Source organism: Athene cunicularia (assembly GCF_003259725.1).
Source record: "Athene cunicularia isolate RWA chromosome 4 unlocalized genomic scaffold, athCun1 chr4_part1, whole genome shotgun sequence".
NCBI lineage: Eukaryota > Metazoa > Chordata > Aves > Strigiformes > Strigidae > Athene > Athene cunicularia.
The window spans coordinates 19,901,188-19,973,276 of NW_020799098.1; positions in this window are offsets into that span (position 1 = coordinate 19,901,188).

Here is a 72,089-nt window from a genome sequence, read left to right on the forward strand (position 1 = left end):
ACTTATTTGTTAACTGTATTTTATTTTCACCTGTTTAAAGCTACTTCCTGAGATTTTTGAGGATTAAGCTTTTGTTCAATAATAAAGATTTTAAGTCTCAGATTCAGATTGTAACTAGTCACGTGTGTGTATGTATAACAAACTTGAGACTATGCTCAGATTCCCTGTCCTTTTTTATCTTTCAGGGGAGAATAAATTGAGCTTGCATTTCTACAGGGTGCCTGAATCTAGCATGTTTATTTGGGATCACATTTAAAGCAAATATTAATGCTTTAAAATTCTGTGCAATTACTCAGTTTATCACTTTGATTTTTTCTGGTATCTATAGTCTTTATATAAAAAATCCACACCCCTTTTAAATGGCTTTTTCACTTGAAACTGAAATATCATGTAAATGTTGGAAATATTTTCCATTGCACTGGCAGATCATGGTACTCCTACCTGGACACAAATGCAGGAAAGGCAGCAATATCACTGAAATAACCCTGTGCAAAACCATCTGAATAAATGCTAGAGTAAATGCATCCTCTCTGTCTTCTAATTTCATACCGTTTTTAAATGGTATGTTAGTAACTCAGAAATGGAAGAAAATTCCAGATGAATTATTAGGCATTTTTTAAAAGATGCCTAGGGAACAATGGGCTATGCTTTGCTCTCAATAACATGGATATAAAGTGATTATGATAGAGCACATCAGAGTATTTCGAGGTGTGTTTGTGTTTTATTGTAATGGAAAGACATGCCATTTATAAAACATTATAATTAGCATTATTTTTTTAGGTGCCTGTTGTGCAAGTTGTTTCCATAGGTCATAACTGAGTTTTTTAGCAAGCTCCAACACCTACTGCTAATTTTCTGTGTGCTCAAGCCATTCCAATGATAAGTTAATATCTAGTTTTAGAGATAACCCAGAAATATTTTTGCATTTGCTTTCCTGTTAGTAACTGTAATATGGCTTTAACATACTCTGTACAGTTACTCTTATCTGTCAAACATGGATGATGCATTTCTGACAATCCTCTTTGGACCCATGCTGTGATCATAAGTGCTGGTAGGTTGCAGGACACTTTTGTGGCTCTGCAAAGCAGGACTGCTTTTTACAAATACATTAAACATTAATACAGACAAATGTGAAGTTTTATAGTGCAGAAGCTTTATTTGCTTGGACATGTATTTATTTTTTATTAATAATTTTTACCATACCACACATTTCTCTTTAGAATTTGAACTCTGAAAATGATTCCTTGGACTTAGCAAATGTTGTTTCATTTAAGACCAAGGGAACAAATGAAAATCACTCAGATTTACATTTCAGTGAAGTCTCATAAGTAATGCATGAACTGTGTTTCAGAACAGACTTGTACAGAGCTTTAAGTACCTTGTAACACTCATCACCTTCCATAAGGAAACTGCAGAGAAGAGAATTTATTTCCTCTTTCTTTTCCAAAACACAGAAAATCTGGAAGAATAGGGATGGAGGTAATCACTGGTCAAAAAATGTCCAGAATGCTTATTTTTAATTATCAGGGAATATTCTTAATTATCACTAACCATGGAACATCGCAGAAAAACTTGTATTCTTGATGCATGATGTGCAAAAGTCACTGTGAGGACTTTTCAGTACGAGTTTAATATGAATGGATAGATCCACTACCAAGAACCCTGCTGAGGGAAATAACCACACCAGCTCAGAGCCTTTATGAAAGCTGCTTTCTAAAGCTCCTCAGGTATTTTAATTTGCTCTGTGAGGATTTAGGATTCTGACACCAGTTTTAAAATGATTGTGTCATCTGATATGAAAATGTTTTTTCCCATAAGCCTACAATAATCTACTATCACTGTCTGTCTATTGCTATCTGAAACTTATTCCTAAAGCATGACCTGCTTTTATAATAAATAAACCCTTCCCATCATCCATTACTACACATCCTTTTGCATGTTAACATAACAGTATGTATCACAGCTGACCTTTATAATGCTATATAATCCTGCTGAATAGGATCTTAAGTAACTTCAATACTTTTCATTCAAATATAACTCCTCTCTTGTATAATAGGTGCTAGGTTGCCAGTCTAAGTTCTTATGTGCATAAATCTACTGCAAGGTTATAAAAACCTAGAAGAAATGACAAACCATAAACAATGAACAATGTGTTAACATAGATGCAGTATGAAGGGGAGAGAAATTAAAGATTTCAATGACAACTCTAAGCAGCTACTGTTGACATTAGAAATTCACGGATTAAAATGATATCTGCATTGAAATGCTAACAAGTATGATGATTTAGACAGTGTGCCCTGTTTCTAATTATTATGCATAGCTTGCATATAACATAAGTAGTTGTAACCTTTGTGTGAAGAGCAAAGTCAGGAAATGTTAATCCATGGGGAAACCATCACTTCTCTCCAACTTCCATACAGAAACTCTAGCTCAAATGATTGCTCTTGTTCTCCGGTCCAGGGGAAAGAATATCCTCTTTGCAGTTAAATATCCCCTTTTACGCTGTGTGTGCATTAGTCAAATTGATTTCCATGAGAGTTCTCCAGGCTGAGTTGTATAACATTATCATTCAGTGCATCTGCAAAGGGAGCTGTAAGAGAGAAAAATGAGAAAAGTTAGAAAAAAGACCCTCTGAAAACCTGGAAGTAGCAACTTTATCAAGGCTGGCAAGACTTGGGACTGGAGAGCCAACATATACCTGTCTGGAAAGTAAGTTTCTGGTGGGAAGGCTAGATTTTGAATTTATACTTCACTTGGAACTCAATTTTTTCTTCTTTCCTATAGATGGATGTCACCTGGCTGAGGCTAGTCGTTGGGCTCAGGGGCACTTGGTGGGCAGGAAAAGATTTCTGGAGAAGGGTATGGTATCTACATCACCAAAGGCTTCCTAAGACTGCTTCTGTCAAAGATCTGTCCATATGCTTACACACAGGTCCTGTCATCTCAAGGTGTATTCTGGCTACCCGTTGAATGATTTTATGGCAATCATTCCTTGACATTTCTGTAGCATGAATTATATGCAGTGGTTTAATCTGAAGAAAAACAAATACTGTCATGTTTTTGGTACTAGGACTAGAAAATATTAAGGAGAGAAATACCATGTGACTGATCACAGAATGCAAGCAAATTCTTTCAGGAAGTGGACATCTATTTGGTAGTCTGATACTGATCCTCAAAGCTGTTGTGCTTTTCTTGCTTCCAGCTTCATGGTTATTTCACTAAGTGTTTATTTGGAAGGATTTAGACAGCTTCAAGTAAGTGACTACTACTTGCCCTGATTTTCATATTTCTGCTCAAGAACTTTCTTTTTATTTATTTTTTTAAATGCACATCAATGCATATTGTTGCCATCACAAGATTTTTTTGCAGTTGATAATTTCTTCTCGCTTTGATCTATCTGAATGAGTCCTGTTTTAAGTATTGCACTGCTTTGGCCTCTCAGTCATCCTTCTCCAACAAACACAGAGAATGTTAAAGTACGAAAGACTTACATTTGGAAATTTTCATGTTCTTTAATATTCTTTTGTGTTCTGTGTATCTCTTAAGTATTTTACACGTATATGCTTCACTGCATGGTCTCTCTGCAGTTGTACAATGCAGAGGTCTTGTCAATGATAAACAGCTAACAAATAGTGTCCTTGTACTTAGTCTATAATGTTCCCCAAACAACAAGCTTTTAATTACTGAGCTATTTCCAGTATTTATCTTCCAAATTCTGCTCCAAATTCCATTGTACACCCAAGTGTAATACAAATACTTTTAGCTGATAGGAAAATAGTAAAATTCCTCTTAACTTTCTAGGCAAAAAAAATAAGGTTCACAGAGTTTATTTGATTTTCTGAAAACTAAGTGTAAGGTAGTTCTGAAATCTTAGTTTCAAATTTGCATGTGTTCATCCACCCCACCTCCAATTTCCCAGTTATTGGCTACGCTACAGAACTTCATGGTTATTCTTCTGAGGAAAAATATATATTGAGTTTGGGCTAACATAATTTCCAAAGTCTTACAGAAGAAAGAATAGTTTACATTTCCTTAGAACAACTTATGGCAATAACCTAGACCTTAGCAATAACCCTAATTTATATTCAAGAAGGTAAAACATACACAGCAGTAATAGCAAAGAAAAAATAGAAGTGAGTATCAAAGCTTCACAATACAGGTGCAGACATAGAAAGAACTGTCTTATTTGAAAGTCTTATTAAGAAAGTCTTATTTGTACTACGTATGATCCGAGCAAACATAAGGCTTCTTGAGAACTAATCTCAAAACCTATAGGCACTAGAATAAGACAGGGAAGTCTTTGATCCCTGCACAGCTACTTGAGATTTAAGATGGACATTATGGCTACCAGGGTGAGCTAAATCTGTAGTATGTGGAGAAAGAGGTATGTTTGAGGAGAAGAAACTCTTCTATGGCTCAGCTTACATTACAGTGTATCCTCTATTTTAAAAGCATATGAATAACTCAGGGCCTGAATCTGTAGCCGTACCAGCAAAATCAGTGCTGTGTCCTCAAACAGGATAGGATGAAAATTAGGTCTTTACAAGGCGGAAAAATAAATATGCTTCAGAGAAATTCAGGATCTTGGCATTTTTCATCAGGTTTTACTCCTAGGAGTTACTTTGTTTCTCCATAAACTGTTTTTGAAATTCTATTTTAATTGTTCATCACATTTTTCCAATTGATGACTTCAGATCAGGCTGTGGTTATACATTTTTTTTTCTTAAAACCATTTTATTAGGGGCTTTCTTTTGTCATTAAATTGAACACTAAGAAGTATGTTTAACATATTTATATATACATAACCAATCTCTAAACATGCAGCTGGCCTCCTCACCTTTTTTTTTTTTTTTTTTTTTTTTTTAAATTGCTCCTGTGGTGGACTTGATACGTTAAATTTCAACTTGTAGTAAATTTTTACAGTTGAGTTATAAACCTCTGGGAAATGGTGGGGTGGGTTATCACAGAAATGCTAATACAACCCTAACTCCAGCAGTGATGTTGTAATATATACATCATTAAGTTTTCATTCTCATGGAACATTTGGTGTACAGAATATTTACATTTATAGTACTATAGTGTATCTTACACTATCCCTCCAGGTAACAGCAAAATGATAGTTTCATGAGGAAAATTATGTGACATTATTTTAATATACCCATGCTGATTTAAGCTCAGAGAAGCTCAGGAACAGAATTGTCATAATGCTTCCCTATATTAGCCTAGAAAGTGTTCAGCCCCTTTTAACTGTTAGTTTAATAGTTGCTCAGAGAATGGTGAGAATTTGGAGGACTTTTTGTCCCTCTGGCTTCTACAGTAATTATGTTATACCAGATAGGTTTTTTTTTTTGTTAAAATAAATCTAATATTCAGACTTGCTTTGTGTGAGGTTCAAATATGAAATAATAGGTTTCTTCAATGTGATTTTGCTACCTGCTTGTATATTTTACTGATTTACCTATGTAGGTTTTATACTGCGTGTCATTTACACTCAAATGCCATTGGATAATTGCTTTGCTTTCTACCTACAGCAAGAAAAATTGTAAAGGGGAAAAAAATGACACTATTTGGAAGGAGATAATTACAGCTACACCCTTTCTTGGTCTTATTTTAAGCATGGCAATGAACAGGGAAAAAAATAAGGAAAAACCTTTGAAAAAGAGGTGGTAACCTTTTGACACTAAGGATGGACATTAAGGAGGAAAGAGCCGTTGATGAGGGCAAAGAAAGACTCAAACTTACCAAAGTCAGCAAGGGACAGTTCAGTTCTGTGTGAAGTCACGTGGCCTTTGAGCCTGGTGAACTATTGTCTAGCACTTATGTTCATACTGACCATCATGGCCGGCTTATTTCTATTTTGTTTTGTTCCCTGAAGATGAGGAGACATTTATATTTTTGAAAATACAAGGGGATTTGCCTGAACAGAGTAAGAAGCAAATTTTATATAAGTTACTGAATGCCTTTTGGATATTGTGAAGGTAGACATTAACTTTGAGCCTGATTTTCAAGGATTGGTGCCAGGACTGAGCCTGCAGGACTGTACAAGAGGATGTGTATGCATGTGCTGTTTACATGATGCAGGTTAACTAAACAGACAAACAGAAGTTATTCATAACAGCTCTCCATGTTACTAAATAAATTTATATATAGCTGTACCTTAGGTATGAATATTCTTAAAGTATTTCTGCTGAAGTGTGATGGCCTAAGTGAGGGTCCCATGTCTACTAAAAGATAGCATCTTTCGTCCTCAGAATGCATGTAGAAAGGCAACTGCAGATTGCCTCTAATGGTGAAGAAAGGGCCATAGTGAATCTTTTGCTATGGAAATACATTTGGGCAAAGATTTTTCCCAGAATTTATCTGAAAAGCTGTTCTGTAGCATTCCACTGCAATAGTAATTTACTGGAGTTATGATTGTATCGCTGCAGAGCTTTGTTTGATCCAAAACACACAGCAGCTACCAAGTACTCTTCTGTAGAGTGCATGCAGCTATAAGAGAATGACATTTGAGTTAATTAATCTGTAGAAATACTGTTAGAGAGAGAGAGAGAGACTAATGTTGAGGACTTGACAGATTCTACTTGCTTTCTGATAATACTTTCATGACAAAAGATTCCAGCAACAGGCATCAGTACCAGCAAATCACCTTGTTAATCTGTTCTATTTTGTTTCTCTGCATTCAAAGAGCAATCAGAAATTTTCTGTAGGGATGACTTTCATTTTAAATTAAGGACAAGAAAATAAGAACAAAAATAAAGCTTCGTCAGAGAGAAAGAGTGCATTTGTTTTTTTCTTCACAGTCTTCACTGAAAGGATATTAAAATGGCTGCTGGTCTCTGCAGACTGCTCCAGCTTTGTAGAAGCTTAGCTCATGGCATCAGCTGCAGCATATATAGGTATCTAATTGCAGTTATGTTTACAATTGTGTATAGATGTTACCCACTTTAATGAGATTTTCTCTAAGTATTGTCATGCATGACTTCATCCTCTCAAGGTATTGAATCTTGAGACAGTTTCCTTAACTTTGCCCTACCCTGGTGAGGGCATCATCCTTCACAGGGAGGATGTCAGTCTACTTATGTGAGGAGCTTGACCAGCATTTCACTTTAAAGAATGTAGGCTGTTACTGCTACAGGAGATGGGGCTACTCAATGTAGGGGAAGTGTGTTTGGTGGGGCTGGGAGGTTATGGTCACTAGAATAATTTCAGAGTTTAGATCTAGCTCTTATAAGTGGAGATTGTCAGACAACTGTCAAAAATGACTGAATTAAGTAGCAAAACAAAAATAGCTGAGCTGAGAAATTACTCTAATCTTGCTGCTCACTTATTGTGATTAAGCTTTGTCATTTAGAAATACAGCATAAAATGATATGTCTTTCCACTGATACACACATTTAAGTGCATGATTCTCAGTGACCACTACCTTACACTATCAATTTCACATAGCCTGTAACTCAATCAGAAACACTATGCTGGTAAACAGTTGTCATTTTAACAATTTTGACAAAAAGTTTGATTTCTGTAATCTCAAGGCAAATAAGAATCGGATCCTTAATGGGGAGAAATGTTTTAAAATTTAGAAATATGTGGAATTTCAAGAAATTATATGATAGAGGAACTTGCTGAAAAAATTGAGAAAGTGGGTGTGAGGGTAAACATAGCCATTGGCATGTATTATAACCTGTATTTATGCTGCTGAGTATGTATGTGGCCTGGGCATACACAGGGTCTTTTGATTTTATATTGGAAGAAAGGAAGAACTGGTCTTGGGAAAGGAAGAAGCGTGACAGATCCCAGTAGGATCCCCTGTTTGGTCAGCGAGGCTCCCTAGGTGTGGATTGTTTGGAAGCACTCACCTCTGACCCACAATAAATCCAGTCATTAGAAAGAGCAAGGTAAAGGCCTCCAGAGCAGGAGCAGTCCATGTTCAGAAAATATTAGGCATTAGATGCTTAAGATGTAATGAAAGAATGCAGATTCCGAGTGCTGACCTTATGATCTCCACAAATGGGACCTGTGAGAAATGCTAGTTGTCATACCTTGGGAAGCAGGCTTGTCAGCAGTAAGGGGTAGTTTTGAATGGCAGTATTGCATATTCAGCATCAATGAGCCTTGACTGGATCTTTTTCTCTCTTTGTGTAATTAAAGATTCTGCACTTGCCATGTAGGTTGATTTTATACTCTGCACCTCTGCACTCGTGTCGAAGAGAGATGTTTTTCTGCAGTGGAGTAGAAGCATGCACTGGATCTGTGATGGGCAATCAGATTGCTAGGCTATTGCAAGTGGAGGTAGTTAATTATTTTAAAAGTTGTAACTGGCCTCCAGGAATGCCTCCCTGGTGCTTTCTTACAGCAATACTCACAGAGTGCCCCTTTATAAGTGCATTTGTGAATTAACTGGACCCCTTGGAAGTTGATACCTTGTGAGTTGTATCAGTTCTCATCCAATAAGTTGTTTTTATCCCTCCCCCCGCCCCCCCGATAACTGACAGACAACCAACCAAACAGAAACTCTGTATCTGAGACATATTTTCCTTCCTCTCCTCCCTTCTTTCTATGTGCTCACCATCTCCTCTGGTAATGCCCACAACAATACAATCCCTGTTTTAACTTGCTTGTCTTACTATCCGCCAGTTTTCACCAAGTACAATTGTGAAGTAAGGTTTTAAGCAAAGATTTTAAGTGCTAACATGGAATTGTGTTCAATTCTCTTGCTAGAGAAATTTCTTAAGGGGAGGAAGGAAAGGTAAGAGTATTTGGTCTCAATTTTCAGTTTCATGCTGAGCACATGAAAGATGAGACAACTACTTTACTTAATTCTTCACATGAAGTCTATTATTGCAGTGATCTTTCCAAAGTCATTAAGTTGTAGTATGTTAAAGATAATTAGCATTCCAATTTGTGGTAGCTGTTTTCTGGTTTGGGGTTTGTGTTGATTTTTTTTTTCCTTTTTTCCTAAGACATTATTATTCCTTAGCTGGTGGAGCTTTGTCTGGTTGTGTTTTTTTTTTTTTTTTTTTTTTTTTTTTTTTGTTTGTTTGTTTGTTTTTGTTTGTTTGTTTTGTTTTTGTTATAAAAATATATAATAGAGAGTTTGGAATAATTAATGAACAGAAATAAATCTGAGCTGAAAAAAGTATCTTGAACTTTTCAGTGTTCGAATTTTCTTTCCCCAAGCTCTGAAAGAACAAAGTAAACATCTGGCTGTGGTGAACTCATGATCAAAAGCAATGAAGTCCATTTACTTGCACGGTTGAATATCAGTGGAACTTTGTATTACACTGTACAGGTAAGAATTCACTGTCGTGACTGTTTCTTAGCATCTTTTACAAGAAGTTTAAAATTTTGATGGGGTAGCCTCTTGCACTTTAATAGTCTAATCTTATCTTGGTGGATTTGGCAAACAGCTAATCCTAAAAACAAAACAAAGCTCTCCAACAGAAGGGGATAGGACTCCATAGGAAATGGATCCAAACCTCATCTGCTGTGCCCTTTCATGTTTATACCTCACTTTGTCCTTCAGAACAAAGGCAAAGTTGATACTTTTACAAGTTTGGGAAGGTATTTGCTATTCTGGTACTTTTACAAGTTTGGGAAGGTATTTGCTATTCTGGAGACAATCTGAAATCTTTAGAATGACTTTTTAAGATGCATAGTATTTGATTATGAAAATTAAATGTGTACCTTACTTCTTAAACAAATTCTTCTAAACTACTTATTATGTCTCTGTCAACAAAATGCTTACATGTGAGCTCAACACGGGTTCAAAGCATAGCTAGTACAATGTGGAGGCATACCGAATGGAAGAGAGAGAGAACAGTGGTGTAAGTTTTGTTAAAAATATTGTCAGGAAGTTTTCTCCTGTTTGAAATGGAGAGGGAGAGGGGAGAAAAGCATTTGTCACAGAAGAGCTATCAGCCTAGTGACAAGGGTACTGACCTTTGGGACTGAGGAACATGATTCAAATAATAGTCTTAGAACAGGCTTGCAAGCTACATTTTGAAAATGAGTCATCTTTTTATTTTCTGCAATACACTTTCTTGCCTTTCTTAAAATGTGATTGGAGAATTGCACAAGGATGAACTACCAAATGTAAACTTTTATTTGCATATCACCTCAGAGAATTGCAAAAAGTACTGCAATGGGAGAAAGACCCCACTCTGAATTGAAGAGTATGGCAGCTGGTTTTGCACAATGTGCAGAATAATTTTTTTGGAGTATGGCAGAGATATCTGGGATCTTCCTGCCTGTTATTGCTGGAGCACTGTAGTTACCATGTTCTCTATGTTTTTGTATCTTCCATTTTATCTGTGTATCATGAGGCTTCCCCCACCTCACCCCTTCCCTGGAAGGTTTCATAAGCTCAACACTAGCGTTCCTGTTCCTTCCACTTCCAACTGGCACTTCATCACAAATGGCATTCAATATGCTATGTTTTGAGCACTGTAAAGGTTAATATCAGAGAAGGCCATGGATTTTATAACCAGCAGCAGTGTTCTCAGTTATTATGATAGTAGAGGCATGTACAATACATTTCTAAGTACTTCAGAGACTAAAGCTGACCCTTTCTGGTATAACTTGCTGAAAGGTCTCTCTAGTGTCAGTTTGTCAGCATAGTTTTCTTTCTAAAACCTGTAATTGAGAATGGGGGGGAAAAAGTGAATTTTTCAGGAACTCCTATAGAAATGCAGGTACTAAACTGAAGGTAGCAGTGAGCAAGGCTGCAATTGCTAGTGGAAGATGACTTGAGAATAAATTGATTTTTAAACCAGCAGTTTTTATAGCTCCCTTCCTCAAGATAATAAAGACTTGGTACAGGTTACAAAAATTCTATCATAGCAATAAAAGCTTTATAAAAATATTTGAAAACATCTTATTTTTATAGAAATATAGTTGTGTAAAATCTAATGCCAAGTGAAACATGTAATGTAATATCCAACTCACATTGCTGTCAATGCAATGAACATATCCCAAACAGGTTCATATTTTGCATCTGTGCATAGTTTTAATTAGGTCTAACCACAAATTTCATATACAGGTGAGTAAATAGGTATTACCTTGGAGTCTGCAGGTATTTTTGTGTATTTTTGGGAAATGGAGTTATCTGCCATTAGTTCTAGATTAGTAAGGACTTCCTCACTCATGTTCTCTTTTGCCTTTGTTGATCAAATGTGTTTGAAAGGATTCTCATGCATAAAGTAGTACATGTACAATGGAATACCTTATTGCTCATGCTTACAGTTTAGTGGGGATGTAGGAAACTTAAATTCAAGTGCCCACTTTGGCCTTCCAGCAACAGCCCAGATCTTTGTTTCCCACATCATAGGCAATGACACTAACCCTAAATCTCCCAGTTTCTTTGGAATGGAAGAGTCTTTTTGTCTCAATGGTTATAATCAAAAATATTATTCTAGATTTGAAAAATTCTTTTTTTTCTTGCTTATCTTTGGAGAGGCAATGGAGGAGAAATGTTCTCTGTGAAAAAAAAAAACAAACCAAAACCAAAAACCCAACAAACCAAAAAAGACAACTATTCTGCATCTTCAATCAAGACTGGGTTCTGCTAAAATGCAGAAATCAGTCAATATGCTAGTAATATTGAAATTCTTATTTGTCCAGTTGCTTGTTAACTTCAGCAATAACTTTGTGGTAGCAAAGTGTCAGCTGTGTTCTGCATATATCTCAGCACCCAACAAACCTTATCTGATTTCATCATTCTCTGTTATACAATGTATTTTCACAAGGATTTTACATCCTTCCTGCCCAAAGGAGGAAGAGACTAAAATTAGACTCCTAAATTGCTAGGTATGTTGGGATTTTCAAAACCTTCAAGTGACTCATAATCAATTCTTATTAAATTAATTCAGACTTCTGTATTTTTAATACAGGTGAGAACACTTTCAAACACTGGGCAATAAACCAATAAATAACACCACTGCTTATGGATGTTTTTGTGGTAGAATAAAGACCACTAAGAGCACAAGACATTATTAAGCTATGAGAAGTAGGAAAAAAATCTAGTAAGAGCAAGATAAGCCAAAATGCCCTCTCTTGCAGACCATTATGTTCAGTGTCAGTAGGCTACATATAAACAAATCGGTTGTAGATATTAAAATAAGATCGATTGTCTTGGAAAAGTGAGTACCCCATTTTACTTTGCACCTTTGAAAAAATCTCCAATGCTGTTGTAAGATGGCATCCAAAATCTCTTTAGTGGAATAAACTGAAAATAAATACATTAATTTTAGTCAGGTTTCTGACCAACATAGACTACGGAAATGTTATTATTTTTTTTTTTTTAATACTTCAAAAATAATGAAAGAGTTATGGAAATGTCACCTTTAATTCAGAAAATAACATGGTTCCTCTGAATTTCACCATTTTGTGCTGAGGTTAGTTAGTTATAAGGCAAAAACAGACTACTAAGTAGACTTCAAAAAGTCATCTTTTGTACATGATATATGTTTTTATGTTAGAAGAGCCACTTAAGAAGGTTAGTGACTAATACATGAAAATTATTTAACTATAATAGCTTCAATATTACAGATATCATCCAACTATGGTGGTGGTATGTTTTCTGTATACTTCAACCCTTAAAGTTTAGAAGAGATGAATTTGCACCTCTAATTTTGCTTAAGAGTGTAATATTGTCCAACTGAAACCATTCTCTGTACTTTCTATTGTATTTAGCTTATCTTTTAGGATGCCATGATGGACATATTTACAGTGATTGGGTATTTCTGAGCACAGATAATGAATTGAGGAAACTTTAGTCCGTGGGCTATTACTTGAATTCTGTATCAAGTGGATAGTTGCTGAAACCGTGTCTTTCATGCACTGCGAACCATGCAGAAGAACCCTTTAAATAAGTTAGCTTGTGTACAGGGATTGCCTACAGTATAGCTACTGAGCAGAATGTCAAGGCTTGCTTTCATGTTTAATTGTACTGCGAAACTCCAGGATTTCTTCCCAGTCAATTCCATCACTCCTAGAAAAACTTGTCTGTCTTTTAGGGGAAAACGGGGAAGATAGGTAAGATGCATATAAATACCAGGTTGATTTTGCCTTCAGTCTGATGAAAAATGGGCAGGTACTGCAGAAGCTTGTCCTTAAAAACTGAACAAACCTCTATCAAAAATTTTTTGTATAAAAATAGTATAGGCAAAGTATCAGGAAGGGGCCAAGTTGACCTTAGAATGAAATTAGACTCTGAAAACCATCTACTCTCAGATAGCTGCTTGAATTCTGTCAACTGTTGCTCTCAGACCATTTTCCACTTGATGGGCATCAGTAGAACAAAAGGCATTGTCAGACCTGATTGTAATTTCCCGTTGCTAACAGTGTCAATAAAAAGACAAGACACTGAATGTGCCTTAGGACTAGGTATCTCTTCTCTCCAAAGGTGGTCATCTCAGTACATGCTGAAGAGTAATAATTTGCTGATTAGGTATGTGTTATCTGAACAGAGTGCCTTAGGCTGCAGCTCCACAAAATGGGAAATCTGCCTTTTGAGTGGAGACCTCAAATGCAAAGCAAAGCGCAGGAACAGTATAAGCTCACTCTGCTGTCTCAGCAGTTCTTGTTCAGTCATTTAGCGTCTGTCCTCCCACATCAGGCATAGATTTTGGCATAAGCATTGTATTGCTTGCTGTGTGGGTGGCTGGAGAAATATGTAATTGTGTGCTCTCACTTGATCCAGATCACATTTGTTCTGCCAGTGGGTCAGACAATACATATATTGTCAATGAATGGTGAACCATGCCTTCCAATGTTCAAGACTCTTTCTCCAAAGTACTCAATTTTAAGTTTAGTAGGTTTTGTTTCATTTATATGAAATAGCAGGAGCTATTTTGGACTCAGTAGCTGACTTCTCTTGCTAAATGTCTTTCCTGTAGAAAAGGCTGATATAGTTTCAATTAAAAATTGTAGAATAAAGATGGAATTTTAACGGTATACACTTTTAGAATTTTTCAACATTTTTATTTTTCACAACTTTCTAATTTCAGGGGAGTTGTGGTTTTTGGTGTTGGTTTTTTGTTGGGTTTTTTTTTTTTTTCCCTTTCTTTCACCAAAAAGGGTGAAAAATCAGTTTCTTGGAGAGTTTTGAGTTTTCCTTCTCCTGAAGGAAAAAGTGAAGGAATCTCAGGAAAGGAATTAAAATTCAGACTCTTCTTTCCTTGTGCCCTGCATAAAACAGGGCAAAACATTGAGGAGAAAACCCTTCTTAGCATGCGTTTGATCCAACGCCATTTTCAGCAGAAATAAGTGCCCTTTAAGAAAATTTCTGTAAAACAATTTAATTTATGAGCTCTAATTTTTGTGTCTTCTAATATGTTTCAAGCAGGCATAATTCTTCTAGTAATGCATGTTTATTTAGGACTAGAAAGTCCTGAGCTCAAATCCACTGTCCTGGATATGGTGTAATATGACCACTGGTGAAGGAATGAAATGGAATACCACAACACAGTTTAGGATGTAATCCAGCAGTACCAATTCAGCCAGATAATGTGTGAAATCCTGCCATAAGACTTCTCTGGCATGCTTCAGACATTTTTTTTGAGAAACCCGGGCCAATAGCCCTTATCTCAAGGAAAATGTTGTAGTGTATATAACTGCTTCTTGGATAGAGGCTGCTGTTTTGTTTATGTAGCCAATGAGCTGTTAGTTCTTGGTTCTTCGGTCTATAAATGCCTTTGGGATATGGCTACTTGTACTGTGCTGTTCTGTTGAGTAGTTTCAGCATCAGCCTTTAATCCTGAGAGGTAATAAATGAAAAAAAACCCCAACAAAACAACAAATCAAACTCAACTATATTTACATTGTTGGATTTTGGTTTTAGCATTTCCTGAGATGGTAGATGTTGAAACTTGCCACTGGTTCTGGAATTTCCATTTTGCACAGTTACTCTGATCTCCTATCTCAAAAGTGACTCAGTGTTATCAAAAATATGGTTACAAAATTTGATATTGGGACAGATATGATTAATATATACTACAGCAAAAGGCTACTTGGATGCTACTAGCTATCCTACCTTATTAAGTATAATAGTCACATGAAAAAGTCATTGCTCTCCCACTTGGATTTAAAAAGTAAAAGTATCTAGTGATATTTAAGAAGACTGGTGAAATGCAGCATACAACATGAAGAATAAAGTTATTCAGATTTTACAGGCAAAAGCAGTCTCCTTCCAGATTGTGTTGATCTAACAGGCCAATTAATATGATAAAATGGTGCACCGTTTGTAAGGTGAGATACTAGGGTGAGGCAATTGTGCCGATGGAAAAATTGCAGTTTCAAGGAGCTGTGCACAAATGCTGTTTCAGCATATCACTAATTAGCATGCTACCCCAGGCTGTCCCAAATTAATCTCTTCTGCTGTGTGTATTGTATATAGCTAGTAATCATGATTGATTACTGAACAGAATTGTTGCAGAACCACTGAAACCATATGATAAACTTGCTGGAACAGAGTGGAGAATTTTGCTGTACAAGTGCTGTTAGTAGTGTAATATTGAAAAGTGTGGTCTGGAGTTAGGGCAGGATTTAGTCACTAATGGAACTTGATTAGAAGCTGTAGAATTGTCTTTAATTGTTTTGTTTCCTTTTTAATGTTAAGGTGTGACCTTTAAAATTTACTCACAAAAAAGCAGCGAGAACCACATGTGTACATACTAATAGGAAATGCTCAAAATGTTAGGGCTTGCACTGCAAATGATGCTACATGAATTTGTCTCAATTCATTCTAATTACAGACTTGAACTTCAGTCATCTTAGTGCCTTTACTGCCATGCACAGTTTCCAGGGATACATTTCCCTTGTTGGGGCTGTTCCATTTTGAATAACTAATCAAACTTCCATTGAACAAGTACTCTAACATCAATTTCTTGCATCTTAAAGTGCTCCAATCACTGTCATACAAACTCAGGCTGCCTCTTGATGTGTCTGAATGAATTTTTAATTTTATAGAGTAGAGCAGATCCAAAAAGGAGTTTGAGAGATCTACCTCAAAGTAGCTAATGGCCTGTTCGGCAAAGGCACTGACCTCATGTGTGGAACCCTGGCTGAAATCCCTGGTCTGAAGAAGATATATAAGAGATGCAGCCCAGCAAGAATGGCCAAATCTTTTAGCCACTGATTAGTTTAGAGCTGGACTTGCCAAGAAGCAAATCCTTCTGGGAAAAGCAGCATTTCATGATTAAAAATTTTGCTCTGTATTTTAGAACCCACTGTGAAACCTTGTAACTCCAAATAATTTTTCCTTTTCTCTTCTACCCAAAACCAAATTAAAATAATTTCACAGGAATCTTCCCTTACAATCCTGATTAAAATTTCAGGTTTTTTTTTTTTTTTTTTTTTTTTTCTTTTCATAGCTCTCTACCAATTTTACAAAATAATAACATTAATTAAAACCTCATGTAAAACAAAAATGTACCCATGACCTCATTTTATATATTAGTATATATTAATAATAATTCATATGCTAAATTTTGGTGCAAAATCTGAGATACCAAGCAAAAATATGCCAAGGAGTATAGGTATTTCTTGTACTTGCAACTCCTACTGTGTCTTCTCACAAAGGTCAAACAGAACTTGCCCTAATTGCTTGCATATGTGTAATTGCAATAGATTTTATCTACCCTTTTGTCCTTCTCTGTACCTCTGCAGCAATAAGGCCCAGGAGGGATGCAAAATTAGTTTGTACAACATTTATGGTATCCTAATACATGAAATAGTTGAAACATACAATTTTTAGCCTCTCTGTTACTCTGTGAAGTAGGAAACATCTAAATATTCTTCTTGCATATGTCTGGGATGGTTCTACTGTGCTTTATTTATCAACAAGGATTGTTTCTTTAGTGTCTTGCTGAGGTGAGTGAATAGACTGGGACATGCCAGAATAATGAATAAATCATGCATTATGAGATTTGTTACACCTGTAGGTTGATTCCAGCATCACCTAACCTCTTCCCTCTGCCTTTGTGAGAGAGCATGTTTTCTTCTCTGGTGAAATAAAATCTGTTACTTTGGCTTGTCTATCTTGAAGAATTTTAAGGAATGTACTGAAATATATTCAGTAATTAATCTCCAGTGATAAAGCTTAAATTTCAGGTAGAATTTACTCACTATATATGTTATTTGTTGAGAGTGTAAAAATTGCTATGATCAATAGTAAAGACCAATTGACAAGGAAAGCCATAAAAACCCCTGAGAAAATTCTAGATACTATTTGAATTATTGTTTTTGTGGAGATTCCAGTACAAACAGCATAAATTGTATTTGCTTCTGACTTCTGTTTTAGCCACGGAGCATTGCCTCATTGGAGTCTCTAAGGGACAGAATACTTACCTTTCACCCCTGAGCACCATGGACAATTCTTGTTCCTGCAATGTTTTCCCTCTCTCTTTGAAGATACTTGGGGAGCTTTAGCTGAAACAGTCCAAGAAAGAGACATCTAAGTGTGGACCCAGCTGAAATGGTGAGATGCAGATGGTAGGCCTACACCTCTTCTGTCATGAGATTAAGTAGTGCTGACAGGACATCAGTATCCTAGGAAAAAAAGTTCTGTGGAGCTTCAGATGACCATGCTATAGCTTGTTTTAGATAGGAGTTGAATAGCAGGAGTAGATAGTAGAAAAGAACAGAAGAAAGGAGTGTGCAGACTTAAGAAAAGCTCAAATAAGTGCCAAGCCATCATGGAGATTTGAAGGAAAGGTAAAAACTTGCACAGTACATTGTAAGCCAGTTTACAGGAAAGTTCCAATCTGTCTAGTGTTAAGAAAGCTGGGACAAAATCCTTGTACCAAATATGCTTAACTGCAATACATAATGCAATGTGGCATTACAGAATCACAGAATTGTCTAGGTTGGAAAAAACCTTGAAGATCATCCAGTCCAACCATTGACCTAACACTGACAGTTCCCAACTACACCAGATCCCTCAGCGCTATGTCGACCCAACTCTTAAACACCTCCAGGGATGGGGACTCCACCACTGCCCTGGGCAGCCCATTCCAACACCTAACAACCCATTCTGGAAAGAAATGCTTCCTAATATCCAGTCTAAACCTTCCCTGGTGCAACTTTAGGCCATTACCTCTTGTCCTATCACTTGTTACTTGGTTAAAGAGGCTCACCCACAGCTCTCTGCAACCTCCTTTCAGGGAGCTGTAGAGGGCGATGAGGTCTCCCATCAGCCTCCTCTTCTCCAGACTAAACACCCCCAGTTCCCTCAGCCGCTCCCCGTACGACCTGTGCTCCAGACCCTGCACCAGCTTCGTTGCCCTTCTCTGGACACACTCGAGTCATTCAATGTCCTTTTTGTAGTGAGGGGCCCAAAACTGAACACAGGAATCGAGGGGCGGCCTCACCAGTGCTGAGTACAGGGGTCAGATCCCTTCCCTGTCCCTGCTGGCCACGCTATTGCTGACACAAGCCAGGATGCCATTGGCCTTCTTGGCCCCCTGGGCACACTGCTGGCTCCTGTTCAGCCGGCTGTCAATCAGCACCCCCAGGTCCCTCTCTGTCTGGCAGCTCTCCAGCCACTCCTCCCCAAGCCTGTAGCGCTGCTGGGGGTTGTTGTGGCCCAAGGGCAGCCCCCGGCATTTGGCCTCATTGAAACTCCTCCAGTTGGGCTCAGCCCATGGCTCCAGCCTGTCCAGGTCTCTCTGCAGAGCCTCCCTGCCCTCGAGCAGATCAACACTCCCACCCAACTGGGTGTCATCTGCAAACTGACTGAGGGTGCACTCGATCCCCTCGTCTAGATCATCAGTAAAGATGTTAAACAGGAGAGGCCCATTGAGTTGTGGCTGTCATGAGAGAACTTGCCCACATAGAGGGCAGAGTAGAATGATGCTTAGCTAGTTGCATAGTTGTTTTTTTTCTTCATTATATAAGATGTCCTTGTTTTTGGTTTTATTTTAATTTAAGTTAATTCACTCCTCATTCACCAATTCTGCAACTGTGTCTTGCCTGAATATTGACGAGTAGTCAAGTAGGAAACATATTATGCATGCAGAGAAATACAGTTGACACTAAACTTTCAACAAGGAGAACTGTTCCACTTCAATACTCTACACCATATTATATAGCAGACCAGCTACTTCAGCTCCACAAGAAAAAACTCCTAGAAAACAGGCCTATCGCATCCCCATAATCAGATATGCTCTTTTGTATTTGTTATTTAATTAAAGATAGAAATATGTCATAATTTTGCAATAAATTAAAAACACTTCACTTTAGAATGTGTAAACTAGTTTTACCCTATTTTTTACCATAATGTTGCAAGTTTCTTAGGCTCTAAAAAGGTGGATCATCTTCTTGAAAACCAGATGACATTTTAAGCAATTTCCATACTTTCAGGGAGTATGACTGAGAGCTTTTATTTAATAAGTATAAAAATCATACAGAAGTGGGGGAAAATAAAGACCTCATAAAGCAACACATAATGATTGTCATTGAATGTCTGTGGACACTTGAGTGAGAGGATGATGGATAGGGCAGGCCAAGGTCCTAGTTTGTGAATGACATGGTGCCTTGAATGTGCAATATGCATAGCAGATAGCAGCCTCAGCTATGAAGTTAGTTAGTAACTAAATTGTGAAGGGGAGGTGGAATTAGGAAACGCATCAGGCGCTTGAAAAAGATTTGGCAGTGCTCCAATGATTTGCTGGCTTCTCAGGGAGATGCATGTAGGTCTTAGTGGCAGGAAGATTTCATCCTAGGATAAGTAATCCTTCATTTATCAGTCAAAATGTTCTCTGGTCCTGATGTACTTGCTTAATTAGAATAGATCCAGTGGGAAAAGTTTTTACTTCAAAACTAAACCAAAAAATGCTCCCCACACCTTCTTATCAAAAAAACCCACCATAGACTGTATGCTAGTGAGAATGGATATTAGAAAGGTATAATAGTTCAGACAAGGTGCTAGCCAAGGAAAAATTCACAGATCAAAAATGTGATGAGGAAATGACAGAATAATAGCCAGGGAAGGGTTTGGCAGCATTAGAAAGCAATGTGGAGGCAGCTCTAATTTTGATGGCTTTGCTAGCTCTTGCTCATTTAAGAACATTCAATGGCTGTATAAGTAGTAGTATATGTGGTAAACAAATGTTTAATAATTTCTGTATTTTTCAACTCAGGTTTATGTGAAATGGACACACACAATAATTATATATAGTAGATGTAAAATGAGTGCTTATTTTATCCAAAGTGAACAAAGCTGATACTTTGCTGAGTGTCTCTAGTTAACAGATAATGTCAATAGAATAGGATATTATCACAGGATAATGGTCTCCTGCTGCTTGATAAGTGCTGAGTCGAACAACAATGTTTATTTTCAAGGCAGGGGACATTGATCCTGTGACAACTTTCTAGTTCAATGACATTCTTGCTATTACAATAGGTTGATGCACTTATGACTATTTTGTTTAATGGATTTAGTTTAGTAAAGTGACAGCTGCTTATTGTGTGCTTATTCAATACAGTCTGATTGGCTTCAAGAAAAGAATGGGTGTGATAAGCATAAAAGGTATAGATTTTTATTTTAATAATGGGACTCTGCTCCTATGAACGAGATGCTTAAATCTGTATTTTATATTTTTTCTTAATCTCTGTTAACAAAAAAGATTGTTTACTTCGAAGGATTGCCTTTTGATGTAATTCTGAGCAACAAGAATTTCTTCTTGGAAAAAAAAAAAAAAAGATAAACTAAGAATGCATACTGCTTTGCAAAACCTGATCTGCTGAATATTTGAGCCTTTCAGCTGGGAGCTTTTCCCAGGTGAAAACTGGTAATTTGTTCTTTAGGAGAAAAAACAAATAATGAAAATGCTTTCAGTACTAGAATTACTATTTTACCACTCTGGAGTAGACTATGTTACACATCAAAAACAGAGAGTAGATTAATTCCCAAGAGAAAACCAACCTTTTACTGTAAAATGCTTTCACTGGAGTGAAGTTCTAGCATGCACTCTCACTCTTTTTCACATTCCTGAATATTTTAATGTTATTACCAAACCTGAACTTTTTTTTTTTTTTTTTTTTTTGACACTGAATTTCAGGCTTTGGAAGAGGTTTCATACAAACTAGATTGTTTTGCATGGCTGAAAGACAAAGTCTAGTGAACAAACATCATTTAACCTTCAGGAAAAAAAAAAAGAAAAAGTTATTTTTAAAATAGGGCTTTCCTTAACTGCTATTCATTTTTTTCAAAATTGTCACTGCTTTCATGTGAGTAGCAGTGGAAACAAGAGAGGGAAAAAGAGAATAAAAGAATCTGATCCATATTCTCACTGGGAAAAAATGCTTTTCTGCAAATGTAATATCAACGATGTCCAGCAGTAGTCCTATTGATTTTAATGGGTCAGAATCTGTAATAATACTTTGTTACATGAAAGTAGACTGTAGGAATGTGAATCCTTTTCCTAGCTGACCTGCTAAAGCAGAGGACTTAATTATTTCTATTTTCCTTTCAGTGGCGTAATTCTACACTGTGCATTTATGAAAACGTGGGAGGAAGAGTTCATGCATTTGTACATGGATGTGAGAAAATGAAGGGAAAATAATTAGGTGGAATTGCCCCCCACACAGTCAAGAAGCACAACATCATGTTACATTTTATTAAATTAATTCTTTGTGAAGATTTTAAGATAGCTTACTTTGGAGGGGCTCTCTAATAAGCAAATTTCAAGCTACAGACATAGTTTGTATATATGCCTACTACAGTGTCTGATGGTAATAAAAAAAATTCTGTTTCAAAGCATGTAAGAATGTGCTTGGTGATTTTTCTTTCAATACAGATCATATGCTGGAAAAAGACTTTCTTATTCCAGCATTTCTGCTTACCTTTCTCCTTGAAATCTATAAAATGATACAGTAAATGCTTTGAAACCTGCAGAAAGACTGAGTTTGGTGTAAGAGAGGGATGAAGGCTCGCTTAAGTAATGTTCATACAGAAACAATAAGCCAAATTTTCTACTGATAAAAGTTATTTTTTATTTATAGCAACTAAGAACCTGTCTGTATAGTTTCTTCTCTTAGATGATCTCTTTTTTTCAGGTGTCAGTTATTTTACATAGCTTTAGAAAGTCCACCATTTCCTTTCAGTGAGAAATCTTCTTTTCAAGGACTGGAGAATGATTACCAAGGGCTATTTTACAACACATTAGAAGGATTAAAATTCTAGTTGCCTTTGGTTTGGTTTAAGATGATGGAGATAATAACATGAGAACACTCTAATATGAAAAACTAGTTTTAGAGAACAATAGACTTTTGAAAAATCTTAAAAAAAGGAGCTGGCCTGGATTCAAATACTTTTAGGCAGTCAGAGGGTTATTTGAACTCTCTAGTACTACCATTTATGCATTGAGAATCATGTTTAAAACTTCTCAGCTGACAGGTGGGTATATCAAAGCCTAATGAAACTGTAATTATAGGTCAACAGTCCTGAAAACTGGATTTTTAACTGGTAAGAGATGTTTTATAATAAAATGAGAAGTTATTCTTAGGTTGCTGACAATACCAATGTACAAGTACTTCTATACATGAAATTCCTATAGAAACGATTAGGGATATAAAAAAAGTCTTGCTTTTGCTCATTAAACTACTTCCATTTCTTCGGGCTATTAGATCTCATCAGTCTTCCTTTGTGTCACAGAGAAGCTGTGTGAACAGAGGCACATCTTGTCTAAATCACGTTGTCCAAGTATACTTTCTCCTAGGAGTAAATGTAGTGTTCAGTGAGACACAAGTGTTTCACTGCCTGGATCTGTTTTGAAGTTATAAAGGGAGTTCTGGTGTGATCCAAAGAGACAGAAGGCCTTTTCCAGACTTTCTGTAGGAAATAATTTCTGCTATATTTCTCATGAAGGAAACAAGCCTTGTCTATGTTTTGTAGAACAAGGAAATCAAATAACAGTAAGAAAATCTTTAACTGCTCAGCATTGATTCCTGCTATGATAGGTTAATGGTCACAAGGCCCAGAAACTATTTCAGTTGTGAAATGGGGAAAAAGGTTACATACAGGTGAAAAAGCGTCACCTGGTGGTAATGATTAGGAGCTGGACCTGTTTTCATCCGTTTCACATCCTTGGAATAAAAGTGTCAGTTGAAAGCAAAGGCAAGTCATTGGTGCCTCAGCCTGTCTTGATTTCAGCTGAATTGTACTACTCTTGGAAAAATTTGCGAAGGATGTTGCAATGTGCAGAAGTTCTGAGGTGTACAATAAGATCCACAATTTGTATAAAAATAGAAGGGAGAAACCAGAGAAAAATTATTCAGGCCTTACTCTCACTATGGACAACATCTGTGGGGTAATGAAGACTTTTAGCAACTGTAAGTATATGTGTGTGAGGCAGTTGATCCTGAGCAGAACTGCTGAAGTCTTAAACAATGAAATAGTGCATAAAGAACCACCTGCCTAAGAAATAGTCTGCTTATCAGAGAGATGAATTCATTTATTACTGATAAAAATGACATATCACTCTAATAAGATGCCTGTCAAAACTATCTCTCTGTTCACATCCTTATCTGGAATACGTGCCATAACCCTATAGATTAAAAAAAAAAAAAGAAAAAAAAAGAGAATAGTTGGAAATTAACCTGATTTGTACCCGCATGCTTTCATTTGCGTCCGCTGCTATCAAGTGACTGACAGCATAACATAAATCAAGATTTTTTTAAACTTATTAATATAATATGAACTGCAAAAAGATTAAAGTCTCATTTACATAACCTGAGATGAAAGGAGGTGAAATATTATAATTATCTTTTCAAGCTAAATTTGCACTGCCATTTAAAATTAACCTATGCAAATGACAGGTTAAACCCCAGGAAAACTCCAGCACTGTTTCAAAAAAATACAATCAATTTCCAATCATGACTGTGTTTTTGTGCTAGCCATTCAATTAGTCACTTGGATCCATAAACGTATACCAATATAATGATTTTTTTTTCCCCCCCTTTTTTGTTCTTGGCTTTTAGCCCTCAAAAGATACTCAGGTTGTGAAGTTTGCATCCTTATTTGCATTGAGTAGAACTCTAAATATTGCAAGGTTTATCTATACAGTAATGTGATTGTGGTTTAGCCTGAGTGAGGATAGTTAGGCACAATTATATTCATGAGTAAGCTGAGAATAGATATTTTTTTTACAGTTTATAGGTGTATGAGATGCCTTTGGTAATATTTGAGAAAATAACCCTACATGGGTTCTTCTCTGTTTTACTGGTAGTGTCTGCAGAAATTAAGTCAGAGATGGAGACATTACTGTGAAGTGAAAACTCCCAGATTTCCCAGTTGATAAGTGTTCGTTTTTCAAAATGTGAGGGGGCTGGAAATTGAAAGTTGTGTAGACAGTCGATTTTGTTTTGGCAGCCAATCTAAAAGAAGTAGTTCTACAGGCAAAGGAGTAATGGCGGTCTGGTTTATGATGGGCTTATATCTTATGTCTCCTATGACACCCTCCCATCCCCCTGCAAGAACCTCAAACTCAGCTCTGAGGTATTTCTAGATATCTGCTGTGTTCCTGAGGACCATCCTCATACTGTTGTCGGTTCCCTTGCATCTCAACCTGCTTTCTGGTTTACTCACTGAGTGAGAAACAATGTATGTGCTGTGGCTGATCGAGAGAGCAACACATGCAAATTGACCAGATAGTATATGTGTGTTGACCAGACCAGCAGTGGTTGTCAAGTGCTAAATTCTCTCTGCCTTTTCTTCAGTGGGATTACTAATATGGTCTCTACCACCTTGTGAGACACCAGTTTTCACAAAACTCATGTAGTAGCTTTGAACTCTGTCAAATTTGATAGAAATTAGTCAATAAGAGAGAGAGGAATGTCTGACACCCTGTGCAGTTGTGTCAGATGTTTCCTTGCCAAATCAGACTATAAAATTAAGGGGAGGGGAAAGGAAAGAGAAAGGGAGAGAATTATTCAAATAGTAATAAATGGAATATTTCTTGCTGAAATGAAAGACTGAAACATTTCACTTAGTTTGACACAAAAGGTTCCATTCGCCGTGAAATATTTTTTTTTTTTTCCTGAGGTGCTTGTGAGAAAGTAAAGAAAGCGAAAGACTAGAGTCAAAAGCTGTGAGAGAAAAAAACAGCCTTGCAAAACAAGTACTAAGAGCTATCTCTACATAGCTTTAGAGATCTGAATTGTACTACTTCTATATTTGGAAGGGGGATTAACACCCATTTTTTGCATTGTTTTGGCACTGGATAGCTATCCACACCTTTAAAATATCTGAAATTCCTCCTCCTTTATTTCCACTTTTATAAGATGCTTTCATAGTCACAGTGGGTGCACGTGGATATATACATGTCAGAGAGAGAAGAAGAGAAGATTTTTTATAAACAAACTAAACCAGTGTTTTGCAGGAGAGAAAATTAGAATATTTCTACCCACCAGAAATACTGTGCTTGACACCCAGACTCTCCAGGAATTAATATACATAGGGAAATAACTTTATTTGGCTTCCTGTGGAGTTTAAGGTATTGTTGGCCATCTGAGAATTTATATCAGGTGCTGAGCATTTATGGATAAGTATAATTTAGGACTACAAACAGCATAGCTCTTACTCTGAGTATTTTTGACACTTGGTTATCAAAAGTTTCTTTGCACTTCTGATCTTAAAACTCAGAAACAATCACCTGAGGTGTTATAGTACTGAGGTGTCATACTGATTTGTTGGTACTTTAATGTAAAGCATCTCAGGCCAGAGGTTACTGAGTTGCTAGTGGCTAGGTTTAAAGAGGTGGGAGGAATGCCTTTTGAATTTCTGCTTTACCAGCCCTGGAATGCTGAAATGCTCCACCCTAACTCCAGGTCTTGGGAGGGTCAGGTGAAACTAACTTTCCTTAAGAAGCTAAAAGGTAAAGATGAAAAGTTTCAGTGGCTTGTATAGTTCATTTGCCCATGGGAGGGGGCAAAGAAGGGCAACTGCAGGTGTTAGCTGGAAAGTCCCAGCTAGCCACCATAGAGAATAAGGGAATAATTGCTTCTCCATACCATTACCCAGCAAGAGGGGAGGTCTCCTTAGAAGTTTTTACTAAAGGGAGTCTTTGGCACATCACTTTAAAAGAATATCCTGATGAAAGGGGGGGTTTGTGTGTAATGCTGACAATGAGAACTTCTGTGATGTCTGGCCACTTTTGCTGTTTTCCTCTAGGACAAATGAGTCCACTCCAAAAATGTGTATCTGAATATTTCGTTTCCTATGATATGTTCTGTTCTGAACCCAATCTGTTTTTCTCTGGCTTTATAATAAGATGAATTAAGTCACTGCCTGAATATAAGTGAACTGTGATGCTGTCAAAGTCTGAGTTATGTATCTTCTTGTCACTGATCTCTGATCAGTTTGATGAAATGATCTGATGATGCTTTTGTGTCATGTCTTTTATCTAGTTGTTTCCTTGTTTAATGATTGTTATGTTGAAGAACTTTTGGTGATATTAGAATTTATAAGATGGCAAATTGAAAAATCATTCTACCCCAGATAACCTGGAACTCAAAAGTCTAGGTTTTGAATGCTTAATGCTCCCAGAATGCTACATTTTTCAGTCAGAAGTCTCACTCTGTACCCATGACCACAATACAGTGGCATGCAAGGTGCCCAAATGAACCCTGAATGTGCAATGGGCCGTAAGAATGGCAGGTAGGATAATGTTGTCCTCTGATAAAGCTACTATCTGCTGCTGATAATTAAGAGTATCCGTGCTTGCCATTGATTTTTAGAATGATTATGAAAAGGTAAAGTGCACCTTGCATGTAAGAAGTATTTACATTCTCTGAGTGTTTCACTAACATGTCTGTTGCTTCCAGATTACACGTGTCTTGTATTCAACCAGACTCAGTAGAGCAAGTGAAACAAATACAGACATACTCAAATTTAGTGTGTGTATAGCCATCAACTCAATTGTACAGCATATTTTCCAGTTTTTGAAAAGCTGACTGTTCTTCAGAAAGTCCTCTAGTACCTGTTAGAGGCATACCAAAATGAGAAGTTGCTGAGCTGGATTGTACATTCATGCTGTGTCTTCATCTTTTTTCATTTTTTCTAATGAGTAAAATCATCTACTCTCCAACAACATGCTGATGCCTAAGTTCTGTTGTTGTAGACTCCCTACAAGATATGAAGTCTTTCATTTACACACGAGTTTGAGTTTTGGAAAGGAAGTAAGTTTCCAGTTATATAGGAATAGACTATTCTCCAAAGAAATTAAAAAGACTGTAGAAAACTAGAATACTTCGTATCTGCCCTCATTGTCTCTTTGGGAAATGCTTTCCTTAGAAAGCAATGTCAGCAGGCTCCTTTAGTCCTTTACAGTTTACTCCTTTAATCCTCGTAATGGACTAAACCTTATGCAAATAATCAGAGTCAGGAAAAGTGATCCTTACTAGCAGATGCTGCAGTACATGCAACAATAACAACTGCAAAAATTTTCCCAAAGTGGGAGAGTTTGCTTCTCAGCATTCAGTGAGCTCTCTGCATTGCCAAATTTCATTTATGCTGGAATCAGTTATAAAGGGTAATAGTGAAACCAATGAAGAACTGACCAACTGGCATGGTGGTTTAACTATAATTTTATTTTATAATAGGTTGAAACACAATTTTTAATTTCATAAAAAAGATAGGAATATTCCTTATAATATTTAAGCACCCAAATTACTTACAAATAGTGTAGAACGTTCTTCTCCATACTGAATTTTTTGCTTAGGGTTTGTTTATAAAGGTCTGAATTTTATTCTGTCTGCAGTCTGAAAAATTTAAATTCTGAATGTATCTACAAGAATGATCATAGACCATCAGCAGCAAAGGAGGAATACATTCTCTGGGTTATCACTTTAGCACTGTGTACACAATATGTCAACGTCTGAAACTTTCAGATTAATTACTAGTCCTGGTGATGCTGTGTGTGTTTTGCTGCCCTTCAAGCTTGCAATTAATATTCAGACAGTTGTGAAGGGAGGATAATTTGGTGATTTTCAGTTTATTCTTCCAGGGAATAAACAAGAGAAGAGAATACATATTTCTCTTATTGCAGCTCAGAATTTGTTGATAAAGTTGTGACTGCAACTGTACACAATCAATGTCAGCTAAGAGTACAACTTTAATAAAGTTTTTTGAATTTACATAACTTTCAGCACCATTACATGTATAATTTATCACAATGATGCAGTATCGTTGTAGGGTATTCATAAGCTTTGTGCAGTGGGGCAGAATTTCAAACTTGGTCCTTCATTAAATTTTAATTCAATAACTTAGCTAAACTAGGTAAGCGCTGATAGCAAGACCACCAAGAGCTTTACCAGTCCTTTAAATGAAAATGCTTGCTGTGTTCAGTGCCTCTGCAACCCTCTGGGACAAAGTTTAATGTGGTCATGAAAATGTGAACAAAGCTTCAGTATGTTCACTAAGTTTTTCTTCCAAATATATTTACCAGCCTATGGTATGATGTTACAGCCAAATGGGTGCAGATTTGAAGTATTTAATTAAAAAATAATTTTAAAAAATCATGGGGATTTTTCTTAGAAAGGGAAGCGATGAGGAAAACCCGAGTTTTCTCTGCATTTCCCATTTTTTTTCAGTTTGTATCACTTTGCTAGCTATAGTTCAAATGCTGATTAAGGGATAATATTTTCTACCACTTCTAATCAAATAATGGCAAAATTAATTCAGGAGTTAAGCATTGTTGTGAAAATTACTGAAATTCCTGAGAATAAAGCCTGGTGGAGTGGGGTAATACCTAAAAATGTGTCAGTAATTTCATGAGATAAAAGAAAAAGGAAAAAAAAAAAAAAGAATCTTGATCCTGCAGTAAAATCTTTTATGTAGATTCCTGTACTGCTGTTGAATCCCAGCAGTGACAATGAGGGATTTGTTTCAGGACTTGAGATGCCCATTTCATTTAATGAATTAGTGGTTGACTTATTTATTTTTTTTCTCCCATCGGTGATATGGGTTACCATCCCTGAGGGGGGATGTTCCACCTTAGTTGGTGGATCCCCGTCTGAGAAAAAGCAGTTTGCATATATCATCTGTATTTTGTTGCACAGCTACTGCCTTCCTCAATGAACAGCCTCTGAAAGAGAAACCATGAGCTTTTGCAACACTTCCACCAAAAGTGCCAGATTTTGAATTTCCATAGACATCATTCCTCTGCTCTGTATATTCACAGCACTGCAAGTGATACCAAAGGAGGCCTTGGTGAGGCTGGGAATTCAGCCCTTACTTTCTTTAGCTGGACATTCAAAAAACATTGCTGTTTGACAATTTGTGTCTAATTCCACAGCTGTTCTGACTCTAAAACTATACTTTCTGTATTGTTTTACAACCAGGGTTTTTTTTTTTTTTTTTTTTTTTTTGGTGTGGAAAATATGATCTGTTTCCAATAGTGCCTCAATATTAATGAGGATAAAGGGTTCATTACTGACATACACATCATTGGAAACTGCTGAAAATAAGAGATAAATAACTGATCTTACATCCATTAAAATAAAAAAAATAAAGTCAATTTCTATTGATTTTGATGTGTCCTAGACAAAGCCTCAAGTGAAGGAAAGATCTATTCCATTCCGTTTCAGTCATACTCGGTATTAGCCACTGGAATTACTCTTTCTGGATTGTGTAGACTTCTTAATTTCCCAGAAATGTGGATATTCTGTAGCCTGTGACACTCTTCTTGTTTACCAATATGCATAATTTCTGACATAAAATACTCCAAGATTATGTAGAATGTTAAATACAAGTAATGCTATTCTGAGAGTGAAAAAAAATGAAGGGGGCAAAAAAAAAGCTTAAACCTCTCCCTTCTCCACTCCCAAACCTCCCTCTTCTATGCTAGAAATAGTAACTGTGATGAGAAGCGACATTGTGGCTTTGAGACTTTCTCTGGGCTGCAGACAAAAAAGAACAAAGTTAACCTTGTTATATTTTTCCTTCCATAGCCTGAAGAAGGCCACATGGCTGAGATTTCACTTCTCATTTCTATTTCCAGGCTATATTTTCTCATCCTCTTCATAAAAGAATGGATTTTATAGCTACGTGTTGATACAGCATCTGGTTTGTTTTTTAAATGAAAGTGTTATCTGTTTATTATTCAGATACAATTTTAAGCAGTTTTGCTCAGCATATTTGAATTCAAAATCCTATTAAAGATGCAATATTCCTCTGCTACTTTGTCCCTCACTGCAGTGACATTCAGTTTTTCCATTTTAAATAGAAATATAATATTGTATATCTGTTCAGGGTGATGTAATTTCCACCACTGAATTACCAGTCATTGGACAGGCTGTTCACCTTCCTATCACGGAAATGTTGTATTTGTACACATTTCCCTCCACATTTACAAGATGTGTTACTGATCTGGCTATCTTGAAATTGCTTTACATCAACACTTTCTTTTTAAATCCAGAAAATGTATCCCTTTGTCTCCTACCATCCGATGGAAGTCATGAGAATTGCTGAGTTAAGATAAACAACCTCATTTTGTGGTAGAGAGGGGAGGGGGATTAGAAGCAAAATGTTAATTTGTTTTAAAGTTAAAAGTACTGACCCATGCACTGAAGATAAGCATATCTAATTTTAAATCTTCGATATCTATTGTAATGTCTAATTGCATAGTTAAATGAGCTGTAAAAGCAGAAATGCCGCTGTAACCTCTAAACAATTTTACACAGTTCTAGAACATTTGAGATAACAGAAGAAAGCTTAAAAAAGCTTTTCTCCTCTAGTAATACTAGTACTTCAGAGGACAGAGTTTATTGAACAAGAGAGCTTTCTGCTTGGACAGCACTTTCCTGTTACTCTGGACACACTTTAGATTTAAGGATGCAATTGAATGCATCATGTGGGCTATGAACATTCTAAAAAGGTCCAAAACCATTAGTGGATGTGTCACTCTGCTCGGTTCTCATCTCAGATGGATGTAATGCTGGAATAACTTGATTGGCTTCAGTAACTTTATTCTAAATTAACATAATTGCTATCATAATTATTTAGCCTACAGAAGCATCTGGAGCCCCTAACTAGGTCAGGGCACAATTTCACTAGGCTCTCTCTGTTACACACGCACATACACAGATTAATGTGTCAGAAAACTTTATAGACTGTTTCTATCTGAATACTTTGCTTGGGGCAAAATAAAATAACAGAGAGGGAATCCACTAGCCTGAGTGCTAGCCTCTGTCACTGACTTCACAGAAAGTTCCACAGACTTTCTGTGTCTCTGTTCTCTTTCTAGAAAATGCTGATGGTAGCGCTTCTCTTGTTTTATGAGAATAAGTGCATTTAAAATTGTGAAGTACTCAGGCACCATGGAAATGGGGATGCATAAGTGTTGTGGATAGACAAAGTAATATGCACCCAATTGTTCATGCTTTGTAGCCCTTAATGTCAAATTCTTTCAGGGAGTTTCTTGTGTCTTGAAGATGAGCTGTATGAGAATGTAATATTTTTGACTATTGAGGGGTAAAAAGGAAAGTACCAAGTAGCTGTCAAATAATATCTTTTTTACAGACTGTGAAAGAGTGCAAGTTTAATAGCAGCAATAGTTTCTAAAGTTACGGGAAATCACAATACTGTCTTTACAGAGTGGGAACCACGTACCCACATCCTGTTTCTTGTAGATATAAGATGTGACTTTTTGTTTCTGCTCAGAAATCTGTCTAGTGATGCTGTAGGCACTAAAATAATTTCTCTAAAACGACATTATGTATTGTTCTTTAACTCTGCCTTATCTGAACTGTCATTAGTTTGTTGTGCCTAGCAAACAGAAAGTACTAGGACAGGAGCTGAGTGGCAGTTGCTTCAAATTAAATTGGGATTCTGAAGTACCTTAATGTTCTTAGGGTGAGTGACTTCAATGGAGCTAGGATATAATTTCAAGACATTTGAAGATGACCTGATTAAATCTTATTTTTATTTCCCAAACTATCAAGGATGACAGATATGTCAGAGAGAACTTCTCAGATTTTATGCTTTCAGGGCCTAATGGTTTTTACTTAGAAAGGAAAATGAGTTATACAGAGAGCATTTATTTGTCACTGTTTTATAACAAGATTAGAAGGGTTTCAGCCAGCTCTACTAATAACACGTTAGTACTCTGCAAACTAGTGACATGTGACTGTCACCGGAATGACCAGATATATTGTGATCAATGTTCTGATATATGGGTTAAGTACTAGTCTTTTTATCTGCATTTTAGTTATAGGGAGTCCAGACTTAGAACAAGTTCCTTAACAACTTTCTGTATCAGTACTGGCTCACAAGGGTTCTGGGCCCAAATGAATTTATTTCCCCAAGTGGACAGAAACCTTTTGGTAAATGAGAGAATGGAATTTGTGTCCTTCCAAATTTTCTCCTAGGGCCTCCTCACTGAGTAGTTTATTTGGCTACAGACTCTTCAGACAACTGAAGTTAAACTTGGGATGGCCTAGTCTGTAACTGAAATGCTGGAATTACAGGAATATGCTCATGCAGCAGGAAGACTGACCAAAGTAATCTGTATCTAGACATCTGTGTCTAGATAAGATTTTAAAGAACAGCCTTAATTTTACGATGAACACACTTTTTTTTTTTTTTTTTTTTTTTTTTTTTTTTTTTTTTTTTTTTAATTTCTGTCTTGCCCTGAATTCAATGGCAAAACCTGAGTGTTCTGATGAGGCCAGGATACCAAAGTCTTTTAGATGCTTGGTTTTGGTTTCCTTTTAACTTCTTATAAAAGACCTATCTTCCTTACATTTTTGTCAGTGACTGATCAATCTGCAATTTAAATGCTTCAATACTTTCTCAGTATCATCTTAGAAAGTGTAGTTTAATGGAGAGAGAACTCTTAGGATTCTCCAGCCAGGACAGACTTGCACGACTTGTGCTTTTTTGCTGCAGTGGTGGTTGTTTTTTGCTTAGGTTTTCTGTCATGACCTAGGTTTCTGCAACTGGAATTTTGTAGAAAAATTTGACTAATACTGTGCCTCAGTATTATAAAATCAAAAATTCTTGAAGTACTATTGTCTTTGAGGATACTCCCTTCTGAGTAAACAAAACGCTTTGGCTGTGAATTTTCAAATATCATGACTTACATGGGAAAAATTGTGACTAATCCATCTTTAGCAAGCCATATGGTAAAGGATTAATGGATTATTTGCATTGAGAACAGTGGCAAGCAATGTAGGACTCTTTTCAGATATGTCAGAATCTAACTATATAATTGAGTTTGTGTGAAAATGTCTTAACTGCAATTTTTTCTTCACAGTTGATTTCTCAAAAGAGGGAGACTTATACAGTTGATCTACAAAGACCAAAGCATTGGCTTACTGTGCCATGTAAAGAAAGCATAAATATTTTTGCATTGTGTCAACATGTTTGTGTCACTGGTTTTACTTACGCCATTGTTAGTAATGTACAGTTGTAGCTAGCCAGTGTTGGAAAGGATAAAATTAATGCTATTAATTCAGCTACAAGGTTTTTGGATCTGTGAGCAATTGAGCAACATAACTAGGGGTCACTACCTGGATTAATGATGTTTCATGTCTTGTATTGATCATATCTAAATGTTAATCAATTCCAGCCAAACGCCTGATGTTGGTTCTTTCTTTCTTTTTTCTTTTTTTTTTTTTCCAATTTGTTATTTTCAGTAGTATGAAATCAAACAAAGATATTAAGGTCCCATGTCAATTAAACTGCTGCTGCTACCATAATTAGCAGCTGCTTCTTCTGATGACAACTTTAATTAGAAATATGTATACTAGTTTTTGCAGAAATATGGCAATTTGTTCTTGATCAGTTAAAGTAACTCTACATTTCTCCTGTATTTTTACTAACAGATAGTATCCCAAGGCTTTAGTTATATGACTGGCAAGGAAACTGATGAGTGACTTGCAGGACTAAGTGATTTACTCACTGGTATAGAATACTTTTGAGAACTAACCAGGGGATGTCAATGTTAACTAAAGGTCTGATCCAATGCCACGGATCCAAGGTCAATAGGAAGATAAAGTTATATAAATTCCCACTGAAAATGCTTTCTCTGCACTTATTAAAACAACGGTTTTTTTCTGATATTGAACAAGAACTGCTACCAACCAAGTACTCCTTTTGTGTGTGTGATGCTTATTGGACAAGTAAGATTGATTTGCTTTTCTCAGTGTCTTTACAATAAAATTATTTTTTTTTCCCCCTCTAATCTCTTTTCTGGCATAAAATGTCTGATCTTGGCCAAAGGATTTAACCCCTTGATGCCTTGATCATAGCTTTCAAATCATTCTTGGAGACAGAAAACTTGTATCTGAAATATGAGTTTACAGGGTGACCACATGCCCCATCATTGTGGTATGTGTTATGTAAGTGACGTTCATACTGGTGTCAATGACAGTGTGCTCATAAAATTTATATGTAAGGATAAGACTAAAGATACAGTAACAGGACTGAAACAAACATTTCCAGGAAAGCACCGCTTCCGCCTTTTCTCTAAGTGGCTACAACAGCATCTCTTTCCATTCTTTGGTTTTCACTGAATATCTATTTATTCCTATACATAATGTTGTGAGCAGGGATGAGCAACACTGTAAAATTTTATATCTCAGTCATAGAATTCAGAGATGGAGAAGACCTGTTTCATGCTGTAGTTCTTTCTGTTTTGGATAGTTTCAGAGCATCTGCAACAAAACAGTATATGAATGCATGGAGTATGATAGAGTTAATATTTTATCATAGAAAGCTCTGGGTGCCTATGACAGCGGTGTGAGAAACTAATTAAAGATGTCTGTGAGTGTTCTACGAGTACGAATATACTGATGACACCTGCTTCTTGCATAAGTAAGATTTTTCTTCTGATTGTTTGGATGAAACTGGTTGCTTTTATTACCTGATTATTATTGAGATTCACCTCTCCTGAGAAGGACAGCTTCTTTTGTATAAGAGAGACTGCTGAAAGCAAAGCCAGTCTATCACTGCATTACCTTTCTGCACTTTTCTTTAGCTTCTGTGGTTCTAATGAGCTACTAGAATGAGATCTTAATGACAGTGGCCATACAATATGTTGGTTTTACTTCCATTGTGGAATCTGGTTTCAGTTACCCAACATTGCAAGTGAAGGTAATGTGCTTGTGATCAAAAGTAGATTTTGTCAGTAGACTCAGTACCAAAAATGACAAGTTTGGCTTAGTAGTTATTAAAAACCCCCAAACTTCTTGTCCTCTAACTTCATTGTATGGTATTACACTTTCCACAAACCTAACTGCAAGAAAAAAAATCACAGAATTTGTACAGAGATAGTCCTAGACAAGAAGGAACTCTATGAGCTGTGTTTCTGGAATGCAGGAAGTTTAGTGACATAGGTAGGACTTCTCTACAACTTTTCTTTTTTTGGGGGGGAGAATGGGGAGGCTGTTTTTGTACTACTTTTTTATTTCCACGGTTAGATTTATCTCCACTGATTGTATCTTTTGACCGGCGGCTTTTGCATAAAGTATTTTACCCTGCCATCTGAATACCACTCTAGGGTCTTCTCCACCCCAAAAAAGCATGGTAAAAAGGCTTATCTCTGGATTTGGAGAGGTCATGATATTTTTTTTTTCCTCCACAGTGTTTTTAGAAACTTTATTAAAATAATTTGCAAAAGGCAAATGCTAGAATTCTTCTGACTCTAAGAATAACATTGAGTGGATTTTGCACTTAGTATTTTAGCATTTCAACTTCTAAGACATACTTCTCATTATCATACTAGGGCATTTTACAGAGTTCAGTGACCAGGAGCACCAAGAAGTAATTAAAAAAAAATCTCAAATGATATCTAATTAAAAACTGTTTCAGGCAGAATGAATTAAACCTAGCTTTAAAGTTGCTTATTGCATCCATCTTCCTGATCTCTGAAGGAGCTGAGTTGCAAAGGTGAATAATATAATGGTAAAAAGCCATTGCAGTAGCTAACTTCAGAAATAGAGTAATCAACAATCAGCTGGAATTACAGAATAATCAGTAGTGGTGAATTACATCATCAAATCTCTTTGCTTGACAAGAAATATTAAAAAAAAAAGTTTATTGGCTACCAATAAATCTATTGCCATAGATGTTTTTGTGGTGGATGATGGTGTAAGACATTAATCAGACCCTTGGGTAGAAGCCAGTACAAGGTATTGCTAATGCAAGGAGACCTAATATACCGGGATGCTTTTTGCAGATCAGCATTTTTGCTGTGGCATTTGGAACTACCTGGTCTCTGTTCAGCAGAAGGGCAGGAAGAGCAGCAAGCTGAGAATTATAATAATCAATTCGTTATGCAATCAAGAGCAAAAACTGAGCTTTGTATGGACAGAGTTGATTCAATTCAGTAGCATATCTTGGCAGTGTAATGAAGATGCTCAACAGAGAATAATCTCCAAGAGCCACTATTTTTAAACCTGACTGATCTTTTTGTATGGAAAGAAACTGAATAAAGTCTATAGATACTTTACACGTAGAGACTAGAACTTTTTCATACCTACCATAGTTTTTCTGTTTCACATCAGTGAAAAGAGCCAAGAACACAGCACAGAGTACTGGAACCAGATTGTAATTTTCCAGCAAAGTAGTGTATTAAGAAGTTATACTTCTGGAACTGGAATGGTTCAGTGCTCCCATATCCTGTGTCCAGGCAATTTTACATATCAGAACCATGGCTTTTACAGATCACTGGCCTGCTATTTTTGGTTCAAGACCTATAAGCTTCTAGAGATATCAGTGTTTCTACCACACACATAAAATAACTACATGGTTGAAAATTCTGAATTTTCATGCTGCTTGTCTGTCTCAGTGTCTTACAAAAAAAAAACCAACCCAAAACAAACAACCAGATAGATCAGCCGGGGGTGGAAAGAAGACTTTAACTATCTAGAAGAAGGAACTACGAGATACAGATAATCCAGTTCTGGACTCTGAAACCATCCTGATGCCTCACTGGCAACACTGATTCTCTTCTCTGCAGTGCTAGTTTAGTCTGATAGTCTGATCAAACAAATATGACATCCTAATATGTCTTCCAGTCTTTCTGCTTTGAAAAATCTATTTACCTATCTTCCCTTCGTCCCACCCCAGTACCCTGTTCTTTCTGGCTGCTTCCCCACTCTTAATATAACTCTCAAGCAATGTGTCCATTAGACAGGCATTATGAAAAGCTACCAGTCCAAATTCTCATCCGTTTCTGCAGCAACATCTCATGTCTGTAATACTACTGAGAGATATGACTGGAAATCCAGTTCAGAGTCACAAAGCTTAAATCTCTGAAGGAGAATTTAGTGACAATGACAAAAAAGAATGAAAGCTGGCTGATTTGGCCAAATTTATGCCCACTAAGTTAATTGTTTAAAGCAGCAGTGGCTTTGTTGTCTGGAGTCTCTGGTAAGCAGTAGTTCATGATAATACTAGTGTGTATATCTGCATAAATTATGTATGTGCAAAGAAGAGTATTTGATATTTACCAATTTTTGTTCTTCACAAAATAATCCTTAATTAATTTTTTAAAAAATCACTAATTCACTGTCCTGAGATGTATAGACAAATTACACATTATAGTTACTGAACATAGTTCAGCTTTTTTTCTAAACACCATTAATTTGATAGTTATTATATAAATACAATGAATAAAAAATTATTAAAGTCTGAATAGATAGAAAATAATAGTAAAAAAATATGTTAATTTGATGAACAAGAAATTCTTCTACTGCTAACTCCAAGAATGGCCATCCATGACTTCATATGCTGCAGAATACAAATTGTAATATAATTTTAAAATTTTATTTTTCATCGTTCTTTAGTCAACACTTTTAGGATGCTGCTGTTTAATTAATTGCTGTAGCAAATACCCTGCCACTTAAACACTATGGCCAAGAGCAGTAGGCAGACTTCAGGAGCCTGAGGACAAAAAATGAGCTCACTGCACTGAAGACATATAAATTAAAAAGATTAGAACTGACTGCTTTGGGCAGTGTAGAGTAACAATTTTTAGGCCAACACAAGATTCCAGATGTTTCAGAAGAATCCCATGATGAGCAATGTCAACTTATGTCAAATGCTACTGAAAGATCTAAGATAATAAATGTAGCAATGCCAGTTGGTGTTGAAAGCAGGTGGTTAGTCACGTTCCACAGGGCAATCTCTATGCTGCAAAAAATCCTAAAATCAGAAGGAAATATGTTATTAGGAAACCCAAAACTATCACCAAAATATTAATTTTCTCTCACTGTCTATGAAACCACAAAAAATCATTTTTTCTAGTACTAAAGGAAAAAGAAATGCACTTGTTACAGAAATGCGTATATTAAACTTAGCACTGTATCAATATATATTAAATTATATAACAGCAATTCATACGTAACAAGTTTTTATGATATAAGATTGTCTTCCCAATATTAATTATTATATGCACTAGTGAGTGCATCGGGTTTGATGATTTTTTTCAGAGGGTGAATTAGCACTGAGAAGGTGTTATGGAACATGTAACTAGAGAGAACTGCTTGTAAAATAGATACAGACAGAAGCAGTTATGAAGACTGAAGGAATTTTAACTTACGTTGTATCCCTTATATGAAGTGACAGAAACATGTCTAGAGGAACTTGAGTAGATCCAACACAGGTCTACTGCCTATTTCAATATGTGAATTAACAAAAAATGGAAATGCAGACTAGATGCTAGCCCTCATTAGTAACCATTGCATAGTGGAAACCATGCAGATAAAGAGGATTCCAAAAGATTATGCTTATCATGAATCATCAAACTTCAAACACAAAATAACCAAGTAATAATCAGAATGTAGGCTGTGATACAGTGTAAAGCCAATCCAATGGACAGGGAAAAAAAGGCAGAATCTAAGAGTTTTGAGTTATGTCTAATGTGCTCATATGATTTGATTTGCTCTTGCGGAGGATATATCAGGATCCCATTACAGTCGGGTTTGTTGTTGTCGTTGTTTTTGGTTTTGTTTTCTAACTGGACAGGAGATTTGGGTACTGTAGGCTTGAGGATATATGTTATGATGTATCTATGCATTAAGGAGCAGAGAATAAGATTTCTTATCTATTTCAGGTGACTTGCTGGGTATAGGATAGGAGAACTGTGGTCATGGTGTGCAGGAACAACTGGTGCAGGCATAGTAAAGACTGCTAGTATGTGGCCTGATCTTGAAGACTTCTGGTGCTGCTAACCAGCTAGACCATTTCATTTTACCTTTTTTTCAGTGATCCAGGCATTGTATTCTTAACACATTGTTCAGTAGGAAACTAACTGATAATAAAAGTCTGTGGAAAAGTCTTATAGCTCAGTTGTTGGCCCTGAGTTGTATATAATGAACATGAAAAACAGTTTCTCCTGTATCCTCTGCTTTCTACATAATTAAAAAAATTCTTTTTGTATATAGAGGAACCAGCTAATCTGAATACATTTTTTTTTAAACCACAATGTTTTCAGTGGATGTAAGGAACAAATCTTGTCTCAATCAAAATCTGACTCAAGCTGTGAGTCAGTTTGCTTACCCTACTCAGGACCAGGGTCTTTAAGAAGGAGCTATAAACTCATCTGATACATTTTTAGATGGGTACTTTTTGTTATATTTTGATTATCTTTCAAATACCACTTATTAGACAGTTTTGCTTAATTACTTTTCTGTAATCAGGAACTGCCGGATGAGAAAAAAAAAAAAGAATTATCATATCTTGAGATATGGTAGACAGGGAGGTCTATATCATTCTTATAGGATTATATTGAGTGGATTAATTGAATGAGTGTCTATTCTTATTACAATCTCTTCTTATTAGAATGGATTAATTTATCACATTTTCTCTCCTCTTCACAGTCTCTGACATGAGAATTAATTATCAGACTTTTTCATTGTGTGTTTTTTTTTTTTTTTTTTTTTTTTTTTTTTTTTCGCTTTTCAGCCTGTTCAGAAAACAGGAAACAGTAATTAGTTTTAATGAACTTGTATGTCATGGAAGATGAAGGGATATGGGGGGCTTCTGTTTTACAAGGGACTGCAGTGGGAATTGTGCTTCAGAAGATGCTGAGGACCTGGCAGGTTTTCTGTTAGTGGGATTCAAGGAAAGATGTAGAGAGGTCAAACTCAGAGTGTAGTTGTCTCTTGTCGTTCCATTTTTACTGTGGTGGACTTCTTTACAGTCATAATCTTAATTTTAGCTCAAGGCAAATAGCTGAGACATGAGCACCTGACTGTTGGTTGCTGACTGTCAGCTGCTGACTGCCTTCTTTCAGTATCTTCATACTTACAGTAGCATATATCATAGGATCAGTCAGTTTTTATGTCCATGCATGCTATGGCGCATGTGCTATGCTGAGGTGGCTGCTCATGCAGTTCACTTTTTAATAGTAAAACCTAATTTTCCTTGCTGAAATGAAGATGCCATTATAGAAAAGCACTTTGCGCGTCACATTTTTCTATCCTGTATTTCAAAGTACAACCTTGCTAGAGCCAGTCTGTGAAGTATGTTTAGGGAAAAACACTGGGCTTTGTGGTGCCTCAGTATAGTACCTACAAGCCTTGGTATGCCTTCAGTGTGACTGGGAAAGGTAAAGGTAAAGCTACATCTGACCAGCTTCTTTAGTACAAATACTGATATGCATTGTGGTTGACTCTGGACAGTCAAGGCAAGCAGATTTCTTCCCAGAAGGGGTAAAGGTTAGCACCATCAAGGTTCTAAATGGAGCTACAGAGTTAAGTCTGTGACCCTATTGAAACATAGACTGTGGCGTGCAGAGTACAACAAATCTGGTTTTAGGCCTGTGCTCTGGAAATCAGTATAGCTATAAACATTAAGGTAAACTGCACAAGCTGGAAGTATGATGAAAATGTTAATGCCATCATGTTTTATAGTATTAACGTGTAAATAGTATTTGATCTTATGTGTTTCTTTTCTCCAAGCAGACCCAGTATGGAAAGAATACTTTTCTTGAACGGGTCAATCATTACAGTTCCAGCAGAATGAGTACATTCCAGTTTAGGAATGCAGGGATTTCTTTTCCAAAACAGGTTGCATATGTGATGTTCTCTGGTCTTTCCTCTGCAGTAGTTTGTATATTTTATGTGTTTCAGAGGTGGTAAGTCACATCTCATGCACAGCCATGCACAACCCCATATGTTATTTCTAGCTTGTATACAGAGGGGCAGAGGAAGAACAATTTCCTTCTCGTTTCAGCTAGTTATTAGTTTGTACTATAAACATGAGGCGTGATGACCTCTGTAATTTATTTAATCTTACCAAGCTATTTCCTTAGTAATATCTTACAGGGCTGAGGCAGTTATGGTAATTATATGGTGCATAAAATCTATTCTCCTTTATATATATAAAATTTACTTTCTTTTAATTTCATCCCATGTCTCACCATGCCTGTATTACAAAGCCATATGAACAGAAATGGTCTTCAGAACACAATTATAGGCATACTATGGACATTGTTTAAGTTTAGTGCCTTCCAAACAAGAAAAAAATATGGTAATTGTTTCAATTCCCGTTAAGGAAACAGTTCAGACTTTTTTTTTTTTTTTTTCTTTTATGGCCTTTGAAAATTATCCTCCTTTTGCTGTATTTTCTAATTCAATTTCAACTCTATTCAGTGAGATGACAATCAACTCTGCATAATATCATCTTCCTCGCAACATACTCCTGGATGCTTGACTGAATATAGCCCTAGTATTCTGATGTCTAGGACCATGCTAGGTCCTATGATGCTTAAATCCCTCTGATATTTCTTCAACTCCTTTTTGTAATGTTTAGAGTGGAAGTGGAGAGCTTAGAAATCAGCTATTGCACCAAAGTATATTGACTGCTTAATTATGTTCACACATTAAATGGCCGATATGAATTATGGCTCTGGTGCCATAAAAATGCTCATTATTTCCTGTTAAGGGCATTCAAGTAGTATCATTTCCAGATCTTGGCCCAGAAGTTTGGAGCTGTAGATGCAACGGCTGTGCCTCTAGTGACACTTCACTAATTGGTTTGGCATGTAATGTTAATTGCATTCTGTTCGGGAATTCTCTTCTCTTGAATTGAAGTACATTTTGTGTGTGTGGTGTGAGTATGTTGTTATATGCCTGTCTGGTGGAACAATAGGGGCTCTTTACTCTGTGCCCTTTTTAACTTCAGTAGTTTCTATGAGATGAAGAGAGGTATAGTTTTGTGTTAATTGAGGGCCCGCAGAAGCATACCGAGTTGTATTTTTTACTGTTTAATTTTTCTGTAGGAGAGACTCTTGTGGTACAGATACAATTAGGTGGAAACAAGAATGGTTCATTTCCATTCTTTCCTTTTTTATGGACATTTAGAAATAATGATATTGAAGCTAGAGACTTTCTGAACCAAATTTTTTTGAACCAAAGTTCTGGCTGACTCAGCTCCTCTGATCAAATGATACAATCAGGCATAAAACCTGATTTTGCCCTTGTTACTGTTATAAATTGTAGCATGCTCATTACAGTTAATGGATAACTTTAAATCAGAATTTTTTTTTAAGGCCTATATATTTTAATTTCATTACTAAATCTTCAAGTTAATATTCAGAGAATTTCATTCCCAAAGTTTGCTTTTTAGAGTCCTTAAGAATTTTTTTTTCCATAGGCATATCCTATTTATTTTATTTACATACTTTGGAAATAAATTTATGGCTATAGAGATATTTTCATGGGAATCATTACTGGTATGAGGGAAAAAAGTGAAGAAGTAACTTGTAAGTCCCTTGAAAAATACTTGAAATACTGACTGATTCCAGAAAAAAAATTCCATTATTTCTTTCCCAGCACTAGAAACTGTTCCATCAGTTTTGACAATGTCACTTGGAAGCTTATCTTTTAGCAAGATCCCAGGATCTGTCAATAGTATCTGTATATAAATGGCAAATCATTTCAGTTTGCCAGCTGTTCAGAAATTGTCTGAGCAGACAAAATTAATCCAACTCCTGTTACAGATTAATGTTTAGCTGAGATTATGGACTCTTAGGAAGGTGGAGAACCGGTCTCTCCTCTGATTTGAACTCTGTGCTTTTTATCATTATTTTATGGGTTTGATCTTTTTAGTTAAAACAGATAACACTGTGCAGTTTGGGTCTGTTGACCTTAATCTAGAAATCAGGCTACTATCAGCAGCCATCTGCATGATGGCGTACCAATTAAAATTAGGAGAGTAGAGACTAATGTTCCAGTTTGCATACAAATAGCAACTCGCATAACTCTTCAAAGAGAGAAACTCAGATGTTTTGGGAACTCAGTGCCATTACTCCTTGAGGCAACTGGGAAAGGATCACAAAGGGTTGAAAGGCAATGGTAACTTTAATTTTATTTCTCTGTAGTAAATGTGGAGTGATGATGCTTTAGATATATATCAGATATCTGTGATTTCTCTGAAGTTAGCCAACTTGTGACATGATTATTTTGCTTTAGCTAAGGTGTTCAGAGAACAGTGATGTATGTTGTGATCATGGCAATTTGGAAGCAGATAAAGATGAGAAATAAAACAAATATTTGCAGTTATTGGATGAGAGGATGATTAAAATATATATATATAAAAAAAGTAAAGAAAAAGAACAAAAAAAACCTTGTTAATATTAGCTCCAGCTCACAGAGAAGGCAAGGAAAATGATCATGAATGAAAATGTGAAGTCAAAATTTGGCCTAAAAGATTCTATGATGGCAGGACCGTGCAGCAGCAGGTTCTCATCTGGAAGAGCATTGAGGCCATTCTAAGAAAGGGCTGAGAAACCTTTTGGGCACTCTGGCAGCCAGTAGACCTATAATACGTAGTCTTTTTGTCTTACTAATAGATTTATTTTGGTCTTACTGGACTTTTTTGTTACCAGAGTTATTTACAAGTATCCCTACACTTCCACCAGGATCTTTGAAATTTGTCATGCAAATACATGGATTATAAACTGTGGTCTGTGGGGCAGAGACAAGCCACATGGCTGCAGGGACTGCTGGGCTGGCTTTGCTGGCAAGGCATTTCACTGTGTAGTGTCTCCAACCATTGAATCAGTATGTAAGAGAATCCTTAAGTGGTTCACATTTATCTTTTAGTTACCAAATCTTTTTTTTTTTCAGTTTAGTTACCAAAATCTTTTTGAACTTCAAGCTTTTGGGCAGTGCTATCTGTTAACATATAGGCAGAGTCTAAATCAGTCAACTACATCTCAAAGCCATCTAGGTACTACTACAGTGTAGAGTCTATTAGTTGCTGGTTTTCATGACTTTTCTTTCGTCCTTTTTCTCTTATGTTCTTATATCAGGGTCCAATTATGAGGATGAAATTCAACACTTAGTAGGGATTGTGTTTTTACCACTAAGAATTTAAAATAGTTCTCAAGTGAAATCTAAATTTTTTGTTACTAATCTGTGAATATCCAGTGCAATGGTCATATTTTCCTTATAGCATCTGTGATGACAAAGATCTACATATAATTTGGAGTCTACAGAAAAATAGTGTAGCCACAATCTTATTTCAGGCCTGCAAGTCATGAACTTGGAATCTTTTTCTAGGGGAATGTGACCCTAGAGCTATTTGTCTTTCTTTGTTTCTCTTTACCTCAATTCTCTCATCTGTGAAATAGTAATAATACTTGCTGTGTGATTGGAAGGTCTACTTCATTAGTGTCAATGATTGCCAGACATTAGGCTGTAAAAAAATTGTGTATGAATCTTGCAGTTTATTATATTAGAGATTACATGTAACTATCTAAACAGAATGACACAACTTCATATTCTGAAATCATTTTCTCTAAATAACCATAAGAACATAATTTTCAACAGGAGATGCTTATGCTTTGGACAGTTAGAAATATTAGCGTCTGGAACAAATGAAAGAATCATCTAAAGACAAGCTTTTTTATTAGCAGTAATGAATAAATATATTTAAAAGACATTTCATGCATAATTGCTCCACAGACTCATTTCCTGGGCTTCACTTTTAACACAGTACCTGGCAAGACACCAGTTCAATGTACTGTGCTTGAGCGCAGTCAGTGCATTTGTTCTACACAACAAAATGTTGAAACCATCAAAAACAAAAGCAAATAAACAGATCTAATCTTGAAAGTACAATATGTATTGCCATATATCTTTAAATGCAGCATTAAACCTCTACAATTCACTGTGAATAATGGGATTCTACAGATACTATAGGAAGTTATACAATACAGTGCAACACTGGAAAGAACAGCAAGGTACAGGGACAGTTTTTGATACTGGATAACTTTTTCTTTTCATATCACCAGGCAGCATGTTAGAACTTTGAAGCGACTTCCAGAGAAGACTGACAGACTGCTTGTTTGTAAGGCCTCCAGGATAGAAACTACATTTTTTCCCATGTAAATCGTACAACAGTGATAATCTCTTACTTGATTAATGCTACTAGGAGGAATTACAATATAATTACTTATTAATAGTAATACTTAAAGGCTAAAACTAGTTGTTCAGAGTAGGAAAAACTCGTTTCACCGAATTTTGAATTCTTTTGAGCATTCTAAGTATCTATACATACATATATGCACACGCATGCTAAGCCGAATGCATAAAAAAAAGAGGTTTCTTTGGGATCTTAAAATTTCATCTTAATTTATACAAAACCATTATACAAACCCTGACTGGCCACAGGAGACACGAGAAATGGACAGAATCTGACGATAGCAAAATAGAAAGATCATATATGAAGTGAACAGAGAGAGACATAGATTTGTGTGTGTGTGTGTGTGTGTGTGTGTGTACCATTGATGATGGAGGGGGGGAACTGAAGTAACATGGCATTGGGTAAAATAAAAACAGAATATAACCTTAATACCCAAGCTAATTTACACAAGTTTATATGCTAATCTATTAACTGCAGTGAGGCTGCATTGGTGTTGCCAAACATAGTTGACCTTTATACAGGGCAGCACTGAGTAAGAGGGTGGTGGAGGGACAGCAAGAGGCAATCGGTAATTTTGATAATTTCACATTTAACAACTTGTTTGTTCATTCTCCTCACCACTGTAATCACCATTCATCAGTGACTGTATGCTGCCTCTTGTGTAACATTTTGGCCATTAGATATATGCTAATGTGTTTTTGTAGCTAGGTTAATCAGTTACATTTACTGGAATATAGAATTATGACTTTGTACTTAGTAAAAAAACACCAAAAAACCAGTAGTGCTTGTAAACTATTTTCCTTCAATTTGCTATAACCAGATTTAACATGTAATACAAATGCTGTAGTTTTAAATTTAGCACATAATCTTAACTACAGTAAACTGATTTTCAGGTATTAGATATTTTTCATCACCAGTTATTTCCTTCAACACATTTAGTGGGAATACTTTTATAAACAGTTTGACCTGGGTGTGTCCGTGTGATCCAGGGAAAACAATAAAGCTGTTAAAAATGTTACTGGAACGTGCAACAATAATGAAGAGCAGGACACCTTTAATTATAATTGTGAAATCAGACTGACATTAATTTATGCATGATGGATACTTTCACAAAGGTACAAATAATGTTTAGGTGTTCAATTTTGTTATTTTGACCTTGTAAAAATGTCTCTCGGAAAACCCGAGTATATTCAGAATAAGATTTTTTCAGTTATTTACAGCCTTTTATTTGAATGCTCAAGGTTGGCCTCTTTGTCTCTTCCTTCTTCGCATAATTTTTGGCTGATTGTAATCAGAAAATGGTATTTTTTTTCTGCAATAACTTAGTCAAATCCTTTATTTTCTTCTGTGCTTCCCCTCTCATTGCTTTAAAATGTAAAAACCATTCATAGGTTTGAGTTGTTTTAACATTCTGTGTTTACCTAAAAAATTACTGTCAGATAAAGTAGTTACTATGAAAAATGAAATTATCGGTGTAAAGTCACTTACCTTGGTGATCAATCCTCCTATGGAGGTGTGTAGTCAATGTCTTGGAGGTCAGGTACTGACTCAAATTTTTTTGTAATTTTCAAGCTTTAAAAATTACAATTTTTTTGAGGTTTGCAATTCTGAAATTTACTTTTGTTAACTAGTCATCTAAGAATGACTGGACCTCTTCATCTCAGTGTAATGTCAGTAGTGACCATCTAAAGGTAAATATTCTACTGGAGGTTGTTTTATTGTAGATAATTTATAAATTTTATTAAACTATAATAAGTATTTTACGTTTATAATTGATTTGTAGTAATTTTCTTGAGTCTAGGTAATAAATGGTTTCTCACTGTGAATTAAGTCTAAACCAAAATCATTTCATGTGCTATGGAGAAAAGGGGAAAGAAAGACTCTTTCTATAGCTCGGTGGACAGAAAGTCACATGGGATCTGGGAAGACAGAGTTCACGAGCAATAAATTCTTTGTATAGAGTGGAGTCATGCCAACAAGAGAAAGTGAATCAGACAGAGAGGGGTAGGAAACAGTTCTCACATCTCTGGCCTGAATCAGGGGAGAATTTCTTACCCAGGCAGGACACTGAGCTAGTGACTTCTCTGCAGAGGATACCTCTGCTTTGCATCAGAAAATCTAGACTGGACCCAATAACTTCCACAATTCAAAACTGTTGTGCAAGTGCTCTGCCATTTTTTCCCGACTTTTTTTTTTTTGTTTTCAAGGTGCAGTAAAAACTATTTTTCAGAAAATCTTTATTTAATCAGATTGCTTTTGTTAACCTGAGGCTTGCATACCCTAAAGTAGTAGCTACAACATAGCTCCATTCAAAATTAAGATTAAATGACGTTATAGCCCACATTTTTTTTACAAACTAGTTAATATATGTTTTAAAATATATTTCGGAGCAGAGGATTTCAAAAATTCTTTTAGATTGTGACTATTGTTTGCAGACCAAAGGAATCAATTCCTGTATCGGAACCCTCAGATAGTCTCTTTCATTCTAGGGACTGACAGTAAAATAATTTATAAAACACATGTTATTCTAAAAATACCGACTTTGTTGTCTACAACATAGGAATGTTTTAAAGCACTTAGGCAGTCTGTACTTCTATGTTATCTGCTGGGTTTTTTAGCTATAATAGGCTCAGAAAATCTTCCAAAAGTTTTACAGTATTTCTGGCTCAGCACAATGGTAAAATCTAATGATTGTAAATGGTGGAGTTTTTTCCAGTCATTGCAGAAATTATTGCTGATACTTTGTGGTCCAACCAGGAACACACTGTCTTACAAAGATTAACTAGTGATGATTCCTTCATTTATTCAGTGGCAGTAGTCCCAGGTTTAAATACGTATCACACTGTTGATCCTAGCAATTATTGTTCAAACTAAATCTACACACAAAATCTCATTTATTCAGAACTACATTAATGAGTCAATAAAGCTCTGATGAATCTGGCTCTGTGTTCCTATATACATTAGCTTGAAATTTGAGCTGCAACCAGCAGAAAAAGAATGTTGGTTTTTGGTTGGTTTGTTTACAGTCTTTCATATGTTTCAAACTTTTCCAGTGCAGAAATGTAAGATTCCTTAGACTGGGGATTTTAATAATAATATAGAGTTCATATCATATTCAAGGAACTTCATATGGCACATATATTGCTTATGCTTATGTTACTGCATCAAGTATCACTGAGTGTCAAGGCTAAATAGATTACATGCAGTCCTAATTGGTCCAACAGAGGATTTATCCAATTTTTATGTGCATGCAGCAGAAGCATGCATTCATATTGGGTACCCCATTATTATTAACTTGGTTGTACTATAAAAATGTGGGTATCTTTACCTGCTCCTGCTCTATGAAATGTCTTTCTTTACATGACTTCTGCTTTTTTTTCTTTTAAATAAAGTGAGTATTTATGAATTTCTAATCTTAAAAGAGAAAAATCCTCTGCTTCAGTATCACTGATGTCAAATATTTAGTAATCACACTCATGGCATGAAAATCTTGAGATTTTTTTTTTTTTAACATAATACATGCTTGATTCTATTTATTTATCTTGTAATTTCTGAGCTGTTAAGTGATGATTTTCCCCCACAGCTGTGCTGGTTACTCATGAACAATATTTTTTAAAGAAAAGATGAGATTATGATTGATTGAGACAGCTTTGGGGATTTAAGAAAACCACGACAGGTACAAATATGCAATAAAATTTTATGAAAGGCTCACAAAGATTTGTGAAAAAGTCATGGCAGTTAGCGGCGCTGAATTCCATAGGCGTACTTATTATGAGCTCTATGCTTCCATCACCGTGCTTTTTTTTTTTTTAATTAATTTTGTAAAGAAAGACATACATAGTTGCACATGGAACATGATGCTTAGAGTACTGAATTAGTTATAGTTCAACAAAGTGCAGTTTAGTTGGAACATGGTTTCATTCACATAGTATTGTACTTGAGCTAATAAAATTATGAATATTTTTAAGTTTATGAGGGAATAAGGAAATGTTGATGACTTTTTTTTTTTTTTTTTTTTTTTTTTTAATTAACTTACTAATTCAAATATAGCCCAATGTTTTTAGGTGATAACTGGTTCCTACAAAGCCAATTAGGGTGTGTCTTCACTGGATGTAAAGTTGGTCCTTCTGGCACCATGGTGTGGGATCTGGGTGAGAAGCTCTGAATTGTGCAAGGCTGAGATCTGCCACTGTGAGGAACACTTTCAGTAGCTTTAAGAATTTTATATTATTAGCTAGAATGGCTGCATTCCCCACATATTCTTGGCAGTCCTGTATTAAGCACTTGCTCTTCACAGTGTAACATCATCCATTATCTCTCTAACAATGCCTCAGCCTTCAATGTCTAGTTTGTATAAGCTTTTGAGTTCAAAGACTGTGTGGAACCTTTGTGATTTGTAAGCTGAGACTTATACATGGAATAGTATGAGCACCTTCAGAGCTGCTGTTAATATTTTATTGTAGAATAAATACTAGTGAAGAATCTGAACTGCTAACATTTTTTTTTTTAAATCTGAATTTGACATACAGCTAAGCAAAAAAAGGACTTTTTTCTGTTTATTGATTTTTTGTGAAGAATATAACAAATCATTCTCATTTATAATAAAATTAAAACTTTTTGTCTGGGTTGAGAATACATCAATTGGAAGAAATCATTATGGAAGGAAATCAAAATGGCTTTTTAAAAGAAATTTTAAAAATAAAATCAGGATGTTCTGAAATTGTCATTTCATATAAGTGGAAAAATATAATGTTTCATTTTGAAAAACATAGGAAGGAACTCCTTTTAATTTTCAGCGTACATTTTCAGGGTTTTTAAATTAAAATTAAAACCTATTTTTTGGTAAACCTATGTTTTCAGGGTAGTTAGTGTGAATCTGTACTCATTGCTTGGAAAAAAAGGCTTGAGGAAAAAAAGGCTTAGGAAAAATAATAAAAAATAAAATATATTCTCTTTTTTGGCAATGGTGAGCATCTACAGGTATCTGGCAGGAGGAAGAGCAGGGACTAGGGAGCCTCAGCCACCATCAGACATGGACCCCTGCCCCAGCCCCTGTTAGATGTGCCCAGGATGCTTTGTAAAACCACCTGATGACTGAGAAAGCCTTCTTCCTTCAGACTCTGCTGTGCTCACCCCTGCTGAGCTAGGAGTGATGAAGGAGTAAATGTCTTGATATTGATCACTTGTTGTAACACCACCAATGCAGAACTAGTGTCTGCCTTCCTGCAAGAAGGCTGTGGAACGTTTAAAGCACCTGGTCCAGTTTAGGCAGCCTAACCTGGCTTCTTACCAACAGCATATTTAGAGCATTCTAATGTTGTTTTCTTGTTCAACTTTTTAAGAGAAGATCATAGTGGCAAATTGCCAATGTGTAAAGTTGAACTGCCCATTAATCTGCAATTAAGAAAAAAGCATTTAATTTGTGGGTATTTTTTTTTTTTTTTTTTGTGCAATAGCCATGATGTAAATTGTGCACTGGGTAGTTAATTTATGCCTGTTCTTATAACGAATACAACTTTTTTTGCCCATCCTCTTCAAATTGTGATGCTCGTACTTTGCCTTAATTTTAATGTGTTTTTTTTTTTTTTTTTTTTTTTTTTTTTTTTTTTTTGTGACTTTTGGAGGGTTCTTTGGTATCACTAGTAAAAATTAACAGAAAGACTGTTCTGCAGGTGCACTGTGTTGTCACCTTGGCTTCATGCAGGCTGTTCTTGAATCCCATGTTATCAACTAAGAGCTGAGATATGAAAGAATGATGTATAAAGAGATTCTATAACATGAGAATGAGGTGGATGTTACCTACCACATGAAACCTCAGCTGCATAACTTGAAAGCAGAGCAGTAACTTTGTACAATTAGTTGACAGAATACAGCTTGATATTGTAATAATATTAAACCAAAAGAGTGCTTTAGGTTAGGGATTGCCTTTCTATGTTTCCTTCAGCCTCCCTGGCATGAATCTCACATAGGACACACAAGTACTGCTTCAGAGCATGTGTTTCCTATAAAAGTGTATGATTAGCTAAGACCTCTGTGATGAGTTGACCTTGGCCAGCTGCCAAGTACACACCCAGCCACAGTCTCAATCTTGGTTGACAACAGGACATGGGGAACAAATAGGATGAAAAGTTGAGATAAGGACAGGGAGATCACTTACCAGTTACCATCAGAGGCAAAACAGACCTGACTTGGGAAAAAATAATAGAATTTGTTACTAGTTAAAATAGAGTTGGATAGTGAGAAACAAAGCTAAAAACTTAACCACTTTCCCCCCAAGCCTCCCCCTTTTACTGTCTCAGCTTCACTCCTTTACTTCCAATTTGGCTACCTCCCCCACACCCCCAAACTGTGCGGGTGGATGGGGAATGGGGGTTGCAGTGAGTCCATAGAACTTCTTCTCTGCTGTTCCTTCTTCCTCAGACTTTTCCCTTCCTCCAGTGTGGGTGCTAGTATGGGCTGCTGCTCCTGTCAGGAGAACCTGCTCCAGAACAATTTCTTCACAGCCTGCAGTTCCTTCAGGGAATATCCAGCTGCTCTGGGGTGGGGTCTCCCAGGCTGCGGTGTGCACATCTGCTCTGGTGTGTTCCTCTCCACTGGCTACATGGAAATACTTGATACAACATAGTTTCTTCCACAGGCTGCAGGAGAAACTCTGATCCAGCACTGGTCGCACCTCCCACCCTACTGCTTCTCTGACCTTGGTGTTCACAGGGTTCTTTCTCACACTATTTTTTTTTTTTTTTTTGTAAAATGCGCTCCTCTCTCCTGGACATTGTTTTGCCCTTTCTTGAATACATTTTCCCAGACTTGCAAAACCATGGCTGAGGGGCTCAGCTGTGCCCTGTGGTGGGTGGGTCCATGGGAGCGGGATGGAACTGCCTGTGTCCAGCCCAGGGCAGCCCTGGCCTCTCCTCACAGAGGCCACCCCTGCTGCCAGCGCTGGGTGGACACCTACAGCCATCCAATTTCTCTTCAGCTAAGGGAAATTTCTTGGCTTTTTCTGGGTCCCGGTGTTTCAAATATTGCTTAAGAAAGGTACAAACAGGTACAGTCTGTGCTACTTGATTCGCACCAAGTATATCATTTTAAGGTGAGTTTCAACTCGAAGAACACACCGAAATTAACATTTGATGTCTTATTCTTTGATATCTGGCATTTTTCACAGGCAGACTATAATAAAGAAGTCAGTTATTGCTATTAGACATATTTTAGAAGAATTCTTTTTTGATGCATATCTCCACTTGGATTATTAAATTTAAATCACTGCTGCTATCAGTTTGAATACTAATGATACATTGTGCCAGATGGAAGCCTTTAATAAATTTTCACTTTTCTCTAACAGTCAGCTGTAAATCTTAAATATGAGACTGTTTTTGGGTGATGCCAGCTTTAATGCCTTATGTCCACACTGACTTCAATATCATCAGTACCTGGGAGGCAGGAAACTCTTTAATTAAATGCCATTTTTTCCCATTTATTGAGATGTAAAGGGACAAAACATCCCGTACCTTGTTTGCCTTTCACTGTAGCACAGTCAAGGCTTTTTTTTTTGGGGTATTGTGAATGATTTCTGAACTGCCAGCTATTTTTCTGCTATACTTGCATTGCGTACCTGAGACGGTCCTTCACTGTGTCTTTTAGTTGATGTGTATATTCAGACTTCCGAGTTCTTTTCTGTTGCTATGTAGGAAGCTCCAAGTACTGGAGCTTGTGAAAGAGGAGGGGGAAAGGGACAGGGAGCTGCCCACTTACCTAATAGAATTTCCACCAGTGGCACAACACTTTGCTGATTTCAGGTGATTTGTACGCTTCAGAGGGTACCGGTACCCTTTGCAGCACCAGGGCTGCTGTTACAACCCAGCACCTCAGGTGTAGGATGAATGAAACTTAATAAATGCGTATGTCTCTTTTATCAGCACATTTGATATCCTCTTTTCATCAGCTAGTGATATTTTTGTCCAGAGTCATCTGCTATATTCACTTTTAGAATTCTGAATTTTTGCAGAGGGGCTATACAGCAGCTAAAATCTATGCTGTTGCGGGGTATTCAACTTTATATAGCTTAACCTTTTCTCTGCTGCATTCTACCTAGCTGCAAACAGCTCCTTCAGGGAAAAGAATTATGTCTATCACTCTGCCAAAAGTATAAGAAAAGGTAAGCTGGAAATCCTGGCTGTGGTGGGGAGGGGAGAATAAACACCAGGTAACAGAAGAGAAAATGAAATCACAGCATTCAAACTTTCTGTACCTTGGGGGAAGGAGAGAACTAAAATACTTATGTGAGTCAATAACTATTCCCAGTAGAGTCCTTGGAAAAGCCTACAGGCAGAGCAAATTTTTCAGTTATTGAGTTATTTTCTCACCAGTCTGTTTCATTTATTGATTTGTTTTGTCATTAAACCTAGAAGCCACACAGTTAAATCTGCTTCATCCATGCACCAGACTCTCCAAATAATTTCATTATCTAAATGAATATATGAAGTACCAATTACAAGAAAGTAATTAATAATATCATAATGCAGAGAACAGGTTTTGCTGAGATTTTTGGTGTTGCTTTGTTCATTGCTTTTCATTTTTTTCTCTCTCTGCTTCAAAGTTAGTAAAAAAAATGCTCGTTGAAGCATCTCCATCATGGAACAAAAGATGTCAATTATGGAAAAGTACAGGCACCAACAAAACATTTCAAATCATTTTAAGAAATTTTCTGACATAGTAATGGTAATTATTATATTTCAGTTTCAACAACTGTAATTAAACCTGACCTTTAAGTTAATTATGTCTTGACATTTATGATTTTAAACTAGCTTTCCCTGTGGTGATGATGTGTTATATACAGATGCTAATAAGTAGTTTCTGTATTGTGAGCAAGCAGATTTCAGATGCGCCTACACTGCAGTTCAGAGAACGGCTTCACACACATATCAGAGTCTTCAATACATTTGTGCAATTTCAGTTAATGCTGTTCCTAGATCTTGTAACAGCATCCTGACATTGCTTCTCATGCAACAAAAATCACCGACACAATTTTGAAAGGAGCTTAATGAGCAGTAATACATGCTGTTATTGTTACAGTTCTGTATTTACGTGAAACCATGAAGTTAGCATGAAAATGTAGAGGAAAATAAGTCCATCTCTTGTAACAGCTGCAGCATAGAAAAGACCATGATGAAATAGTTAACTGTGGGAGTTGGAAACTGAGGACATATGACAGAATAAAAATTGAGAGCTGTTCTTGCTCACATATAATATTAAGTCTAGCTAGATTCAAGATTAAACACAAAGGTGTGATTAGGTAATGCTAGAAGAAGCTTCAGTGATGGAAGGTTTTAAGGTGTAAGGAGAGGCATTGCTGAACATAAGAGGACTTTGCAAAAGGCATAGCCAAGGTGTTTTTAATGATGATAATACACTGGTATTGAAAAACTGTATTTATGGCAATAATGTCTGCACTGGTGTATCACAGAGAGATCTATCTTGAGTAAAACAGATCAGTAGTCTTCAGATGAGGTCTTGGCCCTTTCAAAGCCCAAGGGGGTGTTGTTGATTTGGAAGAGGTGGGAACATTGTCTTCAAAGACATGTGTTTTATGTGTAGTCAATACAAGATTTCACAGCCTAAGTGCTAATATTGTTCCTTCGGAATTGAACTGAACTGTCAATTTCATAGAAAACAACTACCTTTCCCCTTTAAAAGCACAGCGACTTATATAGTGTCCTACATGGGTGTTTATAACTCTTTCCTGATCCATATATTTATCTACTTTGTGTATGTCATATGTTGAGAAATCTCTACTGCCTGCTTTGAGGCTGCATAACTTCAAATCCAAATCAAATATATACGTATTTTTTTAAAGTGGGATCAAGCCAAAATTCAAAATGATCTGTGTTTATATGGAAAGCTAAGAGGGTTAAATATTACAGCCATACAATTTACTAGTTTTGGTGGTTTTAAGCGTTCAAAATATATCTGATTGTTATATGTCTGATTAGCACAGGATACCCAGAAACATTTCCCCAAAGCCAACAACCGGTACAGTGCACATATATATGGGGAAATCAGGAATTGCCCTATAACCCATTTTGTTTCTTTCCTATGCTAACAATTCCTCAACAAGTTTTCTTAAGCTGTTTGCTTATTTGGATAAGCCATAGTTTATATTCTGTTTTGTTTCTGCACAAGATTTTGACATGTTTTTATGGTGGGTCACTTATGATGAGGAAAAGGTCAACAGAAAGTTTTACAAACTGAAAGGCCTAGTCTTGCTTACAATATCTGGACCCTGGCTGCCTGACCTATTCATTGACTGTGTTTTCTAATTGGATCGTTATTGCTATCCAACCAGAAGTGTAATGTTGCTAACTGCTAGTTTAGTCAGAACATGAAAATCAATCTGCCAGTAAAGGGCATAGCAAGCACCGTGCCTATAGAGTATTGTATGTTTGGCCTTGGCATTCAAAAGATAGGTTTTTATTTGTGCTACTCTGATGGAATGCTATAGATTTATTTCCAAACTAAGTGAATCATGGCTACTGATGCTATCTTTTAAATGTCTTTTTGCATTGCATTAAGATTTGTTCTTGATGTAAGACAAACTGCAGAACATATATATTTAAGAGGTATGTGACAAAGGAACGCCATACTCCTTGAGTTGTGGTGCAAAGAATAGTTCTGCTGTGTATCCTGACATATTTTGCCATAATTACTACAGTTTTTCCTTTCTGAAATAAAGCTTTAGAGAGTGTAGGATCTACTAGAAATAATAGAACACATGAAAAAAGCAAGTGACATTGTGCAATAAGTACAGAAGCAACAGCTCATTCTTTTCCTGCATAACTTTCCTCCTAGCTATGCTGTTTTTGGCATTTTAGAAAAATAAAAGAATTGATCTGATCTGAAAACTGCATGAAAAGCAAGAATGCTTTCATCAAAGTGAAAATGAAAAAATAAGCCCTTGACTTTCCTATACTTAAGTTTGTCAGATCCAAAGGAAATGAAGCAAACATGTACTTGGATTGGAACTTGATTATAGAAATGACTTGGAACTTAGTCTGGAAATGGTGCTAAGCCGCACCATCCCCATTGTTTTGTTTATCATAATAGTTTCTTTGCCTTTGCACCTTATTCCCTGATGAAAAGGTGAAAGGTGTTTGCTCTTTCTTTTTCCTTTCTGTAGCAATAAATATTGGAAGCTTATTTTAATTAGATAAAATAGTTTTATTGCAAAGTTTGTACCACTGTTTTTGAATATGAGACCTGAATTATCTTTAACATATTGATATCAATTCAAGCTGTAAAAATGCAGGAGTATCTCCATATTTTTTTGCAAGAAATCTAATATAAAGTATTAAAAGTATCTCAAGAGGTAATGGTTGGGTTTTGGCACATAATTAATCCTATGCTTAATGTACTGTGTGCCACAGTGGTTCTCAGCCTGTGGTCCGTGGACCCTCTGTGGGGCAGTGCTTGCCACAGGCCAAACCAAAAGTTTTTCGGGCTGGATGCGCTTCCTTTTCCCGCAGCCCCCTTCCTTCAATGCTCCTCTCATACTCAAGCCCTCCCCACCCCGTTCTGACGTGCTAGTATGTTGGGTGCTAGTATGGTTGGTGGGATGCACTTTAACTAGGCAGTTTTTCTCCTAAAGACATTTTCTTAACCCAGAAACTAAGAGAGAATATGACCAATGTTACTAGAATAGCAGGTTGTAAATTGTGGATAACCGGGGAAGAGTTGTTCTTTTTTAAAAAAGGAGCTCTGTTGGGATTCAAGGAGACTTTCTGCGAGAGAATGGCCATGTGAGCAATCCTGCGTGAGAACAAGACTGATAAGAGCCTCAGCCTGAGCGAGAATGCAATAAGGATGTGACCCTGAATGAGGGGGGAGAAACTCGAGGAGACAAACAACCCCTGGAAGGGGTTGGGATGGAAGAGGAAGTTCCACAAGGCAGGAAGCCTGGCAAGGCTGATGTGGCACCTTTTATCCAATCATAAGAAGGTTTAAAGCGCGGGCTAAGTTAACTGTCCAGTCTTGAGGACTTGTACTGTATGTTACTCACGTGTGCGGGAGAACATTATAGAAGGGCTTTCTTAGTTGTAATAAACGGGCATTGCTTGATCACACTGGTCATGTGCATGCTCAGCTCTCCCTCAGAGCTCCAGGGAGTATCATGTAGGACTATCATGTGGCAGTACAAGTCAAGCAAAAGAAGACATTTCCTTGTGAAGCATGTAGGTAATCTGTGGGACTCCTTTGCTATGGGAAGTTATGGATGCCAGATGTTTACAGAAGTACCGAAAGCAGTTGAACAAATCCTTGTAAGGGGAGCAGAGCTATTAAGCACACAGACACAATGCCAGGCTCAGGATGTTCCTGATCCATAGATTGCTGGAGGCAGTATTCTGGGGAAATACTATTATGTATCTTCCCTGCTCTGCTTTTCACTGAGTGCCTGCTGTTAATCACAGCCAGTAATGGGTTGCCTGACAAAGTAGACCTTTGGAATGACTCACTAGATCCACTTATAAGTTCTTAAGTAGCTGTATGAGTGTCACAACTAGTGAATATATTTTTCTATAGGTGTGTGACATATATTTGATTCTGGCAAATGAAAGATGTGAGCTCTGATTGATGTTCCTCCCACAGATTTGAGCTGTAAATAGTGTGCCTATCTGTTGTTTCAGAATATCTCAAAAGTATTGAGCATGTACTAAAGCTTTTTTTTTTTTTCTCAGGGAAGTAATATCTTCAACACACCTATTTTTGTGAAGCGTGATAGGTATTTATTATCTCTGAGTTCACTCCCATTTTGTGGGAATGTAAACTTGGACAGAGGGGTCTGAAATTTTGAGAGTAGATATACGTAGCCTTGATCATATAAACTAAGCCTTGTTTAATTTAGAAAGCAGTCTGAAAACAAGATGTCTAACTGTTTCTCTATAACAAGCATAATAAGCCACAGGACAAGATTTAGTTTCATTACTAGTATAAGCACTATACACTCACAGTGTTATAAAACAAACAATTAGACAAGGTCCACACCCTACAAATCTCACCATCTAATTAGGATGGTTTCAGTACAAACAATTAGAAGCCTGACAGTGGGAGCAAGAAGGGACACAGGAGTTCTATGAATAAAGGCTATGTGGAAGAAAATAACTGGTATGAAGTATGCTGAAACGACAAATGATGTGAAATTTCCTTCCAATAGCATACTGTGAGGAGAATTATCTTCTGATAAGAACTAGGCAGCTGGGATTTTCCTTACTCTTATGACTTTTTTTTTTTTTTTTTTTTTTTTAATGAGGAGATATTCTCCTGAATACTGTGCTCTATATTCTTAGGTTCATCTGTCTTTCATAGGAAAATTCTAATGAAATCTTGTGTTCAGTCAGTTGTACAAAGCAGGCCATTTTTTCTTCATGTGTATCAGGCCTACCAGGCTTTTACACACAATTGTAAGGCTACACATGGTCATCCAGACATGGAGGAAATGTACAGCTGCCACTAAGAGTGTGGGTTCATATCAAGGAGTAAGGGAAACTTCTCCCAAGGACATTGGTGCAAAGCCTAATGTGTAAGAGGAGAGCTATGGAACCCATATTTTCTTTCAGAAACAGTAGAGTAGTTTCATAGTATGTGCTCTGTAGGATGGTTTGACATCACTAGAATATTTACTAGTGACCAAAAGTGATGAAGAATTGCACCACAAATACTTAGACCTGAAAACATTTATCTGAACTCAAGTTTTAATAGCAAGTTTCCTTCTGAGGAGGGGAGAAAAGGGTATTAATTCAGCTAAGTCTGTATTAGACTAATACCAATTTGTCATTTTACCTTTATTTGATGATTTATTTATAAGGATGATTTAATTTCAAGACCTATACTATTTTCTGAGCTGTTACCATTTTAAATACTTCTATACCTCATGCTGTTAAGCCTTTGAACATACACACAATATATTTCTCTTACATCTAGCTTTCTTACATTATAGCAGAAAGCCAACATTTTTAATTTATCAAAGAATGTCTTTCATTTCTTGCCTGCATTTTGTTTCCTTTATAAATAATTTTTATTTACAGTTTAAAAAATATAAACAAATCCTCTGTGACATTCTTTCTGATCATTAACATTCACAGACTCTCAGATCAAAAGTTTTGCTCAGTTTCTTTGTGAACATGAAAAGTCCTAATCCACAGAGTCAAAAAACTTGCATTAGAATTCTTTTCCTTCCATTGTTTGTGTTCTGTCTCAATAAATCTGAAAGCTAAGTGATCCATAATATGGTTCTGTTCAAATATCCCTTGAATTTAATGGACATTACAGAGTTTAAAGAGGTTGAACCAGGCTATGTATGACTGAAAACAAATGTTGGATGAATTTTTCTTTACCCATGGTGAAATGTAATAAATATCTTGCTAAACTTCTGTAAAAATAGTGTTTGTAGACGTCTTTTAATGCCAAAGAATTGCAGGATTAGTTAACTTATATTTACATTAAAATGGAACATTCATTAAAATTCAAATGTTTATCTTGATATAAAAATGTTGCTCATGCCACATAAATTTAATTTTGCAGCAAAATGCAATGCAGTTAATGTAACGATAATCGATAACAAAATAAGTGGGGTACTTCAGGGAACTGACTTACTATTCTGTTTGCAGGTTGGTCATATTTCCAAGATTAGAAGCAGGACAGAACTTAATGCAATGAGAACAAATGGCTGCAAAAGGTGTCTCTGTTAATTGTTAGCTAGTGACTAAATAAGATTTTATGGAAAGTGTGGGAAGAATGAGAATGCCTGTTCTTTCTCTCCCTCCTACATTTTGTGCCTTCAGAATGAATTGTTGCCTGACAACACACTGTAGGGAGCGTTGTGAAAAAAATCATATTTTTTTATTGCTGTCATGTCCTTATTATCTCTGCCATTTTCTCAAAGCCAATTCACAAATTCCCTTCATTTCCTTCTGCTTATAACCCTGCTTCCCCTGGCCTGCCATACCTCAAAATTTCATGTTCCTCCCATCCATCAGTATTTCAGAGAATTCCCTGGGTAACTTTCACCCAATGAACTCTGAAATTTTCCGCTTTGCCAAATGAAGAGGTCTAATTTTTATTTTCATTACATGAATGTAGTGTCAAATTTAAGTGACTCAAGTCTGTGCTCTCCCGTAACAGATTGCACTGACCAGCTTTGCTGAGCATGTGTTCCTTGAGTAGGAGAGTGAAGAGACCAATTTACTGCCTCTGTGTTAAAAGTAGTTTCTAAGTAAGCATGCAGATTGCAGCAAGGTTGCATCTTTGTGCCTTTACATGATCTGATGCGTTCACTCAGTGATTCAACATGTGGGTATGTCGCAGTTTGTTGAGGATTCATGCACAAGGATGTAGAAAAAATTGGTACCTGAAACTTGTAGGATGAATCTTTTTCCTCTAATGTGACAGCCATCACAATTGTACAGTTTAAAACATGAAGCTAATTACTGTTTGGGGCAGAACAGAAGCTCAACAAAAGACTTTCTGAAATCGGCAGTGCAGAGAATTCTTCATTCTGTTCCAAGACTGCAGGTATGAATTATATGTCTAGTCATTTAAACTCTCTCTAAGTGTCTTCCAGAGGCCAATTTATACCAAATCTGAGAAGGGTATTTCCAGAGTGCTTTATCCTTTATGGGAGATTTTATGATGGGTGTCTATCTTCCTCTGTTGATGGTGGAGGGATCTTTGATTGGACAGCTGTACTGTTAAATCATATGAATTCTGCTTGAAATGTACAGCTGTATGTTGCAGATGAGGCTGAGTTCCTTTAGCCTTTCAAGTCCAGTGATTCCTAATAATGTTAGGCACAGAGGGATACATTTTCAAAGACATTCAGTTGCTTAGAGGTGCCTAATAAGATTTTCAAGATCACTAAAGCAGCCTGGGTATCTAACTTCAGTTGATTTATCTGAGGTAGGTGACTGTTTCTGTTTGCCTATATGTGGGTTTTTTTCATAATGCCTCTCAGCACTTTTCATAATCTTGCCCACAAGTCTGATTTAATTTCCAAGGAATGTATCCTATTTGTGTCTATTGTACTAGACTATATCTAGGTAAAATGTGTTAAATCTCAGTCTTTAGATTATAAGCAAAAGCATTTTCATTAAACTCTTGTACAAGGTTATCAGTTTTGCAGTGTAGGCTGTGGAGCTGTCATGTGGAGTCATCACTTTTCCAGAGAACTGCTGGTATTTTATACTTCAGCTACCATACTGTGATTTTTTTTGCAGTTGTTGCAGCTGAAAATATATACTTGAAAAATGCCATGCTCTTTGAATCAGGAGAATAATTTTCGATATTATGGAGCATAGTGCTTTAAATATGGTGGACAGCAAAGTACTACATTTTGACGGACCAGTGGTATGAAGCAATACCATTAATTCTTTGTTGTTATTCCCATGACAATAGGACTCCATTCAGGAACGCTTTCTGAATGGAACTTCTGCTGGTGCTAATGGGATGACCACACAGACAGGAGACATTCACTCTCTCTCCTAATTTACCTTCAATAGTTTCTTTAAGCAGATCAGCATTTATTTAAAATAATGACTACCTGATTTATTCCCCTGTCCCAGTTTTCACTTTGCTCTCATTCTGCCAGTCTGGAGTGACAAGAATTTTTCTACTTGTCTTAACTTTCTTTGGACAATAGATTTTAATTTTTTAAAAATGTTATTTTAAAATGGGTAAGCTTTTTAAAGAACTGTCTGTGAATAAAGCAGGTGTACTTGATATAATTTGAAACAGTTTCTCTCAAATCCTAGATAGACATACCTATGATCTAAGAGTTACTACACATTTAAAATTTCAGTTCCTATGGGCCTTTTTCAGTGTCATTTTGTTTACCTTATTGCTTCCCGCTTCAAAGGAATGAGTGGAACAATATCAATTAATTAGTGGAAATTCTCATGAAAAATAAGGACCTTATGAGTGCTTTATGCAGGAAGTCACTGTAAGAGCGGTGTGCTATTCCTTAGCGCAGGCCTCGGTTCCTGCCTCCTTTCATTCTGCTGCTGTAGCATAAGGTCAGATGGTTCCACATGCCTACGCCGTGGGCTTCTCATGCCCGTGTCAGTCACAGATTTTGCAACAGCAAGAACTACAGCCTGTGGAACTGCTTGGCAATACTGATGCTAGGGCAAGATGCATGGTGTGATGCTGAAGTTGCTGCCCGAGAGTGGGAATCTTGGGCATATCCCCAAGAGAATACAGAGACTTGCTTCAAGATGTGTTTGGTGGTAGTCCTTCATAAATCTTTCTTTCCTTAATCTTAATCATTTTGTCCATAAGGGAACTGTCAGAATTCCTAAAACTGCAGAAAGATACATATTACCTTGAACTGTTTTTTAGTCCTTTATATGGAATCAGTTTCCTCTGGAGCTTTTTCTTTTCTTTCTATATCAACTGCAAGAAAACAACTGGATGTACATATCATATCTATGTGGCTAAACCCAGGCAGCTAACAACCAGGGATGGCTAAAAGAGAAGATAAACACTAAAAAAAAAAGTAACTCTAGGTGAAGAAAAAAAATCCATGCAGATATGATGATGCTGTAATTGCACACTCAGCATGCTGCTAGAAAATTATCTGCTCTGGTAGGATCACGCAGGAACTGTATACATTGAACACACACTATTAAAGCCTGTGTCTGATTCCATTAGCACATGACAGAGAGACCCAAATCAGTTCTAAAGGCATTTGCGAGCAGCTGCTGCTGCAACAGATAATATTGGCACAGCTTTTCAATTGTGTAAAGAATAGGCAGCATTATTTTAAACTTCCATTTGTGCCTTATGGACAAAATGCTGACTTGAGTAATTTTTAAAGCTAATTATGTAACAGGGATTTCACAAAATAGCTCTGAACTACTTAAAATGGATATTAAAAAATTTGAAATCCTGATATGACAGCTGCAGTAATAATACCTATTGTTAAGTTTCACTAGATTTTCCTCTGTCATATAAGCTCAAAAATGCCTGTCTTATTTTTCATATATCTTCTGCCTTTCAGGACCTAGGAACAACATTTATTTATCACATGCTTTTAACATTCAGTAGCTATGCAATAAAACAACATGCCCTTGAGTACATATTTTGTATGCATAGTATAATGGAATGATTTCCTACTGGGTGAGTTAAACAGCATTTTTTTTTTTTAATCTTACCTGAACTATGAGCGACCACAGGCTTCCTGAATGCAACTGTGTCAAATTAAGCCTGACCTTTGCTAATGGGGATTCCAATCAGTTGGAAACTGTGGAAAATAAGCTGTACTGGTTCTTTTTCTGTTGACTTGAAGTTTCGTGCCCACAGCAGATGTCTAAGGATATTTTCCATCACGTTATACTGGTGTGGCTAAAGAGGACTTGGGGACAGTCCAAGTTCTCTGACTGCTGTGCTTTGTCTTAATGTCAGACACCGGTGTGGCACCTTTCTGCAGATAAGTTTATTTCTCCATACATTAAGATCTACATGTGCTAGGATTTACACAGATCTCCATTAGCATTCATGCTGTATTAAAAATAACTAACTTTCCTTATAGTGGGTATTGTTGAGAACAGCATTCACTAACAATTCCCATATGTATTTAATTACATATGAGTGAAATAGTTACCGGCTCTAATTTGAAAGTCATTCTTAGAGATAACATGAACTTTATGCCTATCATGAAACATTGGAATTCAAGACCCAGTTGTGAGGTGAACATTGACTTCATTTTTCTGTTGCTATGGAAAACTATTTCTTTGAAGTGTAATGATCAGATTCTGATATGTGCATTGACAATGCTGAGAGAAAGATTACAGTTACATACTGGAAGCTGTTGAAGTAAGAAAGCCATATCATATCTACTGTGCTATGTACTTTCCTAATTAAAAGCATCTACAAAGGTGTTTAGAATACACTGGTCTTCAGAAATGCTAAATAAAGACTGTTGTATAGCTGAACTTCATGTACTCACTCAAATGTACTTGATGTGAATAGACTGACACCTGAAAATTGTAAACTGGATGCTCGATTGCCAGGCTGGTTTTCTGAAAATAAAATGTTTGGCTGTGTGTCAGTATAGGAGCCTAATGTCTGGATTATATGACACAGTAAGGCCCTAATCACTTTAGAGATGCATCCAGATAAGATGTTATTTTCTTAGTTTGAAGATCACTACCACTTAATGATGATGCTTGGGTATAAAGATTCAGACTTTTGTTTTAATTGATAGTGATTTGTCAGTCATTAGGGTAGCCTTGATAGGCGCAATTCTTTAAATCAATCTGAAAATGGAGTTGGCTTTTTCCTGCTTGTGTGTCTGCATGTAGCTCTTAATAACAATCCGTCGTTAATTTCGTAGCTTGAATTTGACAATGGATTTGTTCTGTTCCCACTGGACCACTTGAGAGACTTGGCTCAGTGCAAGCAGGAGCAAGCCCAAACTCTCCTGATGCAGAAATAATAGTGCTGCAGCTACTGTAGGCAGATTAAGATGAGAAGAGCAAAACAGAAAAAATCCAGTTAACTGATCTTTTGAAAACACTCGTACTCTCTTGGAGGCAAGAGTTGCTTAACCATTAACTTCAGAGTAGAAAATGTTTTATCCAGAACCCACAGTGTCAGTTCATGCGGAAGGTAAAGAGAACAAGATTGTTCTATGTTGTCTCAAAACCAAATATTTATTTTCTTATGGAGGTGTCTAGAAAGATCAAACAAGAATTTGGCCTACAAGTTTTTGTACATATAGAAAGTAAGGAGAAAACCTGGACTTAAGGAACTTTGCTTTCTAGATAAGAACCTTAAAAGGACATACTACACTTGGGGACCTCAGTCACAGAAAGATTAAATCACTCAAAAGATTCTGGCAGATCCAGTAATGAACACAGATCTGCTGAGTTTCAGTTCAGAGTTTTAACTGCAAGACAAGTTCTTCCCACTTTTTTAGATGTTCCCTTTATGGGTGTGATTTCCAGCTGTAATTAAGTATTTGTAACATATTTTATACTAGTACAGTTGATTCAGTTGGAGTTGATGCTGGAACATGGATATATAAAACTGCAAGTAGCAGATCAAAAAGAAAACATGGGGACACAAAAGCATTCTTGCTGGCATCTTGGGACAGGGCTCAGCTCAAAGAAATTGTGATGCTTCTACATCAAGATCAAATGGCTCTAGTTGCATGAACAAAGAATAGGATATGACTTCAGCTTGACAAAGGATTTGGAGAAAATTATGTAGCTAAGGATTTACCAAGCCTCCCAAATTAGTTTGAGGTAATGAAGGTTGTCTGGAGTTTTGCTTTTCTTTCAGCTTACTCTTATTGCTCGTATTTATGATATAGCCACTTTTTCTTTGTTGTATGTGTTTGTGTTGCATCAGTAAATTAGAAAATAGTGTAAACAATATAGTCCCTTGTCAGATCATTATTTGACCTCTGTGGAAAACTGTGTTCAAAAAAAATGGCACAAATTTTAAAAGAAAAAAAAGACTGAATTTAAACTAATTAACTAATTGCACAAGATTGCTTTTTTTTTTTTTTTTTTTTTTAAAGGGAGTGTACATATTGTCCATGAGAAGGCAAATGCAATTCCTGAAAGTAAAATATTATTGTTTCTGCAGAAACTGTAAAATCGGTGTGCATTTCTGTGGAAATATTCTGTGAAACTTTAGGGCTTATTCATTCTAATGGATGATTTACTTCAATTTATTATGATTCAGAGTAATGTTCAATGATTACTTGCATGGAAACCAATTCAGAAGGGCCATTCTTGTAGAGGAGACAGTGGCATTTCTATCCTTGTGGAATGGAGATAAACAGTTTCTGGGGAAATGTTATCTTTACTATTTTATAATGTACTGTAATTAAAAAACTAAAATACTTGCAACTACATATTCCTCAATGAATGAACGAATGAATGAATGAACTGTGAAACAAAGTCTGTTTTTTTCACTGAAAAAACCCTTATCAACAAGTCTGAGCTGTAATTCTGCAAACTTTTCTCTGCTTGAGTAATCCTATGAAGCTCAGTGGGGCTAAACAAATGCATAAAGTTAATCACATAATTGAAAATATAGTTTTAAGTATAGCTGAACATTTTGTACACAAAGAAATCACACTGTCAGATAAAATTAGAAAGTAAAATCTTTATTTCACATTGGCAATGAAGCTCTCAGAAAGACACACTTAGACTATTTCTATTGTTACCTTTATGCCTTTCGCAAGATGTGTATGTGTCATTGTTGTCCAGACAGAAAATATAACCAAAATCCACAAAGTTATATGAGACTGTAGAGCTGCTTTTTCCTAGTCACGGTTTAAGCAACTTCAGTGTTTAAGGTTTGGAAAACAGAGGCAACTTTACTCAACAGAATATGTCATTGCCAAAGCAAATAACTCCACATACTTTCTGACAATGTCCTTTTTATCTATTAAGGTAGCAATGTCATTGTAACTGTAATGATTTGGAACTATGAACGATGCAGTATTTATAGGCAGAGGTAGTATCTTTAAAAAAAAATCATCTCATGTAATTGGAAAAATGCAAAAACTTTAGGACAAGAGCCCTTCACCGGGTTTTCTAATTTAAAGCTGAAGAAGCATTAACCTCTGTGAGGCTGCTTGAAAAACTTGAAAGACCAACTTTTTCACTTAGCCTGTTTTGACTTGGTTCGGTGGAGATCATCTTCAGGAATCAGTCAGGTTTGACTCCTACCTATTCAGACCTTAATTTCTCTGTTTGCATCTATTACTAGTATGGATACTAACTACATGGGAGTATTTCTGAGTATTAGAAAGAGAATTGAAAGAAATTGCCAGTTGATTTCACATTGTGAGTGTCATTGCTCTAGGTAAACAGCTTTCGGTCAATGCTGCTTTGAACTAGCTGGCAAATATAGAAGTGAAAATCTTTGTAAACCTATAGGATTCTTTTGGTCTTAATGCCCCTGCTTTTTAATCTATTTCTGAAATGGCTTTGCCTAGTTGTGCTGTAATTCCTCTTTTTGTATTTGGAAAAAATATAGTACTAAACACAAAATGAACAATTGTGGCTAATTTTCTAAGGAAGGCAGTGTTGACCTCTGTGGGTCTTAATATAGCAAGATTTTGTTGTCTTTTCCATGAAATTTTAATAAATCAATGGGCAGATAAGACTTGTGGGATGGAGTCATAACCTGTAAATTTCTGTCTGACAGTTCCATGCTTGAATAATTGCTAATGATTATCATTTGAATAATTCTTGCAGAACACTCCTAATTTACAGTAAAGAAGGAAAAACAGATACATACCAGTGATCTAATAGAGGCAGGTAAATGCCATCTGTTTGCCTGTGTTGTCCCCAGAAATTAATGTTTTAAGAAAATTATTCTGATCATCTAACTAAATAAAAAGAAAAGTGGAATTTAGTGAAAATAACATATTTACTGATAAATTGACAAGTAAGGGTCATAGTCAAATTCACAGTTAACTTCTCTCTGTTTTAACTATAGTTCAGAAGAAAAATAATTGAATAAAAAAATAGGAGTCCAAAATTCTCATTAAAATGGAAATATTTCATAGGGAAGAAAGACAGTTTGCAGAATCAGTTGTGTGTGTAGTTCTGTTATCTGTGTGCTATAATGCTTTACGCTCATATATTTTTATTGGCAATGATTAAACCTGTGGTAAAGAAGTCATTCTGTGTGCCAAGTATATATACAGGAAAAATAAGTGGTATAAGGGTATTCAAAGTCAGGTATATTATTTTGAATCAGTAGCTATTCTAAATATTCTCATTTGAACTTTAAAGAAAAATGCTTAAGGTGGCAGAGAACAGGTTAATGACATATATTCTTTTCAGTTTTGTTGGCAAGTTCTTCACAGGTGAAAAATAATTGGGAAGAACATTTTTTTTAATGTGAAGGGTAATGACATCAATACCCACCAAGACATTCAATAGCTCACAAATTATCAACTCTAGATCATAAACTGCATTACATTTGCAGCTGTATTAAGTTCTTTAATGAAACCAGCCTCTTTAATGGCAGAAAGCGTACAGTCAAGTAAATGATGACTGAAATGTCTGCTAGCTTTTTTCTTTAAACTGTGATTTCAGTTTTAATTTTTTAAGACTTATTATATGGAAGATTAAAGCACATTTTCCAGTGTATCATTTAAATCAGTCATGAATAAGTTGATACCAGTGGGCAATGTGTTTGAATATTTCATCACAAAGTGATGAAGCGTCTTATCTTAGCTTGTTAGAGTGCTTTTACTCACCAGTCCATTCTGCTCTCTTATTTGACATGACCTGAATAAAGAATGACCAGAAAGTTCAACAAGGACAGAATTAAAAAAATGTATCAATAGAGGAAAAAAATATTTCAAATCCTGATGATACTGTTGCCTTAATTCAGTCAGTGCTATGGAGATAATTTTCTGAGTTATTCAATGTTGCATAATGATGTTTGGCTTGCACAAATATAATTTACTAAAGTGAAGTAAATATTACTTCAGAACTACTTCAGAATTACATCAGAAAATAAATATAGCTAAAAATGATTTTTTTTTTTTCTTCTGTAAATTAGGGACCTTGTTCTTTGACTTAAAAGAATTTTACTTTTTGGACTCCAATTCACTTATCTTTCCAAGACAAGAGAAGCCTATCTGGTCAAATTAGGGAAGAAACTAAGAACTGAAAGAGAAGTTGATGTTTCTAGAAATGCTTTCCTTTCCTCATGATTCTCTTGGGATCAGAAACTGCCTGGAAAACCTTAGAGACATTCAGAAATGTAAGCTTTTTTCCTCTTAGTACTGTAAATCAAGTAGAATCTAGAGGTCATGAGAATCAGTACAACAGTGTTACTCCCTGAATTATTACTATACTGAAGCGTTTGTAATTCTTCATTAACAGTGCATCATTCTCTGTGTGACATGTTTTTCCCACAGCCATGCGATTTTTTCCAAGGGACCCTGGTTCCCACACCTGGATATTCTTTCTGTGAGGCTCCAACATCCAAGTCAGCTTAATGTGATAATGGCTTTTATGAGATGTGACAATTATGTAGGATCGAGTTTTTTCTTTCAACTTTCAGATTTGCAGAACAGCAAAAATCATGCAAAATTCTCTGTAGTTTGTCAGTATCTGCCAAGATTCATGAGCTTTCTGCATAGAGCAATAGCAAGTGGGAATCCAAAAGAGGATTTCAAGCTGTGGCCAGGAGTGCCTGTACTGTTTGTAACTGCTACTACTAATTCTGCATTTCTTTTGTTTGTCCCGTATATCTCAATGGTAGCTGGTACTGTAAGTTCTGTAAAAAGATTAACAGATTTAAATTGAAGAGAAAGTCAGTGCAGTTGTTCGGCTGGGACTTTGTTTCTTAGAAGTCAGTGGCGATGGCATCCAGAATAACTTCCCTGTTGTCCTGCAGAGATGTCCCCCTGTTGACTCACTTTGGTGAGCAAGGGGGAGATGTAGCCTAACACATCACCCTCAACAGCCATACAGAAACAGAACAGATGCTGAAACGTTTGACTGCCTTATGTTGTCACAGTCTGTGATCAGCAGATTTTGCTCTCTTGACTGGCGATGTTGTATTCATATATTGCCTAGAAGCCACAAAGCAAGAAGAAGAAGAAGTGAATATGTTGCTTGTCAGCCTGCAATTTGTCTGTATTGGCACTTCACCATAGATCTTTCATCAGATGTATTCAGTTTGGGAAACTATTTCTCTTTGTGATCACTCACTAAATATGTAACAATATCATGCCACAATTTCATACTTCTGCTTGAAACATTATGAATAGTGTAGCATATTAATTCTAGTATAGAATATTCAACATAAAACAGCATTTGGTAGATATTTGTGTAACACAGTTTCATAAAAACAGTAAGTAGTTCCATGAGCAGTGGCAATAAGGAGGCCTGGCTCTTATTGAGTTATGACTTGAGAGTGAGAACCTCTGTGGAGGTGAGTTCACACTACAACAGTGTGAGCAAATTGGTATGAGGGGCTATACTTGTTAGATGATCAAAAGTGTTCATTAGAGTTCAGTTTACAGCCTTTTCATAAGTGGGGAACGTAACACAACTGTCTTCTATCCTGCTGCATATTTTCATAGAAGTCAGGTGGAAGAGAAAACTCTTGACACCTCTCCTCCTTGGTCATACTTACTCTAGCTGGCCAATAGTTAAAGAATTATCAAAGGCAACAAAACAGACTGATGAACATGCACTGAACAATACTGGATTGGTATTATTAGGTATTTTTTGAAATTGTGATGGGAAGGGTTATGAGATAAACTAATATATAAAATTGAGATATTGCAGTGGTATAGATCAAAGATTGTTTAAATAATTCAGAAAATAGTTAAAATGAATAATTTTCTGCAAACAGAATACTTCAGAATTCACGTGACTCTTCAAAAGGGCTTTAAAGAGATAATTAAGTGTTTGAGAGGAGCTGTAATACTTGGGAGATAATCCTGCACATGGAGAGGGTCTTATTTACATCAGTTGAATAAGCATAATTTTGAAGTTAAGGAAGTTATCTGAGAAGGGTGATGGTTGCCAAAGCTCCTCAACATGCCATCAAGAGAAATATTTGAGATAATTTGTAAGATCATTTAATTGCATTGGAAAGTGAAGTGATATAGAGGAGTGGCATCTGCTGAAGCAGGTGAAGTTTGGCCTTGCAATGTAATGAATGTCAATGTCCAAAGTTAACAATTGTTGTCATTAATTCTTGAAGTGGCCTTCCAGGCTGTGTTGGCATGGCACAACGTAGTGCTGCACAGACATACTACAGTTAGGCTTGAGCGTGCTATCAAGGATCCTGAAAACAATATAGCCGTGTTAGTATGGCACTATCAAGGTTAATGAGTGCTTCTCAGAAAACAATTTAAGATTAAGGTGAGTGCAGTAACAAACACAGTAGTACTGTGTCTGGTGTCTGTGCTAGCCAAGTATTTTTGTAAGGCCCTGCACTGAGTTCTACAGATCTGACACATGCACTGTCTTCAGCAGTGAATGGCTGCTGTTGTGTGTGGTTATATATAGTATCCATATGTATAATGTGTCTATTTGTTGGCAACATGTAAACATAAAGCAATCACTGTATTTTTAGCATTTGCAACTAATATTTCAAGTTAATACAAAGAAGTATATTTTAACTTCAATTGTTTCACGGAAAATTCAATATACTATGTATATTGTAAATGTTCTGTCCCATTTTAAGTACAGCAGTACAAAAAGCTGCAGGATCCTATTCTGACAGATTTTTTTTTTTTTTTAATTTAAAAAGTCTGCTTACACATAACCTTGATTTCTGAGTGTTTTGATTATTCTGTTTGTACGTGTGTTTGTATGTATGTGTAGTTGTACAAATCAAAAAGAATGTCCAGAATTTTTACACAGGATACAGATACGTGTGAATCTCTGCTGCTCATGATGTAAATTGGTAATGTAAAGTACTTGAGGAGAAAGATGTTGCTAAATGAAATTGAACCTGACTTTTTGATTGAAAAATACTGTATTTCCCTCATCTCCCTGCTGTTACTTTCTCAGGCAGCAGCTCAGACTTGACAGCCACAATTACGAAGTTGGCATACCAAAGACAATCTTTTGTTTTCAAAGAGTTAAATCCTAGTTAGTGTTAGAGCTACATTATTGCATGTTGGTCTACAAAGAAAAGTGGCATTTCCCCAAGGAAGCTC